Source organism: Magallana gigas, chromosome 3 (genome assembly GCF_963853765.1).
Source record: "Magallana gigas chromosome 3, xbMagGiga1.1, whole genome shotgun sequence".
NCBI lineage: Eukaryota > Metazoa > Mollusca > Bivalvia > Ostreida > Ostreidae > Magallana > Magallana gigas.
This window is the reverse complement of record NC_088855.1, coordinates 74,525-135,472: the sequence shown is the minus strand read 5'-3', so window position 1 is coordinate 135,472 and position 60,948 is coordinate 74,525. Positions and strand designations below refer to the sequence as shown.

General features: G+C 35.6%; 4 protein-coding genes across 4 annotated transcripts; all 4 read left to right on the top strand.

Moving 5' to 3' along the window:
• Window positions 1-620: 620 nt before the first annotated feature.
• LOC105321307 (collagen alpha-2(VI) chain) lies at window positions 621-9,185 on the top strand. The gene is made up of 4 exons (XM_011419572.4): window positions 621-809; window positions 905-1,028; window positions 3,894-4,127; window positions 8,161-9,185. Exons 1-4 carry the CDS (start codon window positions 621-623, stop codon window positions 9,096-9,098), a joined length of 1,485 nt encoding a protein of 494 aa, XP_011417874.3. The 3' UTR covers window positions 9,099-9,185.
• Window positions 9,186-17,673: 8,488 nt separating this feature from the next.
• On the top strand, window positions 17,674-18,569 carry LOC136273274 (uncharacterized). The gene is made up of 2 exons (XM_066077674.1): window positions 17,674-17,859; window positions 17,997-18,569. The coding sequence occupies exons 1-2, from the start codon at window positions 17,674-17,676 to the stop codon at window positions 18,567-18,569; spliced, it is 759 nt and encodes a 252-aa protein (XP_065933746.1).
• Window positions 18,570-40,165: 21,596 nt separating this feature from the next.
• On the top strand, window positions 40,166-41,700 carry LOC136273273 (uncharacterized). The gene is made up of 2 exons (XM_066077673.1): window positions 40,166-40,259; window positions 40,701-41,700. Exon 2 carries the CDS (start codon window positions 40,849-40,851, stop codon window positions 41,698-41,700), a length of 852 nt encoding a protein of 283 aa, XP_065933745.1. The 5' UTR covers window positions 40,166-40,259; window positions 40,701-40,848.
• Window positions 41,701-53,495: 11,795 nt separating this feature from the next.
• LOC136269575 (collagen alpha-1(XXV) chain-like) lies at window positions 53,496-58,773 on the top strand. The gene is made up of 2 exons (XM_066077928.1): window positions 53,496-53,715; window positions 57,749-58,773. The coding sequence occupies exons 1-2, from the start codon at window positions 53,520-53,522 to the stop codon at window positions 58,684-58,686; spliced, it is 1,134 nt and encodes a 377-aa protein (XP_065934000.1). The 5' UTR covers window positions 53,496-53,519; the 3' UTR covers window positions 58,687-58,773.
• Window positions 58,774-60,948: the final 2,175 nt, after the last annotated feature.

Below are 60,948 nucleotides of genomic sequence, written 5' to 3'. Positions count from 1 at the left end.
AGAACAGGATAGGAATTTTGAGTCGAAAGTTATTGAACATCTTTGTAAAATTTTAAGGATAAAGAAATCGCGAATGACTCATTATCATCCCATGGGAAATGGTTCGGCAGAACGTTTCAATTTAACTCTTATTAGGATGCTCTCAACATTAACAGAGGAACGGAAGACAGAGTGGAAATCTTTTGTAGCACCACTTGTTCAAGCATACAATTCCACAAGGAGTGATGCCAAGGAGGGTATACACCACATTATCTAATGTTCGGATGGCATCCCCGTTTACCAATTGATGTTTTCTTTGGTATGGATATCAACACCGAAAAAGGGGATCATCCAACCTACGTCGCCAAGCTCAAGGATCGGATGGCATCTGCATATTCTTTGGAATCGAAGGAAGCTGAAAGAATTGCCAGCAAGAATAAAGAGAATTGTGATCAAATTTGCCAAACTTGAGATTGGAAATAGGGTGTTAGTGAGGAAAGTAGGAATACAAGGAAAACACAAGTTGCCTGACAAATGGGAATCTGATGTTTACACTATTCGGAGTATTTCAAATCCAGACATCCCTATGTTAAGAGTAAAGAGTGAATCGGGAAAAAAGCATTAATACTTTGCACAGGAATATGCTCTTGCCATTCAATGCCATTCCCTCTGAAAACATTGAAATGCCTGCAGCACCAGTGTTGAAAAGGAAGAGTAGAAGTCAGGATGCTGGTAGATCATCTGCAGAGGACAGTTCTGATGATGATAGATCAGGGGACAGCTCAGAATCAGAATCTGACTCTAGCAGTTCAGAAATCAAAACAACCAGAGTACTTAGGTCATCAAGAAACCCAGAAATTCTATAAGACAAACTGAAATTAGCAAGATTGAGACCAATATTAATTATGAGTTTTCGTCATTTCAGATCTCCAGTGTTTCTGAACCTATCGGTACCTTGAATGGGACAATTATTGATTACAATTCATCCAATGGAATCGATGAAACGACAAGGTCATCAGGTCGAGTAGATGATACCACGGTTGAACAGAGTACTCGGTTATCAAACTGTAACTCTCGCGTTTTTCCGCGACAAACTGCTGGGAAAAGCCTACCAATTATTTTCCAATAGAACTCTATACAAACCTTAGGACCTCTCAGTACTTTAGTATGACAATAACAGCCAAATCTTTGGTATCATTCGAAACTTCATTTTAAGCACTTTCAGAATTGAACACAGTGTTTATATATGGAACACACAGACGAAGTGAACACAGTGTTTATGTATGGAACACACAGACGAAGTATACACAAAGTAAATGCATGGAACACACAGTCGGAGTGAACACAGTGTTTATGTATGGAACACACAGACGAAGTGAACACAGTGTTTATGTATGGAACACACAGACGAAGTATACACAAAGTAAATGCATGGAACACACAGTAGGAGTGAACACAGTGTTTATAAATGGAAGATACAGACGAAGTGAACACAGTGTTTATGTATGGAACACACAGACGAAGTGATCATTGTTTATGAATGGAACTCATAACCGGAGTGAACACAGTGTTTATACATGGAAGATACAGACGAAGTGAACACAGTGTTTATGTATGGAAGATACAGACGAAGTGAGCACAATGTTTATGTATGGAACACACAGACGAAGTGAACACAGTATTTATGTATGGAACACGCAGACGAAGGGAACACAGTGTTTATGTATGGAACACACAGACGAAGTGAACACAGTATTTATGTATGGAACACACAGACGAAGTGAACACAGTGTTTATACATGGAACACACAGTCGGAGTGAACACAGTGTTTATGTATGGAACACACAGACGAAGTGAACACAGTATTTATGTATGGAACACACAGACGAATTGAACACAGTGTTTTTACATGGAACACACAGACGAAGTATACACAAAGTAAATGCATGGAACTGACAGTAGGAGTGAACACAGTGTTTATGTATGGAACACACAGACGAAGTGAACACAGTTTTTATGTATGGAACACACAGACGTAGTGAACACAGTGAATATGTATGGAACACACAGACGAAGTGAACACAGTATTTATGTATGGAACACACAGACAAAGTGAACACAGTGTTTATACATGGAACACATAGACGAAGTATACACAAAGTAAATGCATGGAACACACAGTCGGAGTGAACACAGTGTTTATGTATGGAACACACCGACAAAATGATCAGTGTTTATAAATGGAACTCATAACCGGAGTGAACACAGTGTTTATAAATGGAAGATACAGATGAAGTGAACACAGTGTTTATGTATGGAACACACAGTCGAAGTGAACACAGTTTTATACATGGATCGCACAGACAAAGTATACACAAAGTAAATGCATGGAACACACAGTCGGAGTGAACACAATGTTGATGTATGGAACACACAGACGAAGTGAACAGTGTTTATGAATGGAACTCATAACCGGAGTGAACACAGTGTTTATACATGGAACACACAGACGAAGTGAATAGTGTTTTTGTATGGAACACACAGACGAAGTGAACACAGTTTTTACGTATGGATTACACAGACGAAGTGAACACAGTGTTTATGTATGGAACACACAGACGAAGTGAACACAGAGTTTATACATGGAACACACAGACGAAGTATACACAAAGTAAATGCATGGAACACACAGTCGGAGTGAACACAGTGTTTATACATGGAACACACAGACAAAGTGAACACAATGTGTATGTATGGAACACACAGACGAAGTAAGCACAATGTTTATACATGGAACACACAGACGAAGTGAACACAGTGTTTATGTATGGAACACATAGACGAAGTGAACACAGTTTTTATGTATGGAACACACAGGCAAAGTGAACAGAGTGTTTATGTATGGAATACACAGACGAAGTGAACAATGTGTTTATGTATGGAGCACACAGACGAAGTGAACACAGTTTTTATGTATGGAGCACACAGACGAAGTGAACACAAAGTTGATGCATGAAACACACAAACGAAGTTAACACAGTGTCAGCATGGAACACACAGACGAAGTGAACGCAAAGTGTACATGTATGGAACGTATAAACGAAGTAAACAGTGTTTATGAATGAAACACACAAACAATCGGTTTACACTACATTTGTATGTTATGTATGGAACATATTTTTGAATGATACATTGTTTTCATGTTTGGTACACGATAATAAATGGTACACATATTTTAATGTATTTAAATCAAAGACAATTATTACACACTTTTTATGTAAGGAACGCATATATGTTTGATTTGTTTTTAGGAATATGATTTACTGTTGTCGTCAATAATTCTTAACTTCTATCTTTAGATATGAGCTTGATCAATACAAGTAAAAAGAATAAAGACTCATGCATCGGTCAAAATAAAAGGTACCAAAAGTACACCATGATTAAAAAGTAGAGCTACTAAATTTTCATATATATCTGGAATTTTTGGAAAGTACAGTAAATCACCTCATTGATATGACAAATATCAAATTAAACCATAACATATCAGTTTTAATGTTGAAAATGTTAGATCTGGAGAGTTTGGCTTATTGAGTACAGATCAATCCAGGAAGTTGTAAAACTGGGTTTGATCACATTCATGGAGTTTTCCTAGCTGAATTCTGACCGCTAACTATTAAATTTTTATACTATAAAACTATATTCTTTATTAACAGATAAAAAGAAAGAAAAATATGTAAACCACTTGTGATATTTTAGTTTGATTGTGATACATTAAACAGAAGTACCTTTTGGGACTGTTTTATCCTAGAGATGGGCGTTCCTCTGGCGATGTTGTATGCTAATGAGGGACGTCCCTAGATGTGGTTGATTACCCCTTACACGGTCACAATCTGTTTTAATGTTGTATATAAAGACCTGGAGGCCGGGGTAAGCCCCGCGGTAGTGAGCAGTATGAGACTGGTAATCACACTAACGGCTCTTTCATGTGTACTATGGCAGGTGTCCGCCATGGCTGTCCATGGTGGGTGGAACTGGGAGAAATGTCGGAAACAATACGAGCAACTCCGTGCTGAGGTTCGACAGCTCCAGGAAACCGTCGCCTATCTCAAAAGTTCCGTCTCTAAGTACTCCCACTATTACGTTAAAGGTGAGAGTACAAGTCTAAATCATTAAGTGTCTACATAAAAAGTTAAATTGAAAGAAACAGAGTCAGGTGATTTATATAATTTCTGCCCATTTTTACCGAACAAACTGAGTAGAGGATATTGAATTAATCTCGTTGAAATGTCTGGGTCAAGTCTTCTTTTAAGAAAAATGAGAATAGCAAATGATAACATGATAAAATATTCGACAAATATAACTTATAAGGTTCTATTTATAGCACTGTAAATACAGTAAAACACGCTTATAACGAAGTCCCAGGGACGGCCAATTTTACTTCGTTATAATTCGTTTACAACATGAAATAGAGACTTATGGAATGAAAATCACTTCGCTGCGTCAATTCATTATAAGCGTGTTCGCTATAACCGTGTTTTACTTCTAAAAATCACAAGACGGTTCTGTTTGATCAGGAATAACGTTTACGCTTAAATATATTTACATATGATGCTTCCTTTGCCCCTATGTCACTTGTGGATAAATCAGTAAAATTTCTACGCTTTAGAGTTATCCTGTATGGATGAACTGCACATCATGGAAATAGATACATGTATATGACAACAACATTTTCACGTTCTTTCTCCTGTTCGGTAGAAATGAGCATACCAATTTTCAATTACCGTTGTCCACGGGTTTCAAATATGGCAAATTCATGTTAAAATCGTTCACAAGTTCGTTCGAGGTAAATATGCAAAGAATCAAGATTAAAATTCAAACCTCCGAAATTCGGAAACCGTATCGTCTGCTGTTCAACATAATCTATCTATATAAATTTTGTTTTCTGTTTCCTATGCATCGCTAAATTTGAAAATGTTTTAAATGGACGTAGACACAATTTGAGATGAAAATTTTGATTTTTTACATTTTATGCCTAAAATTGTTTACTTGTGCATATTGTATGATTGATCAAAATATGAATTTTAGTTGTCAAGTTACAAAAAAGATGAAGAGCTTAGAGATCGTTATGTAAGCAAAGCTCGAGTCTTAAATTTGCCTACAAATAATGCAAAGTATAGAAATTACAATTTCTTTGAAAAAATAGCTCGTACCAAACAAGATAAATTGATTCATTTTGTTCATAGATAATATCTATACTACTGTATAAAAATAATAGACTCGAATTTTTGGGTTTTAATACTGAGAAATCGGACTTTTGATTTATATATTTTAAACATTATTAGTTCTTGAAGATTACCAATTTTTATTTTTTCTCAATCAAACTTCGCTAATTAATAATCAACGAAAATTCCTTTTAAAAATCCGGAAATCATCTGAATTTGTTGGATTTACAATCTTGCGCATGCGCATAAAATTCACGCTTAATCACAGGAGGCTCTTTAGGTAATGTTTCCACAATATCACAATTACAAGGATAAACTCAGAAACGAAATTACAAATACATGTAAATTTTCCTTGAAAATTTGTCACATATTCTGTTCATCAAACGAAATACGGTAGATAACTCTAATTCAGTGCATCTAATATGAAAAATTCAGAGAGTTTCGAATGTCAACATGGTGTGTAAATTCGAAGCGAGTAAAAAACGTTGGTGAAAAAAGTGTTGAATTCTTCATTAATATGAGTACAATCTGTAGATAAAAGATATTTACAGCCTCAAAATGGTTTTTTATGAATAATTGTTATTTTCAATGCAGCTTCATCAATTTTCTCCATTATTGTAGGCTTAAAGCTTGGTTATGTAAAAGTCAACAATACGGTGCGTGCACGCACGGGTCAAAGTCTAGTTATCAACAAAAAAGCAACATTTGATTAATACTTATACAGATACCCACACAAGAAAACAGCACTAATAAAAGACTCGATCTTTGTGAAAATAACAAAAAATTCTTACCTCTGTAATTCGCTTGAAACTCAATTATTGACTTTATTATTTTGATGAATCACTTAAAATACCCATATTTACCATTCTCGATACTAAAATTGAAATAAAAGATTTGAAAATTTTGCAGCTAAAAGTAAATCCTTATCGTGATTCTAAATTTTACTGTCACTATAACCATCTATACCACAATGACTGTGTTGCAACAAGTCGATCATATGACACACTTTTGCCCATTTCTGAAAAATGATGATGAGGTCGGCATTTGGGATATTTTTTTTTTTTCGTTTGAATTTTTTTTTATCCATTTAAAAGTTGAAATAATAAGTCACCAGAGGAACCATTTAATAGCTTAATCATAGGATTAAACATATATTACTTACATAGTAACTTTTTTGTTGTGTAAGACATACCATGGTTTGGAATTCACGACCACTGTTATACCCGGGGTCGTGAACCAAACCATGGTATTATTTACAAAACACCACAGAAAGTTAAATATAGATAGTACATGTATATCTATAACGAAACGCAGGGGAAAATGTAAGTCAACAAGTTTTTAGGGACTTGATCGCGATCTGGCGAAATTCTGTTTTTCTGATTTTATTATTCACAATGCTTAAAGAATGCATTGCTAATGATCAAATGAAATTTGAGAGTCAGTCATAGAGTTATAAGCATGAAACAGGGCTCACAATTTTTTGTCATGTAAACAAGGCACTTGCCCAGTTTTGTTTACATACGTTCAATATACCGGTAAAATCCTTTTCATGCTTATTATCCTGTCTACTTATTCATTTAAAGCATAAATAAACAGATTCTAACGTTCAACACAATCATTTCAGGTCTAAAATTGGAATTTTTACTTCAATATTCAAAATTTAAACAAAATCTGTGTTTACGTAGCAAATAATTGTAAGATTTGTAACTCGCTTATTACTAAACGAATGATACTCAAATTCTGGCTGCCTATTAAAAATGCCTAAGTGAAGCATTGTAAACATTAAAATCAAAAAAATAATTTTCATCAAAATTGTGACCAAGCCCCTTTAATCATAGTTAAATCTGATTAGATAGAAATTTGATTTTTCTTTCCGGAAGGGAAATTAGATATCCAAATATAGGGTGCAAAACACAGTTTTATATGTAACGTTATAAGCACGTTTTTAGATGAGGGACGAGCAAAACTGACCCGTATAAAATTAAATTGAAAAAAAACATGTTACATATATATCTATATACCAATAGAATGATAAAATTTTGAATTTTGTAAATATTTAAGAATTAAGCACATGTAAGTTAATGCTAAAGTTTATTTGGCACTCAAAACATGAGGAAAATAGACAAAAGGGTGCTTCTAAATACAGTATACCAATGCATTTTAGGCTCCCCTTAACAACAGAATGCAAGTAAATCAGCCATTCTATGCATTTTCAAGAGCAAGTCCTTAGGCATCGTTTATAGTATTTTAAGGGTTTTGCCACCCTTTAAAAGAGCTTTATTACCCGCTTAAAATAATGAAATTCTGCACGCGTAAAATCCGGATGTTTTTGGAGTTACCTCCCTTTGTATTAGAGTCTCACAAAATTAATTTTTGAAATTTTTTACTTTTTTATGTATGCAAAAGTTAAACCTGTATATTATGCAATTGAGAATTAAAAAAAAATATTTTCATGTACATCGCATAAAAATAGCAGGAAAATCCTTACCCATAATGCTTTTTACCAGAGAAAACCTCCTTGATTTTATACGAAACTGTGTTTAGCTACCATAGGCATTCAATGCGGATGTTTCGCATTGTAGAATACTGACTATGCTATAAATGATCTAAAATCGAATTGATTGATATACCTTTTTAATTATAAGAAATTTGAAAGTAAAATTTTTATTATCTTTAATTTTACTAGCACAGAATGACGTTTTGGCACTCCGTCAGGAATGTCACTGAAATGTTACTGAATGTTGACTAAACAGTCTTGGAAAATTACTGAATAACAGAGCTATTCCATTCAGTCACCTTCAGTTAACATTCATTCATGTTTTTTGTTTTGACTTAAGAGTAGAAGTAAATGTACATCAACTGTAGTTGTTTTTAATTCTTAAACTACAGTTTAAGCATGTAAGATTCAAAATAAAATAAAGTTATACTAGTGATATACGGGATTTTTTTGAACTACAGGTCTGAGAGGTCCCCCTGGTCCTGCAGGGCCGATGGGTCCCAAGGGAGGCCCCGGAGTACAAGGAGAAAAGGGAGATCCTGGAAGTCAGGGAGCACCTGGAATGAAAGGTGACCAAGGAATACAAGGGGCTAAGGGGGAAAAGGGGGACCGAGGACCTAGAGGATTCACTGGTAAATCTGGGGAAAAGGGCGACAAAGGAAATACTGGGCCCAAGGGAAATACCGGACCTCAGGGTCCACCAGGAGAAAAAGGTCAACAGGGAGAAAAGGGCGAAAAGGGAGATAGGGGACCAAGAGGATTTAGAGGTGAGAAAGGAGATAAAGGGGACCCAGGTGATCAGGGACCTAAGGGCGACCAGGGTCCAGCAGGACCTCATGGACTTCCTGGAAAGGATGGGAAAAGGGGACCAAGGGGCCCTCAAGGACCGCAAGGAGAACAGGGACCTAAAGGAGACAAGGGAATGCAAGGTCAAATGGGACAAAAAGGTAATCAAGGTGAGAAGGGAGATCAAGGTCCAAGGGGTCTTCAAGGCAACACTGGACCAAGAGGTCCTCGTGGTTTGCAGGGACCTCAGGGACCACGAGGAATGAAAGGAGAAAAAGGAGATGATGGTGTCAAAGGAGAAAAAGGCGATACTGGACCAAGGGGTCCCCGAGGATTTAAGGGCCCCAAGGGTGATCAAGGCCCACAAGGAAGAAGGGGGCCACCTGGTGAAAAGGGAGAAAAGGGAGAAAAGGGCGAAAAGGGAGCCAAGGGAGACAAAGGCGACCCAGGGGAGCAAGGGCCTCAGGGGGAGACTGGTCCAAAGGGTGATCAAGGACCAATGGGATTACCGGGACCGAAAGGTAAAAGAGGACCAATGGGACTTCGAGGTTTCAGGGGTCCAAAGGGAGACAAAGGGGATCCAGGAATTGTGGAAAAACATTATGCATACTAACATATTAATTGTGCGATTTGTAATATGGAACCCATATTCTATTGATTTTATATCACGTAGTGAACATTAAATGATTTGTACATATAATGATTGTTGGGCTATTGTATTTATTGCCAAAACTTAATGTGAACCGTTTATCCAGTCAAGGTTATCGATAGATTGCAAGAAAAAATTAAGCATCAATCAGATGCACAAAAATAGCTTTGACGACCGTTAAAATCTTTTACCCATCTTCCATTCTCTTAAAATATTCAACCATTGTTTAATAGATCAACCTTTGAGTAAACCAGGCTATGGTATTTATAGGTGGGACATTTTTTCCAAATTAAATCCTTTTTTTAAAGTAAGGAATTAAGACATATGCCTCTATTTAAGTGGGTATCATCAGTGATTTATTGTACCAGCACATACAGTACTCTGGTGATAAAATTCTTTATCCACAATATCCGGATATGACAGGTTCTTTTCAAAATTTTTATTATTTTACTATTTTACAATAGCACAAATAAACGATACTTAACAAGTTTACTTTTGGATAAAAAGAATCAAAACCTGTTGGATACATGATGAATTAGTGTCCGATCCATGGTGAAGTGAAAAACTGATCTTAAGAAAATAAATATTCAAACATTCAAGGCTACTTTGATTAAAATTTGTTTTAAACGCACTTCTTTCAATTTAGTTGCGTCAAATATGATTCAGTTCTGTGGAATATATGTAAGTAAAAAAGCATTCAAATTTGGCTATTTTGTAAAATTTTGATAGCCAATATTTAAATAAAAGCACGCATGACTTCATTTTGAGATCACTGTGTTATAGTTTTATAAAAATGTAAAAATCCGAATTTTGATTATGATAAAGTATAGGATTCTTAATCTGGATTATTCAAAACATCACACATGTATATGTTACAATAAACAAAAATTGTCCAATTAAAGTTATATATGAACTCACCCTTTTTTAAAAAAGTGTTAAGGATAGATTAGCCCTTATTATTTTGTTTTGTAATATTTTTAAGGCCGGTAATATTAAATGGAGCAAGTGGGATTCTAGTTGCATTACATTAAAAAAACCAACAACCTGTTATAAAGTGTTAAATACATAAGTTGTTAACGGTAGATAAAAACTTGCACGCGTGGTTGAAAAGCAATAATTTGACGCCTAAAAGATGAAACGAGTCAAATCAATGCCATGCGACTCAAGAGAGTGTTAAGTTTTGTCAATATGTCCATTGGTAAGATAAATTAATGTTAGAGTTTGTTTTAGGGGAGGACCTTGCTGTTTGGTCATTTCTAGTTGATCATGCTATTTAAAGTAATCATTACTTTTCTTAGATTTAAGATTGTGAATTAATTGTTATTGTGAGTTTATCGTTTGTTATTTTTAACAGACTAGAGTGAATAATTGTTATGTCATTTACCTTTGACGCAGATTTTTTTCTTTGCTTTAATGGAACAAAAATCATGCAACACAAGTGTTTCTGGGGTGATAAAATGTGTTTTGCTGAAATTCAACAGATGATGATTTAAGGAAAACAATAATATTGTTATTAAGCATCTTTTTTTAAACGACTAAAAGAACAACTAAGGTAAAGAATTGATGCTCTTGATATAGTACTACACATACGTACTCTCCATGTAACAAAATGCTTTTTCTATACGTACAGACAACAGCGAAATGACAGAATAACATATTTGTCATTTCTTAGCAACTTTATCCCAATTTTCCCGAATCGTTTTAATTGTTTTCTATACAGCTGCCATTAACCAACAGTTTCTTGGACTGTCCTCCATCACTACACAATATCGCCTTCCTTGTTGTTCGATTCTTCGCTCTTTCATTTCCTGCATGGATGAAGTAGGTGGAGGTAGTCAGATTTCCACATCTTCGGATCTTGCACACGTTTTTGATAAGATTTTAGCATATCTTTACACTGATACCACTGATACCACTCTGGACAGTCGAAATCAAAAGAAAACAATGTTTTCATGTCAACAGTATATTGGGTGTGAGCACGAAAAAAAAAGGTCGAATGCACTGGTGTCAACGGTCGGGAGTTGACTCGTGATCATCTCTGTCACCAAGATGCAAAGAATATCATGAGTAATATTCTGGTTACTTGACTCCATAAGCACATGGCATACGATTTTACGTACAAGCCCCATAATCTTTTTCCAGACTCAATCAAAGTGTGACGAGTGAGGGGGGTTGCCTCTGAACTTCTTTAAGTCGTCATCTTCAGTGCTGATGATATCAATTGTAGGTTGTTTGTTGCTTCAATGAAATTGAAACCTCTGTCTGACCAGGTTAGGGTTAGGGTTAGGGGTAAATTTATATATTTTAATCTTTCCTCTTAAACTGGTAAAATGGCGCACATCAAAGATGTATGCTGAATAACTTTAAAAATCAACTACCGACCACACCCCAAAGAAAGTGTAGTCAGATCAGCCCCAGGATATACCAAGGTATTTGTACCATTTGAAAATAACTTCTTTGAAAAATATCTAACATTGATATTGTCACTTACTGTAAATTCCTTATATTACGCGAGTACTTAATTCCGCGATCCCGCTGGTTTGTATCAAATTGCGAGAATATAAAATCGCGAACGTGGAACTCTTCTCCTTATTTCTTATAATTTTCAACTCTCAAAAAATAATGGCGAGATTTTAAAATCCGCGAAGGATGCTTCTCGCGATTTTACGCGGATATTAATTCCTCGCGTTTAATTAGGAATGTACAGTATCAAGCCAAGTCAGTTGCTATTCATATTTTTTCTGCATCTGGTAGATCTTTAAAGCTATGCAATATATGGAAAAATTCTTCTTATTCTAACTTTTCGTGTATGATTGGCATTAAAATTATACTGGTGGCCATGTTCATACTCTAGTTAACGCATGATTTGACTGTAAAACATTCTTAAAAAGAATATTATTTTAATTATGTGCTTTTCTTTGATATTGAGTTTAACACAATAATTGTAAAAAGGTTAATAACCGTACAAAATACCGATCACAGATGTAAAATATTAGAATATTATATTGATAAAATGTTTATATGTGTTATTTCATTTATATGATTTACATGAAAATCATTAATAGCTTAACAAAACTTATTATCGCTTTCATTATAGCTGAGCAGCTGATTTACACTTTCCCGAACGATCGTTAAACAAACTCTCTCCAACTTTCGTTTTAATATATACAAGTTTTAATACGTCACTATTTGTGTTAAATATAGCTCTGAGATACATGTCTGTGTAAACAGATGAGATCCACCAAAACAGTAGGTACATTTTTTGTTTGGGTCTGCAGTGTGGATTTGACAACAAGCACACAAATAAACGAATCTTTTTCGCTTCACAGACAGGTGCTTTTTACTTGTGATGTAATAAAGGGGTCAATTTTGCTTAGAATTACACTATATTGCAAAATACCCAATGGAAATATTGCTTACTTATTACTTAATTCAAATGTAATTTTTTTATTGTATGCAATGCTTAACTTTGGCATCTCTGTCAACCAAAGCAACGAGGTTTACTTGGCACCAATGTGTCGTAATACAAACCAAAAACAACAAGCATACTGAGAGTATTGCATATGCAATACACGTCCCCTAACGGTTTGTCGAAATTTGTGAAAACAATGCAGAATATCATTTCTTGCCGTCTCAACAGTCCAACCCGATAACGAACCCGTTTGTAATAATAATAATACATAAAACCCTGTCGATGAAGTTTACAACACAATGCTTGACACTATTTTACAGAACTTATTTGTTTGTTAGAAACAATAAAAGGAATGGTCCAAGAAATCCACGATATTATTACTGACAACATACTTTCCTCGTTTATTTGATACACACCGAGCCCGATACCGAACCCGAACATTAAAAAATTGGAATGTAAAAAAAGATTTTTCTCGAAAATATGTCAACCAGACGCTACAAAAGTGGAAACTTGATCTGTAGTTTGATCATATGAAGCTGTTCAGCAAATTCAACATTAATCATCAAACGCATAAAGAAAAAAAAGTATGGAAAACTGAAGTGGGACAGACAAACGGACGGACAGACGGACGGACTGACGGACGCAGAGGAAAGCTATAGTCCCCTCCGGTGAAAACCGGTAGGGGACTAATAAGAAAGCAAAGCACTATATATTTGCCTGCATAATGTTACTATTTCATGTATTAATTTTTTAAACGAAAATATATTCAACTTAGGATAAGCACCCTTTCCGTATTTTTCGTAGTAGAACAGACTGGCTGCAGGCGTCGACAAACATGAACCACATATGTTGTTCATTGATATTAATGGTATAATATTTGAGATCTAATGTAGTCGACACAGTTGGTCATTGTTTTCTAGGACAAAATATTTCCTAAAGTTTGCTATTTACTAAAAAATCAATAAGAAAGAACGTGTGTTTGCAATGTATTGTCAACGGAATATTTATATCGAAAGTTTAAATTTTGTTTTATAGTGTCTGATAAATTCAACACAGGATTGATTTAAAATGAATGATCAGAAATGGTGTCAGCATTTAGGACAATAAAGGATTACTATTTAGGTATCTCGTTTAAAAAAAACACCTTATACTGATTGTGATGGCTTTTCTTATTAATCCGGTTTCACCGGAGGGGACTATAGCTTTCCTTTGCGTCTGTCAGTCCATTAGTCCGTCCGTCTGTCTGCCCCATTTCAGTTTTCCACACTTTTTTCTTCATGCGTTTGAGGAATAATATGAAATTTGCTGAACAGCTTCAACATGTCAAAATACAGATCAAGATTACACTTTTGTAGCGTCTGGTTGACATATTTTCGAGAAAATTAGTTTTTTTATTTTCCAATTTTTCAATGTTCGGGTTCGTTATCGGATTTGGTGTGTATTGTATAAACGAGGAAAGTAGTTAGTCAGTAATAACATCGTGCATTACCATTCCTTTTATTGTTTCTAACAAACAAAATAGTGTCAAGCATTGTTTTGTAAATTTAATCGACAGGGTTTATTGTATTATTGCAAGCGGGTTTGTTATCAGGTTGGTCTGTTGATTCGAGATACAGACGACGGTAAGAAATGATATTCTGCATAACAGTGCATTGTTTTCACAAATTTCTACCAGCAAATACTTAATGGACTTGGCGAAACTACAGGAGATAAATTAAGAGTATTGTTTTACCCATTTTTAATCTATTTCTATATCAACTATGTAGTTTGAATTTCCTATGTTCTTTTATCTCTGAATAAAGCATTAAATCTCGTTTATAATAGTTTTGAAATAGATATATGTTTCAAATCTTTCATAGAATGATACAAACCGATAGGGGACGTGTATTGCTTATGCAATACTCTCAGAATGGTTGTTATACTTCTTTTATTCTCAAAGCTTGTTAAGATCTCGCTTGTTTTCATCCAATTTCATTCAAATTGTCAGGATAAATTCTAATTTTTATACCATACGGTCTATACGGTACAAAATACCAAAAAGTGGAATCATCTCTTCTGGTTTTCAAGTTATTCCCATTTCCACACATTTTTGAAGGGCCTCCATCCGGACAAAGTTCGTAGACGGCAGAAAATTATTAATAGATCTTTAATATAGACACCCGGAACCTTTCCGAACGGTTTTCATTTTTCAAATTTCCAAATAGTACAAATATAACACTAAATTGAAATAAATGTTTTTATAGATATTTGATGTTGCCAGTGTTTTCACTTCGTAGGTTTTTTATATTGAAATATTTTTAATATGCATATAGAACAGAAGTTGTGCAAACTACCAAGAAGAGCTTCTGTCAGAAGCTCCTTAAAAACGGGTTGGCTCGTATAATTAGGTATCTAGAGCCCTTGAAAATGTTTGCTTTTTAACTCGTAAACGATAAAGTTTTCGATATGGACGTCGCTGGAAAAGTTATTCTTAATGATCCAATTGATCTCATGAAATTGTTATTGTATACAGGTATTGCGTACTTTGAAGGTAAAAAGCTAAACTTTAAACAGGTGCCGATGGCTTTTAATTAGCAATAAATGGTTACTCCTTGAGCGAAAAGTAAAATAAAGTCGCATGATTTTTATTCTATACTGAACTGTATGCTAAAATCAGAATAAGATTTTTCACAACTTATTTTTGGATTATTGCTTTTTTATTTTGTTAAGTCCTTATTTTAAACACACCATTAAAAGCAAGAAGTGAAAAAGTGTATTATTTTTTTTACTTTTATCATTTTTTTTATAATCGAGTACATAATTAAATTCAGTTCTATTTAACCTCACATTCTGCGATTGCATTCTAAATAAAATCTCTAAGTATTAATCATTCAATCTTTAGATGTCAACACAATATCTACTGAATGAATACAACATAAAGTTTAGACAATTTGAAATCATTTCTGTAAAAACACACAATATATGAGAACAACAACATATATTGATACTTGAAAGAGTATAACTCTTTCAAAGCTATATGGAGATTAGATTTATCCCAATTTATCTTTTATTTAATAATTCCACCAGAGTTTTACGCAGGAGGTCAAGTAACTCCTTTTTTTGGCTCGCATTATTAAGAAATGAACCAATTGGTGTAGCTCCAACAAGAGTCTGCACAGCTCGTACTACAATTTCCTTCTGTTCGTTGGTTAGGCTTCTCAATACAACAATAATGGGCGTTTTCGCCTGTGACCATAGGTGCGGTATGGTTAGCCCAGCAACCCCTCCGACCATTGCGCCAAGTGGTCCACCGATCATGCCACCCACAACAGTGCCTGCAGCCGCTGTGAATAGCTGCTTTGGTATCCCGAAAGCACTAGTTGTGAACTCATCATGTTTTTCAAGAATAGTCAGAAGTTGGTCAAAATAATGATACTGATCCATTTTCTGTGCTGATAATGCTGAAAATCACGATACGCAAACAACAGTTAATTTAGATTGTTGTAGGTTGAATGATTTACAACATTATTTATGTTTTCCCTTTTAAAAAGGCCTGTCGATTCTTTTGTGAAAATCCCAATATATTTTAAAGTTTTGTTTGATAATAATGATTTTTATGCTGTATGATCTATAGAGCAAACAATTTTAAATCAATTCTAAGAGGATATATCATCTATAAAATAAAGAAAGATAAATGCCAGTGAAAGCCTAACATTCATTAAAAATAAAGTGTAGTTTTCATTATATAAATTTAAATTCATTTATTTCCTACAAGATGTATAAAAAGCTGTTCAGAGGGGCACAATTTTGTTTAGTTAAATAAAAATGATTAAAATTTCGACAACGTGATCTTAATATATATTTGAAGCGCTTATGAAAAGTTTCTCTTTAAATTAAACACTTGAAAGGATTATAAAAATTTTATATAGAAAACCCATTATTTTACATACCAGACCCTCTGAAATTTTTCGATACTTTGCCTTTGCTATTGGCCACGTATACCTTCCCAACGGAAATAAAAACCTAACCTTGGGATTTCCGGCAATACTGAAACCAAAACTAGTCTATACGATTAAGCATTTAAATAGAAATGCTTGAAGCTTTTTCAATTAAGTCTTGTATGGTGGAACATTTCTGCCCCCCTACATGCAATTGCAAGCTCAATTAGGTCATCATGCCAGAAAATTATTTTAACATGCAAGATAATTATGTCTACATCATTATGGTAAAAAGAAAAATATTTGTCAAGATGCGAGATAATTATGTTAAAATGCAAGAAATATATGCCAACATGTTATTAATAACAACATGCTAGATAACTTGCATGTTGACATAGATATTTCGCATGCCAGCAAACCTAAATCGCATGTCACCATTAATGTCTTGCATGGTAAAATCATTAACCTCGATGTTGACAAGAATAAGTCGCATGTCGAAATAATTATTCTGCATGTATACATAACTGACTCGCATGTCAATTCACATATGTTGCATGTTGTCAAAATGATGTTGCATCTTATCTAAGATGTCAGAGTCCGGCATTAGTAAGTCATTTTACTTATTTAAAAATAGATTCTCTAAAAAGATTTGTTACTTGCATGTCAACTTTATTATGTTGCATGCAGAGACGGAGACCACGTGACCTTGTTCAAGTATGGCAGCTTAAATTTAAGCTCTGCATTTTTGGCCAGTTTTATGAGATTAATGGCTAGCGTAGCCGTTTATCTTGGCCTATAATTCATCTTTGGGACTTGTGGTGGTACAGAGAAAGTGATCTGTGAAAATTGTGTTTGCATTCTGAGTATTTGGATGTTAAAAATGCCGGAAACCAGGGGTAGTGGAACAAACAAAAAGACTCATGATAAGTGCTCACCGAGACAAACACCGGCTGCTACATGTAACAAAGCACCCAGTCCCGGACTACCGTTAGACAATCAACCAACGAGACCAAAGCTCTCAATTGACGATTTGAAGGCCTCGGTTGAAACGATTGAAAACGACTTATGGGGAAACAATACGGGTATCCATACCCAATAAGAATCAATCTCCAAGCAAAATCAGGGCACCTATGAAGAAATTACAGCTCTACGTATAGAAAATACAAAACTTAGGAGGGAGTTGGATCTGCTTTAAGCGGTAGTTACCAGGATGGACCGACAAATGACAGTATTAGATGACGGTATAACGGACCTCCGTAGTAGATCCATGCGGGACAATATTTTGATCCACAATTATCCCCACACCCCAGATGAGAACCTGGCTGTAACGATGCCTAAAGTTTTCCGAGAAACCCTTGGGATAGACGTGGACTTTATACGTATACACAGAAATGGTGTAAGGGCACAACATAATGGAAAACCTGTATCCATAACGGCAAAATTGTCTGACCGCTCAAAAAAAGATGAAATACTTAATGCTCAGAAAACCAAAAAATTGAAAAACAGAAACTACCCTTCTTTATTTCCCCACAGCAACCACCTTCTATAGTGGCCACAAAAAACAAAACTTATGACAAATTTAACTCTCTCCGCAGGCAGAATATTTCTGCAAGGTTGCACCGAGACCACATTCTTTTGGGGGACGGTTCTACCTATAAAGAGGAGGTTCCAATCATCACAAATGCTGACGCACTCCAGATCACACCGGAGCAGACGCAAGACCTGGACTCTTTTGAAGTTAAATCTACTGATCCAGTTGTGAAAGACGGGTCCGAGTTCTCTGCGATCGGCGCCATAGTGCATACGGTAGAGGATGTGCAAAATATGTACCGCAAAGTTTGTATAGATCCGTACGCGGCCGCCGCCAACAGCCGTATTCTCGTCTACAGGTTCAGAAGGGAAGACGGCAAAATAGTGGAAAACTACCATGACGATGATGAGCACGGTGCTGGACGTCGGCTTCTTCGGTATATGCAGGAAAACGAGATCCATAATTCGGCATTTGTTGTCACCAGATGGATGGGGGATGGTCACATCGGTCCCCAGAGATTCACAATTATGGAATCGTTGATAAACGATTTGGCAAACGACCTAGGAAGTGACTAGAGAAATGTGATCTACTATACGTTGTGCTGTTCTTTTTTTTTTCTCTTCTCTTGTCTTATAGGGACTTCAAAAAACTGTTTATACTCCTGAAACTGTCGCATCTATGCATTGTATGACATACATGTGTAATAGTAATATAAAGTGCACCAATATCCTCTCTACCTCACCTCCTGTGCTTCCTATCCGGATATAACAAACACTGGGTTTGTGTAAAGTAAAGCTATTTATATCAGGATTATTTAATCAATTTTTTAATTTTTTTTTCTGTAAAATATTTAGCGCATTTTTTTCCGGAATATTTAAAGCCGGTCCTTTTTGGTTCGGTAATAATAAAACTCTACCCAGTGTCATTTCCGGTGTAAACACTACATGTAACATATATATCATAATTCTGGTCAAAATGCTCTTTAGCAAGGTAACCATCACGTTATCCTCATGCTAACATCTATCACTATATCTATCTATCTCTCTTTCTTATCTTCTTTATTTACCTGCACCAACGAAAGTACATTTAGGAAAACGAGACAAGGCTCAAGAGGTATGGCTGATTTTAGTAGTAATTTTTTTTAGTACCGTGGTGTTCACATGGCTGGAGTTAAAATAATTTCAATTAACTGTCAGGGTCTTCATGATTACAAAAAGAGAAAAGATGTTTTTCAATTTTACAGGCAACAAAAATGTAATATATTATGCCTACAAGACACATTTTACTGAATATATGGAAAATGATATAACAAACGAATGGGGTTACACTGCTTATTTTAACTCCTTTTCATCGCAATCAAGAGGTGTTGCAATACTTTTTAACAATAACTTTGATTTTATCGTACATAAAAAAAAAATCTGATGATACAGGTAATTTTCTGGCCTTGGATCTTACAATTGAAAATAGTCGCATAAGTTTAATAACAATATATGGACCTAATGAAGATGATCCCAATTTTTATGAAAAAATCACAGACACATTTGAAGAATTTAACAATAGACACACTATTGTTGTTGGTGATTTTAATTTAGTTATAAATCCAGATAGAGACTACACAAATTATTTACACATTAATAACCCAAAAGCACGCGAAAAGGTACTAGAAATGGTTTCTACTCATAATCTACTAGATGTATTTAGAGAAATAAATCCTGACAAACTTAGATATACCTGGAGAAAACCAAACCCTTTTAAACAAGCCCGCTTAGATTTTTTTCTGATATCCCAATCTCTTCTAAGTATGGTTGAAGAGTGCAATATTTTAACAAGCTACAGATCTGATCATTCTCCAGTCATGCTAAATCTGAAATTTAATGAATTTAAACATGGTAAAGGTCTTTGGAAATTTAATAACTCTTTATTACAGGACATTGAATATATAGAAGCAATTCAGCAGATAGTCTCGAATATAAAGGCATATTAATCCTTACCTATCTATAACAAAAGTAATATAGAGAATATTACAGATGATGAAATTCAATTCATAATAGATGATCAGCTTTTTCTTGAGACTTTGCTATTAGAAATTAGAGGAAAAACTATATCCTACTCAAGTTATAAAAAGAAGAAAAGTAATGAAAAAGAAAAAAACCTTATAACAGAAATAACTAAATTAGAAATAAACTATGAACAAAATTTACAATCTATACAGAACAAAAAGAAAGAATTAGAAAATATTCGAAATCACAAACTTATGGGAAATATAATAAGATCACGTGCAAAATGGTTAGACGAAGGTGAAAAACCCACAAATTACTTTTTAAACTTGGAAAACAGACATTATACAAACAAAATCATTCCCAAACTTATAAATGAAGACAACAACAAGGATAATATTACTGAACAGTCTGAAATATTAAATGAAGTTGAGTCATTTTATAAAACTCTTTACACAAGAAATACCCACAGTAACAATGAATATAATCTAAATGAACTTTTAGTAGATACAACTGTGGATAAGCTTAATTATACAGAAATGATATCATTAGAGGGTGAAATTACCCACAGAGAAGCAGCCTCTGTTTTGATAAATATGTCAAACAATAAAAGTCCAGGAAGCGATGGATTTACAACAGAATTTTTCAAATTTTTTTTGAAACAATTAGGGCATTTTATTGTAAGATCATTAAATTTTGGATATAAAAAGGGGGAATTATCTGTAACACAAAGACAAGGAATTATAACATGTATACCAAAAGAAGGCAAAAGTAAATTCTATATTAAGAACTGGCGACCAATAACATTACTAAATGTAGTTTATAAAATAGGATCTGGCTGTATAGCACAGAGAATAAAAAATGTATTAGAGAAAATTATTTGTACTGATCAGACAGGTTTTATTCCAGGGAGATACATAGGAGAAAATACTAGGTTAATATTTGACTTAATGCATTATGTAGAAGAAAATGATATTCCAGGTCTTTTGTTGTTAGTGGACTTTGAAAAAGCCTTTGACACTATTTCATGGAAATTCATAGACAAAGCTCTCTCTTTTTTTAATTTTGGTCCATCAATCAAAAAATGGATATCTATCTTTCAAAGTAACACATTATCTGCAGTAACACAGGCAGGATGTCTGTCAAATTTTTTCAAACTCGAACGTGGATGTCGTCAAGGTGACCCAATATCCCCATATCTATTTCTTATTTGTGCAGAAATTCTCTCAATAAAAATAAAAAATAATAAAAATATAAAAGGCATCAAAATAAACAATACTGAATATCTTATCTCTCAATATGCTGATGATACTGTTTTAATCTTAGACGGCTCTGAAAAATTCATTAAATGAAGCAATTAAAGAGTTAAACATGTTTTATGCATTATCGGGTTTAAAGATTAATCTATCAAAAACTCAAGCAACATGGATTGGTAGTAAAAAGTACTCAATAGAGAAAATGTGCAAAAACATTAACCTCCAATGGACAACAACTTTTAAACTTCTTGGCATACACATTGATGTAGACTTAGCAAAAATCCTAAAAATGAACTATGATAAAAAAACTAGTGAAAATTAAAAATACAATTAAATACTGGGAAATGAGAATTATAACTCCTCTAGGAAAAATAACACTTATTAAATCTCTATTAATCTCACAGTTAAATCATCTTTTTATCTCATTACCTACTCCCTCAAGTAATTTTCTAAAACAACTAATGGAAATACTTTTTAACTTTCTCTGGAATTCCAAGGTTGATAAAATTAAAAGAAAGCAAATAACACAAGACTATGAAATGGGGGGACTGAAAATGGTTGATATAGATAATTATATTAAAGGATTGAAATCCTCATGGATCAAACGAATAGTAAATGGCAACAAGGCAAAATGGATACAATTATTAGAACACCAAATAAATCTTGATAAAACCCTATATTTAGGTTCAGACTATATGAATACATTATTAAAAGAATTGAACAATCCTTTTTGGAAAGACACATTAACAGCCTTCCAAAATATACAAGAGAAAACTGAAATAACAACATGGAATGAATTTATCAACCAGCCAATATGGTATAATAAAAATATAAAAATAGGAAACAAGACTCTTTTCTATGAACAATGGTTTAAGAAAAAAATATTACTTATATCTGATATTTTGGATGAAAATGGTATAATATACAGTAGTGCCGAACTTAAAACAAAATTTGACCTAAAAATCAATTTCCTCAATCATGCAAGTTTACATAAAGCCATTAAAGGTGCAATGAAAAATTTGAATATTAAACCCGGTAGTGAGAATCCTAAACCCAGTATACCATCTAATATTGTACCATTTTGTTCTGCAAAGAAAGGAACCAAACCTATGTACAACATTCTATGTAAAGAACAAGTTATACCATTTGGACAATGTAAATGGGAAAAACATTTTGTAATTAATGATTATCAATGGAAAAAAAATTATGGTATGCCTTTTCAGTGTACAAAAAGCTCTAAACTCCTATGGTTACAATACAGAATTAATCAGTTTATACTGACAACCAATACCACTCTTTATAAATATGGCAAAAAGGACACAAAACTATGCTCATTTTGCAACCTAGAGGATGAAACTATAAAACATTTGATGTGGGATTGTACCAAATCACAAGAACTTATATCTATATTTAAAAATCATTGCTTAGATAACAGCGCACACTATGCAACAAACAGTTTTACATTTATTTTTGGAAATCTTACATCAGATGCCAACGACGAAATTATTATACCAATGGTCATTAAATCATATATCTATAGAAAACGCTGTTTAAATGAAACACTAACAATTCAAGGATTACTTTCAGATATTAGAACACATCTCACCACTGTAAAATACCTTGATACAAAAAAAGGTAAATTTGGAAACTTTAACAGAACATGGCAGAAATGGTTATTTTTTTTAAAGTAATAAGGTGGTCAAATATTTAGGTTTTTTGTTTCAGTTTGGTTTTTTCTATACCTCCCCTTTTGAAAATCCTGTTTGTTTTTAACACATTTAATAGAAACCCCAGGCAAGAACACATACCACACTTGTCGTTTTGTGTTTAGTTACTATTATTCAGCCTTTCCATCTCTGGCTTCAGTCTCTTATTGGATATTATGTAAATACTTTCCTTTTTTCACATATCTTTACAAATGTTGATTTGTTCTTTATCAAGTACAGCAATGTTATTTCATTTCAGGTGCACCCTTTCCTTTCTTCATACCCTTTATCTATCTGATTTCTCCTCTTATTTCTTATAAATGAATTTTGTACAAATGTTCATGAGAAAGATTTATATTTAATTGTTCTCAAATTTCAAAACTATCTCATGATCATCTAAAATGTTGATATTTATATATATTGTTTGTATTACTCTGTTAATCTGTTTCATTTTTTCCAACATAATTTACTTTACTTTTGGTTGGTAAATACATCTGCAAAAGTATGATAAAATGATTCAGTATAACGCCACAAAAAAAAAAAAAAAAAAAAAAATGTTGCATGCAGAGGCAGAAATATGCCATCATGTGTTTGAGATACTCATAGTTATTTAACATAACAGGTTGATAAAAAATGGAAAATATTCAATCAATATACATAAAATTGTCTGTCCTCAAGTGTTAATTGTGGGGTATTTGATAGATTAATTAAGTTAGAAGACAGTTGTTTCCTAAATATTTTAGAAAATAATAGCAATTGGTAAACAAATCGTCGACAACAGCCTAAAAGATTTTTACTTTTGTTGAATTATGAACCTAACTCTAACCCTTACCTTACGCTTCAAGTTCAATTTATGATAAGGTATTGTAGTGCTTCAGGTCCAATGGTGATTATTATAAGAAAAAGACACGCGAACTAGCAGTAAGTTTATTTGATGTTAAACTTCCGATAGCCCGCGTAAAACTGCACGGGATTACAAGGACAGGGTAAAACAAGATCACACATTATATAAAGGATTAGGATAAACAGAGTCCAATCTGCATCACACTGCCTTCCTCCAGGCTCCTTTTAGTCCCTTAAAGGTCAAGCCTATCAAGTGGTTAAATTTGTCGCCCTGCTCGAGAATCCACTTGGTGTTTCCTTACTGCCCAGGGTCAAATCTCGGTCAGGCGCCTTGACGCAAATAGGCTTGGAATCTTTACCTTTACTGGCTTGCACTCCTTACTGTTCGTTATCCATTTCACTTATGGTCTCCATCACTACTAAGTCATAAAAGTATAAGTTTATCAGTAAAAAATGGGAATGTCAGTACTTTTATGACTTAGTAGTGCATGGGCAGGGTGTTCGATTAGTCGACGAGGCTAAATCTTGTGACCTATCCGGGCACAACATCAGATTTGTAAGCTTTTAGTCGGTCATGGTGAATAACAGTAGAGGATTTCCTCCCTTGAACTTCATACAGCACAGGACCATATTTCTTAACAATAATAATCGACCTTCCCATACACGTTCCAATTTTGGGCACTTCCCGACCTTCTTTGCCATTTTATTGACAAACCAGATCTCGTACTGATTGTTGAAAAGTCGAACATCATGCAAACGCTTCTGCTTCTGTTGACATTTATAAAGTGATTTTCTTGCAACACTATGGGCAGTGTCTAAGGCGCTCTTGAGCTTTTCGGTATAAGTTGCATGGTCAAGAGCTTCCCTGATGGCCTCACTGTCCTTGAGAACTAGGTCAGTAATTTGGTGTACCTTTCGACCCAACATTATAAAGTTAGGAGAAATACCAGTAGACTGGTGTGGTGTACTCCGGTATGCTGCCAGAAGAAGGAGCAGCTGCTCATCCCAAACAGTCTGATCTCGGTTGATATAGCAGCGAATCATTTGTAGTAGAGACCGATTGAAACGTTCAACCCAAACAATTTGCAGACTACTTAAACAAATTGCTCTGAAAATTCCGGCCCTGGACTTTGTGTATCTCAAGGGGCGCCCCAAATCGTGCAATGAACTCCTCCCTCCACAAGCTTTTTAGCAGTCGTTTCACTGGTTTGATCTGTAACCGCAAAGGCCTCATCCCATTTTGTAAACTGATCAGTTATTACCAGGATATACTTACTGTTATTCACATTTGCGGGGCGTGGTCCAAGAAAGTCCAGGTGCAGACGGTCCAGGGGAGCACCGCATACATATGACTGTAATGCTGCTCTACTTTTCCGAGCGGATTTCTTGGATGCACCGCTCATAGCGCAAGTAGCAACGTAATACAACACATCAGCAGTTAAACTGTACCAATAAAAACTGCGTTTAACCCTTTCTAAGGTTTTCTTTTCACTTATATGTCCAGAAGATGGTGGGTCGTGACAACCCTCAATGATCCTCTGCCTGAGAGACCTGGGGGCAAACAGGCGCAGTGACCGTGAGCCAAAGTCATCAAGCCACTCATAGTACAGCACTCCTTTGACTATGCGAAATTGCTGGATGCATAAATAATAGCATCGCATAGCTGGATCTATGAGTCGCAGTTCCGATTGTGCTGGTTTTTCATTTAGCCACCTTATCAAAAGTTGAGCCTCTTTGTCTTCAGCTTGGGCAACCTTCATGTTTTAGCTTTCCATCTAATTGCAATCTGGTTCCGGTTGTTCCGGTTGAATCACTCGTCGAGTTGTCAGTGGAACAACATTATCAACTTCATTTGTGAACCTTTCCCACTGTTTTTCAAACTGTCTGCTGTATTTGCAGCCTCCACATGGTAAAGCGCTTTCCAGCATTGTAGCAATCACAAGCTTCTCCATCTCGCCTTGACAAAGCATCGGCGTTGCCATGGGACTGTGTTAAATTACGAAGGAGTATTGGCTTAGTTCTTCCAACCACCTTGCTAGCTGGCCCTGGGGGCTTTGAATGATAACAGCCATGCCAAACTGCTATGGTCAGTCCTGAGGAGGAATTGTCTTCCAAGTAAATAATGCTTGTATTGATGACAAAATGCAACTTTTGCTAGAAGCTCTCGTCGAGTGACACGATAGCGCTCCTGTACTGGGCCCTAGCGCCGAATTCAGTATGAGATAACCCTCTCAACCTGACCTTGTTCCTGGGACACAGCCCGAATGCTAAAGTTAGAAGCATCAGTGTCGAGGATCATTCTACCTTCTGCGAGCGGATACGCAAGAATCGGTGCTGTTTTCAAAACCTTCTTAAGAGCACCAAAAGCCACTTCCTGTTCTGCTCCCCAATAGTATGTCACTCCCTTCCGAGTTAAATTGTGCAAAGATCGGGCAATATCGGCATAACAACCTGCGATAGTAATTTGTAAGGCCTAGGAATGCTTGAAGCTCTTTAAGATTTTGTGATACAGGCCATTTCTCCACATCCTGAACTAGTGAAGGGTTGGCACGCACTCCATCCTTGCCTACCACGTGGCCTAAAAACAAAACCTGTTCTCTAAATAAGCTACATTTAGTTGGCATTATGTTCAGTCCAAATTTTCGGAATTGAGATAGCACCTCTCCCAGATTATTCAAATGCTCTTTAAATGTTTTTCCTGTGATGCTCACATCGGCTAAACAAATTAAAAGAGTAACCCACTGAAGCCCTCTAAGCACTAGTTCCATGCCCCTCTGAAATGTGGACGGCGCATTGCAGAGCCGGAAGGCCTTTGCGTGTAATCAAACAACTAATGCTTTGTGATGAATGGCGTCTTTGGTCTATCCTTTTCATTAACCTCAAACTGATGATATCCACTTAGTAGATCAAGAGTAAAAAATAGTTTTGAAGCGCTCAAAGTGTCAAGACACTATTTTATCTTGGGCAGTGGGTAGGCCTCATTAACCTTCCGGTAGGCCACACACCAGCGCACTCCACCATCTTTCTTACGCAGCAAGACTACCAGGGATGCCCATGCAGAACACGATAGCACAACAACTCCTGCATCCAATTGCTTCTACGAGTATTTCGCCTCCTCTGCCTGAAAACTAAGAGGAGTTCGGCGGGCAGGCTGTCTTTTTGTTTTTGCATTTCCTGTGTCAATGCTGTGCTTGATAGCGGTAAAAGTACTAAGGTCGTACTCTTCCCTAGAGAATACATCCTCATATTCACAAAGCATCTTGGTAAGGGCTTTGCGTTGCAGTTGAGTCATACCCATGGAGGACTTTTTTACAAAATTTAGGTACACATTTTCTTATGTTTCCACTTGAACCAAAATGACTTTTCCTAGCAGCTATTTATCCATCTGGTTCACTGTTTGCAAAAACGTGTTATATTTTATTAGTGGTTTCAGTAACTTTTCCTAAATGCATTCCCTTCACAAGGCGAACTCTTTGAACAGGATCCAACAAGGATGCCACTTGGAAGTTCATCATCACAACTGTCTAAAACACCTAAAGTTCCAGTTCTACGTACCTGCACCCGAGCTATAACAATTCTGTCACTTTCTGGTGGTATCCAGCAGTACTGATGCACTAGAACAGCGCTATAGACAGGTACACATCCTACATCACTCAGGGTGCCCGAGATAATCTCATTTCCAATTCGAAGATTTCCCTGCCTCGTGTATATAACAGCATCAAGGGAATCCAAAAGATTTATTCCAATTAGAACTGAGTCTCTAATAGAGGAGACATAGACAGGCCACCTTGTGGTATGACTGCCAATTGTTAGCGTCGCAGTGACACTACCAAAAGCAGTCATTTCCGCCCCATTTTCAGCGTTTAGTAAGCAGGCCTTTAGTGTCAATCCCAGCGACACTGGGAAAGTCAGAGGAAATGATAGTAGCATCAGCTTCTGTGTCTACCACACCATTGCCCTCAATGTCATTTAAAGTGACAGGTTGGACGACATCATTTCCTGCAAAGTGAAGTCGTGTGTAAATACTACATATCTTGTCAACCAATACATAAAGGCGAGCGTTCTCATTACGATATTTAGTATTTAGGAAAAAACCCTGCAAAAGCCCACTTTCAGCAAGTTTCTCTGAAGGATTTTCATTGCAAAGAGAAGAGAAGGGAGGGAGAAGATTGAAAATAAATTCATATTGACTATTCAGATATTGAAACATAATTTGCAATTAACAGAAAAGAAAACTGTCAGAACAATTTAATAATGCAAAGGTTCCTAAAATGCCCTTTTTTACGAGGTTTAGGTCGATATTGATTCTTAAATGGTACGTTTTGAAAGGTACGCCGCAGCCCAGAAGTGGAAAGTAGACAGGCGGTTAATATCAGCGCTTCAAGGTTGTGCACTCGATATACATGCTCTTTTACCCCCAGGAAAAAATAACGGACTACGACGCTTTGAAGACTGCTTTTTTGAAGAGGTTTGATAAAACAGAAGAGGAATTTCGTCTAAAATTTCGTAGATGTAGACCGGAGATAATAAAACTTTCTCACAATTTTCAGTTCGTTTAAGCAGTTATTTAGATAGATTGGTGGAATGTGGCAAATTGAACAACACATGTGAAGGGCTTTTTGACATGAGGCTAAGAGATCAGTTTTTATCTACAAGTGTTTGTAACAGAGGTCTTCTGCTTTTCTTAATGGAAGGCATTTCAAAAGAAATCCAAGACAGTTCTGTATTAGTTGATCAATCTGAAGAAGCTACACATGCTAATATTCAGACTTTGACAAAAACCCGGCAAAGAGACAATGATCAGACAAACGAGAGCATACAAATGGAGGAAGTGCGCCTACTTCAAAGCCATCGATTAGAAAGGACGGACGTTGATACAAGTGCAACATACCCGATGTAAAGCAGAATATTGACCTGGGTCATTTTTCGACGTAGAACAATGTCCTCCGGTCATAATTCTACGTAGAAAAATGACCCCTTTGTCTAAAAAATAAGTGTCATTGTCATCAAAATGAGCACAGCTCTACCTGAACAAAAGTGACACCTTAAGAATAATGATCCCCTAAAAGTTTTTTTTTTTTTTTCTATTTAACTATTTTGTTTTTACAGTAAACAGGAAGAAACAAAAAATATACTTCGTATTCATAAACTTAAAGTGAAGAAATGTGTATATTTTAAAAGAAACAAATCCCCCAACTAGGTTTAGGACGCCCATTGATCACCATATGAAATAAATAGTTTATACATCAATATGTTACTATCGATCTTTCTCATATAAAAAAGAAATAACGATGATTCTGTTAAAAAAATATATAAAAACATAGTTAAATCCTGTTTTATGAATATCAATAAGAAAACATTACCCTAAAATTCTGACCTTGAAGTAAAATGAAGTTATTTTCAATTTTAAGTTTAGTTAAGACAATACTTAAATACATTGTAGAATAGCATATCAGTTTTACATTGGTTATTTAAGCAAGAGGCCCATGGGCCACATGGCTCACCCGAGCAACAATAGGCATGACAAAATCAGCTCCATGGATTCATAATACAAAATATCTGGACAATGTGGTATAATACAGGTAAATCCTTATAAAAACCAAAGTACTGAAGAACTGACGGGAGTTGATTTTGTCGATGTTTATTTATTTTAAAAATCAATATGTTATTTTGCATGACAAGTACATGTAGCTTCTAATTTGAATTACGCACATTTTTATAATATGAATTTTTGGACTTTTTCGACAAGAATGTCGAGAAACCCCCATATGAATCATGTTAAATAATATTTAAAGATAAAATTAATTCAATCAAACTATGTATCAGTAATAGAAATGTTTCTCAAAAATTGTATGGATCCAAGCAATGTTGAACTCTAGTCTCGTTCAACCAAACGCTCGGCTGACACTGTAAATCTCCGACAAGGATTTACCGAGACAGCCGAGCGTCGAGTTGAATTTTTTGGCGTAGGAATACAAACGACTACAAAAATATATAATTGTTCGTATCATTTAAAATTTGACTATTTTCAAGGTATTTATAAATAAGGTCCCTTGAAAAACAATGCTTAAGCATACATTACATCGAATTTATCAATTATTTTCAAGAACTAAGTCTTGTCAGCTGCAATGATTTGTGCTGGGGTCCAATCACTGTTTCACTTTCGGTTTGTCTGAGTAACTGCATAGGAGAGTTGATTAAAATAAACTCCCAAAAATCAGTTTACCCTAAATATTCTTATATTTATAATCAGGTCCCTTTTCTAACCGGATGATTTCATAGTTATATCACATTGTGGAAACATCTCACATATCAGCATTGCAGTTCTCAAAAGACCTTGTTTATATACAGGATATAAACCTATATCAAACTCTGAACCCCCTTTGAGGCCCAATTATTGTCCAGGGGCAGAGTTTAAACAATTTTAAAGAATCAGCAATATGTAAAAACATATATAATTTTAGTTTTTGTGAATAATTAAAATGGTTTCCTTTATACAACTGAATCCCCAATGTGGCCCCACATTTTTGCTTTCACTAAAGTTACAGCTTTTCTGCGAAAATGTTTTTTTAAAGAAAATTAAAGGATTTTAAAGATTTACTCTATATATTCCTATGTAAAAAGTCGACCCCTATTGTGGCCACACCCTACCCCCGGGGGTCATGGTTTTCACAATCTTGAATCTACACTATCTGAGACTGTTTCAACATAAGTTTCAGTTTTCCTAGACTAACAGTTTCTGAGAAGATTTTTAAAGATTTACTCTATATATAACTATGTTAAAATTCAACCCCCATTGTGGCCCCACCCTAACCCAAGGGCTCATGGTTTTCACAACTTTGAATCTACACTACCGGAAAATGCTTCTACATAACTGTCAGCTTTTCTGGCCTAATGGTTTCAGAGAAGAAGATTTTTAAGATTTACTCTATATATTCCCATGTAAAAAGTCGACCCCTATTGTGGCCCCACCCTACCCCAGATGGTCATGATTTTTACAAATTTGAATCTACAGTACCTGATAATGCTTCCACATAATTTTCAGTTTTCCTGGCCTAACAGTTTCTGAGAAGATTTTCACAACTTTAAATCTAATCTATCTGAGAATGCTTTCATTTTAGTTTCAGCTTTCCTGGCCAAACGGTTCTTGTGAAGATTTACTCTCTCTATTTCTATGTTAAATCGACCCCCATTGTGGCCCAACCCTACCATCGGGGGGGGGTCATGATTTTCACAACTTTGAATCTACACAACCTGAGGATGTTTCCACATAAGTTTTAGTATTCCTGGCCGAACGGTTTTTGATAAGAATATTTTTAAAGATTTACTCTATATATTCCTACATGTATATATAAATTCGACCCCCCCCCCCCCCCCCATTGTGTCCCCATACATGTTTCAGCTTTTCTTGCCTTATGGTTATAGAGAAGAAGATTTTTGAAAAATTATGGAATATTTTCAATAATTCCTAATTATCTTCTCTTGTAAAAAGGCGTGGTCCTTAATTTTCACAACCTTGAATCCCCTTAGCCTAAGAATACTCTGTGCCTAGTTTGGTTGAAATAAGCCCCGTGGTTCTTGAGAAGATGTTAGAATGTGAAAAGTTTACACACAGATAGACAGACGGACGGACAGACGGACGACTAACCTTCGTCATGACCATATTGAATAAGGCTTTGAATGCATGTCTGTCTCCCCCTCATCATCGCATTTCCATAATAGCCTTTCGTTTCGGTGAAAAAGATTCCGTGCAATTCCAACTTGCAAGGATTTTTGTTTGAATTAGTTATATCTCTTACTACCCACAGTGCAGTAACATTCAAGGGCATAGATGACAAGATTCACTTATTTTGGTCACGTGACGGAATTCAAGAACTGATAGATTTTTGAGGGTCATTACTTCCAGCACTTTCCTTCCGAGATTGCTGTACCTTTCAAACCAATTTAGATGGTTGCCCAACCGATATATCGGATGAATTGAAAAATGTATGCATGCATCCCAATAATTTAAGATTTCTACAATTATATGCAGATTCCCCCTAAATGCAATGCAGTGCTAGGCATCCTATATCTGGCATTAGAGCCACATGTAATTAACTGCATCCCAAATCAACCTGTCATCTTTACCGACTCTCTGATGAGTATATCTCTGTATGTCGTGAAAACAGCCAAAAATTAGGAGATGCAATGCCAATTAGTCTTCAAGTTGTTGTGTCGTTGGATGATGTTCCGTCAGTATTAAATGCCAAAGAAATTATTTATCTAGGACGTTTAGAATCACTAATGGACAAGTATCCAATTGCGTTCCTTTTAAAGAAACTGTTGTATATTGCGGTCAAACTAAGTTTTATTTCTTTTATAAAAGAAATAGCGGAGCTGATTTTTCAGACGTTAGTAAGATTGAAAGATGAAAACAGTGGATTAGGGAAAATGATTCCCAGTTGGAAAGCTTATCAGTACGAACTGTGCAATGAAATATTTTGGTGGGGAAAACTAAACTCTTACAAAGATGCCTTACTTTCCCGAAACCTTGGTTCAGGGAATGGAAGAAATGATCGCTCTACTACCTTCGAATTCGGTTTTCTATGTTTAAAATCCAGTAGTGACTGTGCTTTGGATGAAAAATCTTCACCACCGTTGCACCACTTCACAGTCCCAAATTGACAGAATTCAGGGATTATGATCATTTGGAGACTTCCTTTCATGCAGTGATGTGATTTTAGGGACAAGATAAGTTCTTTTACTAATTGAGGATATCAAATACAACAGGGATGAAAAAGATAGGATTCAATCATTATTGCACGATCTTAGACAGACAAACGTGCCTTCATGGGCGTCATGTATTGTATCTGTATCAGCGGAACTGTTAGGCAGATATTTGAGCAGAACGGATTCTTTTCCGTTCCATTTTACTCTCGGTAGGGCGTTGGAAATGTTGAAAGCTGAAAACAAAGATGTCGCACACCTCTTGTTGGTTGGCCTTAATCATCTGAATTTAACCTATTTTCCAGGTTATAGAATCAGACATGGTTTTAAATGGACAAACTGGCAAGTTGTTATGATATTATATGGAGATTTCTTTGCCGACGAAAGTACGTGCGATGTGGAACTTTTGACTGCAAACATCATAGATGAATTAGTAAAGGAAAACCTAGTATTTAGAAGCAAATTCATTAATGCCAATTCAGAATTTCCTTAGGTTTTTGAAACTTTCCAATGGCTTAAAGGACTTGAGCTGGGTAAAGAAAACCTACTACGGGTTCTAACGTTTGTGGCATGTGTATGTTTGATACAAAACGGGTACTTTGTCAACTATGAAAGAATTACCAATCACACAACAAGAACTGCAAATGATGAAAGTTCTTTCGGTGTTATTTCTTCGGGGACCCAGGGCAAAACGCATACATTATATATACGAAGACATTCTGCACAAATTCGATTGTGCAAAACCTTTTGAGAAAGTTGGAATAATTGACGAGGATGACGCCACTGAAAACACCAACTTGCCTGTAGAAGTTGTTGTTGTTGGGAATGAACCAGAGGAACAAAATTTCAACATTTTCCGGCTAGGTATGTTTCAGAAAGACTTGTTGTTCCTTTGAACAAGTTTGAACTGAACATTTCGCATGAAATTATAAAGAGGGGAAAACCTTTCAATCAAATCATTTATATTGATTACCTAAATGAATGTAATAGAAAAGGAATCCATGACAGAACATTTAATGCATTTAGAGCTGCCCTGTTGCGAGCAAAAAAGAGTAAAGAATAATTTGTTTAACATTTCTAAACGATACATGAATTGCATCGAAATATACCATTTACAAACACTTTTGAACACGTTTTAGCCTGAGTATATATTTATTGAAGAAATGTAGAAATTGTAACATAGATTCGAACTAGAGCAGAGCTCGTGGCAAAGCCACGAGTAGGTCTTCCGTTGTTGCTGCGGGTTGAAAATATATGTGATATGGTGTAAAACGATTATAATGACTAAACTTTCAGTTCTGCTTTTGTTATAAAAACGTGTTGTGATTAAAAGCCTGTATATAAACATGTTTTGAAAAAGAAAGGAAGAAAATGTTTTAGGAAAACTATTTGTTGAACACAGTTTGTGTAATCGTTTCAAAATTTCTTTTAAAATGAAATGTTTAATGGTGTGTTAAATTTTCAAAGGGTAGCAAGCATTGTTATAAACAGTATGTACTCATGATTCATGTTAGGAATTGTAATTTTGTTTAAAACCGAACCCGCCTACAAAACACGTAACTTTTCTCTAAGTTGACTTCTTTATTTAAATCTTTCTAATTTTTTAAGACTATGTGCAAGTTTAGAATTGTTACGTGCTGACAAAATTCAGTAATTAGTCAAAATTGATTGCATTTCTGAACTTTTCTATAGGAAAATGTGTGTCGTCTGATATTATTTAATGATTCGAGTAGACTTGGACATTCAAAATAATATATAATCAGCTAAAAAACATATCAGCGGGAGAATTTATGCAAAACGAGCTTCTAAATTTTACACCAGATGGTGCTGTTTCATAGAGACACCACTATGTAACGTGAATTAAATAACCTTATTTACAGGAATGAATATTACTTCTCTCGACGATGTAATAATATTCAAAATCTTTATTTTTATGTCAGTGGGTTGACTAATTAAATTGAAAAAAAACTTCAATTGCGCTTGCGTAAATTAGAATTCTGGGAAGGATTTAGACAGTCAATTCGAAGAAGTTATGAAACTGGTCAGTTTCTAGATCAAACTGCGCATTTGTGTATTAAAAGACTATCATGTGTCTTTTACATATATATTTACATATCATCGTCTGTAGCCACGTTCCGGAATCCGTATGTGCAGTCATACATTGCATGTACATCGATACACCTTTACCTCCTCACCTCAGCCATACAAATGAGGATGCAACCTTCATATACACATGCATAGTATTATAGTTCTGGAAGCTATTTATCTTGTATTTTAATATATTAGGTATTCATTGTTCACTTTAAATTAGTATTCCACTGGCTGTAGCTAACCTTGTAAGTAAATTAAGTTGCATTACAACCTCATAATACACAAATTCAATTAAAAGGTTTTTTTTATCAATTTTCATACAATAAGCAATAAATAAAATCCCCAATAACGCACTTAAGTGTAACTTTGAGAAGCGCATATATTTTTGGGAGGCAGATATGTCGCTATATTGTAGTCTGTAAGTCAAGTGAACTATCATGGTCTTTCAAAGAAATAAAAAATATGTTGACACTTGCAGTACTTTGATCATTTCCATAGCGATCGACTGCATTGCATTTCCATTGAGTTTCAACTTTCAATTATAACATATTATGAATTATTCTGTTCATAACTATAAAAGTTTAGTGTATTCAACGGGTTAATTTATTAGCCACATTCTCAGGTTACAATTTTTGCATATTTAATGTGAAGATGATTGATTTCGAATAATAGTCTTATTGTTTATAAAAGCACCCTTCCAACTGTTACTCAATTACATATGTTCTGAGTTGTGTGCACTAAAGCGACACAATATATACGGTCGCACGTGGCGATTGAATTAACACAGACTGACAGAATAAACAAACGGGTGGGAAAGTTAAACACGTTGAGATGAAAATGTTACACATAAGAAGAAGTCATCCAAAATAATTTTCGACAGATCTGGATATCTTTTCGCTAATTTAGAAAAAATCCAGCGCTTGCATTTGTAAGCAGGGCGAGAGGAGGGGGGGGGGGGGGGGGAGACGGAGCAATGACTTCGCTTCCACATTGAAACGAACAACCATGTATAAGAAAAACTACAGAGTGATTAATATGTGACCGATAGAATCTAATCTTAAGTTGTTTAAAACTCATGTGAATATTCTTTAAAATAATCATCAAATGCCTCATTTCAGGACAATTCAGAACATTCTTTTATCGTGCTAGCACCTACCGCAAACATGTAACATATGGAACTTTGATTATAATTATACCCGCACTTTCTAAAGAAAGTTCGGGTATATTGTTGTTACCCTGTTAAGTCCGTCCGTCCGTCCGTCCGTCTGTCTGTCTGTCCGTCTGTCCGTCCGTCCGTCCGTCCATCCGTCTGTCACGTTTTACTTTCTCAAACTGCTCTTACATCTTATAAACCAGCAAACTGAACTCTTGGAGTTTGATTTGGGGTATCATGTTGTTTTGTAAAAAGGTTTCAAAAATTCTCTGTTAGTCCTGGGGGTCAAATAATTGGTAAAAAATGACGTTTTTTCACAAAAAACCTTCTACCTCGAACTCCTCCGACATTTTCAACAGTAGACAAATCATCATTTGGAATATGTTTTAGGGTATCCTATAGATGCGCAATAAGGTTTCTGAATTTTCAATTTTGTCCTGGGGGTCATTTAATGGCTGAAAAATGACGTTTTTTAACAAAAAAACTGGTTTCAAAAACGTCATTTTTTTTGGCAGTAGCCAATTGATCTTCTAGAATATGACTGGGGGTGTCATATTGAGGCGTGATCAGGTTCCAGATTTTTTTTTTATTAAGGGGATCAGTGGGCACCAAAAAATGACGTTTTTTGGCCAAAAAAATATGGTTCCCAGAACTCCTCTTACAACTTTTGTAGTAGCTACGTCATCTCTTGGGATATAATTGGGGCTGTCCAATAGATGTGCAATGAGGTTTTAAATATTTAAATTTCATCCAGGGAGTCAAATAGTAGCAGAAAATTGACGTTTATTACTAAAAAGCAAAACATTGATCCAAGAGCTCCTCTTATGATTTAATGGATAGACAATCATATCTTGGGATAAGATAAGGACTGTTATATAGATGTGCAGTAAGGTTTTAAAAATTTAAATTTCATCCAGAGAGTCAAAAAGTAGCAGAAAATTGACGTTTATCACTTCAAAAAAACATAGATCCTAGAAATCCTTTTATGATTTAATGGATAGACACATCATATCTTGGGATATGATAGGAACTGTTCCATAGATGTGCATTACGGTTTTGAAAAATTAAATTTAACCCTGAGGCCCATTACCTACCGGTACATACCTTTTGATGCCCTTTAAGGATCAAGAATATATATGGTTAAGGGGTGGGGATCTCAACCATTTTCGAGATATTCGTGCACTTCCTGTTCAAGGGGGGTCATGACCACCCCCGGGCCCATGACCTACATACCGTTTGATGCCCCTTGACACAAGGAACAAGAATGTATATGGTTTAAGGGTGGGGATCTCAACTGTCTTGAAGATATTAAGGGACTTGCTGTTTGAGGGGGTCAGGACCACCCACAGGGCCCATGACCTACATAACATTTGATGCCCCTTGACATCAGAAACATGAATATATATGGTTTAGGGGTCATGATTATAACAGTTTCTGAGATATATAGTAATTTCAAATTCCTGGGGGGTGGGGATGACCCCAGGGGTCAGATCTAATAAACCCTATATATTGCCAGTAACAGCCAATATATGATTATGAAAACCCTATATTATTATCTTTGTCCGTTTTCAAGTTACCATTTACAATAGAGTCTACGATTCTTCCTACAAGGTTCAATGTTAGACCCCACACCCTTTTAACACCCCCCTCCCCCGAAAAGTGGTTGTCTAACCCAAAATGAGAAAAATCAAACCAGGGTGCACAGCTAGATAATATGCAGGCCTATCATATCCTAGAGTTTTGTACAATTCTGTTCAGCCATCTCTAAGAAACAAGTTCAGAGCAGGAAAGAAGAAAAAGAAGATGAAGAATAATAATACATGTATTAAGAACCGTACAAAAACAATAAGTCTTCAAATTTCATTCGGGAGACCTAATAATAAAGATTAAATAGAGATAGGATCATCAAACATCAATAATTTAAAGATAATTGACAATTTCTGATTCTAAGGGGGTCAGGATAACCCCCTAGGGCCATGACTTACATGCCATAATGATCTGATGCGCCTGCATGACCTAAGGAGGATTAATATCTTTGGATTAAGGTGGGGATGGTTTTTATGATATTTAATAATTTCAGGAAGAGCACTTGGGATCATGACCTACATACCATCTTAAATGCCTTGAACAAAGAAACAATAATAGAATATGTACATGATATATGATTCAATTTAAGAACACAGATATAGATCAATCATCTGTTTTGTAATACTTCCTATGTATATATACATGTATATGTATTAGTTTTTGTTTTGTTCTATACTATTCATGTTCATGACTGTAGTATGGCTTAGTCTTATTTTAAATTACATTAAAAAATTGTCAAATATATGACTTGGAACCCCCACTCCCAAACAAACTCAAATATAAATTGCCCCCCCCCTTCCCCCCTCCCTTGTCGAATGATCTACTAAAATCAAAATATAATTTGGGTGTCTAAAAACTTACATAAACTGGTAAAAAATGTTATTCTTAAAAAAATTATATTACACCTTGCATAATTGACAAATGATCTATTGAGATATGATCAGAGGTCATATTTCTACCTTGGGATCAATAAGTAGTATTCATCGACAAGTTAAAATTAATAACAATAAATTATTCAAATTATAAATGTTTATATCCACATTCACCCCCCCCCAATCTAATCTGGTTAAAAAGATTCAGTCTACACCTACTTACATGTAATACACAAATTTAATAAGAAATTGTTTATACAGGGTCAATATGGGGTCAACTCAATAGTGCATGATCATGCAGTCTGACAAATGAAAAAAATAACTTTTGCAACTAAAATGACAGAAACTTTACAAATGCGATAGGATAGGTAACGATGATAAGCTTATTTAAATATTAAAAGATGATGATACAGTATGCTGTCAAAGGGAGATCACATTTAGAAAGTGAAAGTAGAACTTATATATGCATGCTGGCATCTCATTATATTGCGCTACTGCTACTACATGTATTATGCTTACCTACATTGGTCAACATCATAATGATAATCCAATTAAAACACAATAATGAATTCCTTTAGCTGATCTTAACTAGGGGCCTAATCCTTTTCTGCATATGGAAAACACAGACATGTGTGTATGGGTATTGCTAAAACGCGGAACGGAATGGAAAATATCATCACGTTTATCGATGCTTAAAAAGGGTATAGACTGGCCAGAAACGATTTACTTTGTATCTTTTATTTATATCTAATGAATGATTATCAACATGTTGTTATCTTATTAATATTCATATGAATGTCTATCAATTATAGCATTGTATTCATTCGGCTTTAGTTGAGTACGAAACGGAAAAATCAAATGTATACGAATTGTGAAACATTTACATGATTAAACGAGCAAATTAGCTATAACTTTTTACTTATTTTTCTTATATGGTATTGCTGGCATATCAGCGTAACGTACGCAGTTAGTGAAAGCATTTTATGCGTGTTTTGAGTATTTTTATATTTCAAATATGATGATGTACATGTATATACTCAGGCACGTAGCATCGTTTTTGAAAGTGGGGGGGCCAGACCCATCCAAAAAATCTTGACAAGCCAAAAAAAAAAACCAGAGAAATAAATTTAAAGTTTTCCAAAAATCTTCAAAATCCTAATCCGTGGGGGGGGGGGGGGGGGGGGGGGGGGTTAGCTTCAATTTGACTACTATTTTTTCTAACTTCCAAAAAAGTGGGGGGGCCAACTCCATTATACTTCATTTTTTTATATGTAAATTTTAAAAAAATTGTTGCTGCGAGAAAAAGTGGGGGGGCCAGGCCCCCCCTGGCCCCCCCTGATGCTACGTGCCTGTATACTTACATCAAAATTGAATTGTCGGTGTTCTAGACGATCTTTCATCATACAGACGATACAGTATCATTGAGATGGAAGAAAAAAACCGTAGGACTGACGACATCAAAAATCAAAATACAGAAAACATTAAAATATACCCGGTAATTTGTGAAACTATTAATTTGTGAAACTAGTATTTTTAGCAATGCAATTTTGTTTACATTTGCATTACTAAGCAGTTGTTTATTCCAGCAGCTATATACATATGATCCGAATAGAGAGCTCTAGACGTTGCCTAATTTGATTTTACGATTATATATTTGGACTATAGTATGTCGATCCCAAAATATTCATGCAACACATTTGGACGATTTATAATGGAAAATGTTGACATCTTTTCTCCATTTGGAAGTCACTCAGAAGACCTTGCACAATTTTTCAACACTATAATCCGGGTCTGTTGAAATGCAAAACCCCGTAGACTTCTTTGTTTTTAGCCGTGTATTTATACCAGCTGATAAGCTAGAGAGGACGTTTTAAAGAAAGAATAATGAGAATGTGTGTTCTGTCCAATGTTAGAGTTATCTTTCTTTAATTATTGATTTTTCATTTTAGAACTCTCTTATGTTTTTCGGTAAAATTGTCATACGAAGCCCGCCATTTGTTTATGCGGTTGAACACCGCGCTCTGTATTTTTCGCTAAGTTTAGCCTACCACAGAGTAAGTAATGATTTAAAACTTGTTTATTATTCTTTAAAAAGATGATTTCAACATGTTTATAGCTTTTACAGTAGCCATAATCAGTTTTATGTGTAATAATTGAAGCTTTCTTATTGGAGTGTTGTCGTCTGCAACAAATGTAAACATAGGCTTGTTTTGATTTGAACAACTTTCTGTGAATTATTTGCTAAACTTTATATTGATAGTTTTACAAGTTATCTTGAATGTTTTCTGATAGATTTGAGCTAATATTTGTGGTTAACTATATTTCCAAATGTTATGCTGCAAAATTTTATTTCTATGGAAGCCCATAAGTGTCATAAGCTTTATGTATAGTGTTATTATTGATAACTATATATTAGCATCACTTAATGACGGTGTGTAAATTTTATTTTGTATGAAATTCAAAGTGTTTCATTGTATCCTTTGTTTATATTTCAGTCTTTTACCAAATCCAAATACACATTGACAATCTTCCTGGGAGTTGTTGTTAATGTACTTGTAAGAGGTTAAACATTCTGTGCAAGACCGGACCAGGGCGTCCTTACGCGACAGAACAGTAAAAGATCTTGTACTCAGGCAATCAGCTATGGGAGATAAGGAAAACGACAGTGCCTCAACTTCCTCACGGAATTCCAAACATTCATCCTCAAGAAGCGATATGAGCTCGCTTATCGCTCAAGCCAAAGCCAAGCTAGAAGCGGCCAAAGCACGACTCAGATTTACTGAGATGGAATCTGACTTGAAAAGGAAACAAGCGGTATTGGATCAACAGATCGCCCTTGACGAAGCCAAAGTGAAACGCGAAAAAGCTGAACTTTCAGTAAATTTAGAGCTACTCGCACAGCAACGAGAAACAGCAGCACTTGAAGCGGAGGCAAATGCTCTCGATGCTCTCGATCAAGAATCTCAACTTGCAAGGAGTTTGCTTCCAGATACAGAACCTGCAGATCCTTTTATTAGAACAAAAGCCTATGTCGAAGAAGATAATTGTGCAAGAATGTGTTCTACCAACACACCCCATATTCAGGATACATATGATTCAAATGTAAAGAGTGAAAATGACAGATATTGTGTATCTCCTTTAGCGGAACCTATCAGAAAGTTAAACCCAGAAGCTTCCTCCTTCACACCAAACAACTCTGTCACAGGTGATTTCACACGTTATCTCCTGAAGAAGGACTTACTGCTTTCTCGACTCTCAGCCTTTGATGATCGACCGGAAAGCTACATGACTTGGAAAGTATCATTCAAGACAGTGATGAGTGAACTAGATGTTTCCCCTATTGAAGAGCTTGACTTTCTGTTAAAGTGGAGTGGACCAGAGTCTAAGAGACATGTTTTAAGCATAAAGTCGGCAAACATTGCTGACCCATTACGAGGTCTACAGAGAGCATGGGAGAGACTAGAGGAACGATTCGGTTGTGCAGAAATGATGTAGTCGTCATTAAAGAGAAGACTGGAGACATTCCCAAAGCTAACTGCAAAGGATTCAAAGAAACTCTATGAACTGTCAGACTTAGTTTCAGAAATTGAGTCCATTAAGAGTGATGAACGAATGAAATCGCTGCTTAGTCATTATGACTCTTCAACTGGTGTGAACCCCATCGTAAATAAATTGCCGCACAATCTCCAGGAAAAATGGACATCCTCAGCGATTAGATACATGAACGAACATCATACAGCATATCCACCGTTCACCCACTTCGCTGAATTTCTACGAGAACAAAGTCGCATCAGGAATAACCCAAGTTTTCTCTATGAAACAACATTCATCAGGAAGGATACAAATGTGTCGAACTATGTTCAGAAAAACTATGTTGTTGTGAAGAAAACTAACACTCATCATGAAGTTCAGAGCACAGCAAGTAGAACTGAAGATATTTCTGTACCTGGAAAGTGTCCGATACACAATACTGACCATCCTCTGAATAAGTGCAGAGCCTTTAGATCAAAGAGTATTCAGGAAAGAATGAAATTCTTAAGAGAAAAGAGAATATGTTTTCGATGTTGTGCCTCAACCAATCATATCAAGAAAGACTGTAAGGAGATAGTGTCATGCAAAGAATGCAACAGTAGCAGTCATCCTACAGCCTTACATATCGATACGCCATCAGTACTTCATACAGCTGCATTAGCTCACAGCGGGGAGGCTCCAATTGACATTACTTCAAAGTGCACTCAGATATGTGGTAGATTTCCTGGGAAATCTTGTGCTAAAATTCTGTTAGCCGATGTACATCTGCAAGACCGTCCTGACAATCGTGTGCGTGCATACATCATGCTAGATGATCAAAGTAATCGTACTTTAGCCAGTTCACAACTCTTTGATTCACTCGGAATTGAAGGACAGGATGTGGAATATATACTTACCTCATGCGCAGGAAAGGAACGAGCTGCTGGGAGGAGAGCCTATGGCGTTGTAGTGGAATCGATGGATCAGAATGTCAGACTTCAACTTCCTGCTGTCACTGAATGCAGCCATCTTCCTAACAATCGTGAGGAAATTCCAACACAGGAGGTAGCTCAGAACTACGCTCATCTACTTGACATTGCCCAGTACATTCCACCCCTGGATGATAGTGCGCAAATCATGCTATTGATTGGAAGAGATGTCATTCATGCTCACCATGTTCTGGACCAACGTATTGGACCAGCTAATACCCCCTACGCACAGAAACTCCCATTAGGATGGGCCATCATAGGTGAAACCTGTTTAGGTAGTTCTCACTTGCCAGAAGAGATCAACGTCACAAAAACTAACAGTTGTCTTGGTTCTGATGTCAACGACTTTGTGTGTAAAGACTTCTATGTCGACGATGGACTCAAATCACTACCTACAGTTGAACAAGCCATAGACCTGCTTCAGAGAACACAGAAAGCACTTAAAGTTGAAGGAAATTTGAGACTTCACAAGATAGCTTCAAACCGAGATGAAGTCATGCAAGCTTTTGCACCTGAGGACCTGTCAAAAGATTTAAAGGACCTGGAGTTTGGCAATGAAATTCTACCGGTCCAACATACTCTTGGTGTTTCTTGGAACCTGGAGTCCGATGCCTTTTTGTTCCGCATCTCAACTGAAGAACAGCAATTCACAAGACGAGGAGTGCTTTCAACAATCAACTCCATATTTGATCCCTTAGGATTCTTAGCACCAGTCATTATTGACGGGAAGTTACTCATGCGCCAGTTAGTAGGATGTACCAGTGACTGGGATGAACCCCTACCTTTAAAGTACTCAGCAACATGGGAATGTTGGGTCAACTCTTTGAAAGATCTACATGGTTTAAGTATCCCTCGCACTTACCTTTCTGTGTCGTGGACAAGTGCACGCAACAAATCCGTACATATCTTCTCAGATGCATCCGAACGAGCAGTAGCCGCTGTTGGATATCTTGTATATCAGGGAGAAAATGGAAACATGGAAATGGGTTTCATCTTAGGGAAGTCAAAGGTTGCACCAAAGCATGGTCACACCATCCCCAGGTTGGAACTTTGTGGTGCAGTACTTGCGATGGAAATAGCAGAATCCATTGCTACTCACCTAGATCTTCACATTAAGGACTTTACATTCTACAGTGACAGCAAAGTGGTTCTGGGTTACATTCAAAATGACACTAGAAGATTTTACACATATGTAGCCAATCGAGTTGAGAGGATAAGAGCTTCCACCCGACCTCAACAGTGGCGCTATGTGTCGACAAATCATAATCCAGCAGACCAGGCAACACGCTCTGTAGCAGCTAGTAAAATGCAGGACAATCCTTGGTTAGTAGGACCAGCCTTTCTCCTGAACGAACATGTTTCTACACAGGATGCGCATGAGTTACAGAACCCAGATGAGGACAAAGAAGTCAGTTAAAATCCTTGTAGACCATTTCACCCTACGACCTCTAACTATTAGGGTGAGTTAACCATGGACACGTAATTTGGATCGGACTACTTTGGTTATTAATATAAAAATAAATGTGCATGCACTCATGTGTTGTTTCGTATATTCCTGAATAGGACTAATGAATTGTTTCATTATTAGGAATTTGACATTCATATTGTCAAAGTAATTGCAATATTGGCATCCTAAAATAAAGTCAAATACGCCATCTTTGAAAATTTAATTATGAAGATTTACATTAAAGCATTATTGGAATGATGTGCATTTGATTGTGAACCTGCTTTGATTAATATTTGCACCCTTAACTACCTGTTATTAAATGAATACAAGGGAAACATCAGCATTAATTAAGTGAGAAATCATTTTATTCAGAAATTGAAGCTAGGAAAAGAGCTCATAATTTTCAGTTCATACAGAGAAAATTAATAAAGTGAGTCACTAAGAAAAACACCTAAATCTTTTTTGAATTTATCCTGGCACCCTTTTTTTATCTTTTATTACATCAATACAAGAAATAACCAGTAAAACTTAAAAGAAAAGTGCTTTTAACTTGAATTTAAATCTCCATGAGGGAACCCATGGTTTTCGGCTTCGCGTTGAAATGTCAGTACAACTTAATCACACAGGACACCTACTTAGTTTTTTTGTGTTAATGTTTGCAGCCTAATCTATCTTTTATTACATCAATACAAAGAAATAAACAGCATTAGTTATATGATAAATGCTTTTGTTCAAAAATTCCACACCAATGACAGAACCCATGATTTTCTGTTTCTCATTAAATTATCAGTATGGTTAATCACCAAGAAAAAATCCTAAATCTTTTCTGAATTTTTCTCGGCACCCTTTTTTTATCTTTTATTACATCAATACAAAAAAATAACCAGTAAAATTTAAAAGAAAAGTGCTTTTAACTTGAATTTAAACCTCCATGAGGGAACCCATGGTTTTCGGCTTCGCGTTGAAATGTCAGTACAGTTAATCACACAGGACACCTACTTAGTTTTTTTGTGTTAATGTTTGCAGCCTAATTTATCTTTTATTACATCAATACAAAGAAATAAACAGCATTAGTTATATGATAAATGCTTTTGTTCAAAAATTCCACACCAATGACAGAACCCATGATTTTCTGTTTCTCATTAAATTATCAGTATGGTTAATCACCAGGAAAAACTCCTAAATCTTTTCTGAATTTATCCTGGCACCCTTTTTTATCTTTTATTACATCAATACAAGGAAATAACCAGTAAAATTTAAAAGAAAAGTGCTTTTAACTTGAATTTAAACCTCCACGAGGGAACCCATGGTTTTCGGCTTCGCGTTGAAATGTCAGCTTAACTTAATCACATAGGAAACCTACTAAGTCTTTTCGTGTTAATATTTGCAGCCTAATCTATCTTTTATGACATCAAAACAAAGAAATAAACAGCATTAGTTATATGATAAATGCTCTTGTTCAAAAATTCCACCCCAATGACAGAACCCATGATTTTCTGTTTCTCATTAAATTATCAGTATGGTTAATCACTAAGTAAAACTCCTAAATCTTGTTTGAATTTATCTTGGCACCCTTTTTTTATCTTTTATTACATCAATACAAGAAAATAACCAGTAAAATTTAAAACAAAAGTGCTTTTAACTTGAATTTAAACCTCCATGATGGAACCCATGGTTTTCAGCTTCGCGTTGAAATGTCAGTACAGTTAATCACACAGGACACCTACTTAGTCTTTTTGTGTTAATGTTTGCAGCCTAATCTATCTTTTATTACATCAATACAAAGAAATAAACAGCATTAGTTAAATGATAAATGCTTTTGTTCAAAAATTCCACCCCAATGACAGAACCCATGATTTTCTGTTTCTCATTAAATTATCAGTATGGTTAATCACCAAGAAAAACTCCTAAATCTTTTCTGAATTTTTCCTGGCACCCTTTTTTATCTTTAATTACATCAATAGAGGGAAATAACCAGTAAAATTTAAAAGAAAAGTGCTTTTAACTTGAATTTAAACCTCCATGAGGGAACCCATGGTTTTCGGCTTCTCGTTGAAATGTCAGTACAATTTAATCACATAGGAAACCTACTAAGTCTTTTTGTGTTAATATTTGCAGCCTAATCTATCTTTTATTACATCAATACAAAGAAATAAACAGCATTAGTTAAATGATAAATGCTTTTGTTCAAAAATTCCACCCCAATGACAGAACCCATGATTTTCTGTTTCTCATTTAATTATCAGTATGGTTAATCACCAAGAAAAACTCCTGAATCTTTTTTGAATTTTTCCTGGCACCCTTTTTTATCTTTTATTACATCAATACAAGAAAATAACCAGTAAAATGTAAAAGAAAAGTGCTTTTAACTTGAATTTAAATCTCCATGAGGGAACCCATGGTTTTCGGCTTCGCGTTGAAATGTCAGTACAGTTAATCACACAGGACATCTAATTAGTCTTTTTGTGTTAATATTTGCAGCCTAATCTATCTTTTATTACATCAATACAAAGAAATAAACAGCATTAGTTAAATGATAAATGCTTTTGTTTAAAAATTCCACCCCAATGACAGAACCCATGATTTTCTGTTTCTCATTTAATTATCAGTATGGTTAATCACAAAGAAAACATTCTAAATCTTTTGGAATTTACCCTCACATCCCAATTCATCTTTTATTACATCAATACAAAGAAATAGACAGCATTAGTTAAATGATAAATGCTTTTGTTTAAAAGTGTCACCCCAATGAAGGAGCCCATGACTTTCTGTTTCTTGTTAAATTATCAGTATGGTTAATCAGCAAGGAAACCTTCTAAATCTTTTGGAATATATTGCTTATATTACAGTAATCTTAATCATAGACAATCAGTTGAAATCGAAGAACCTTTTGGCAGCAAGGGACAGTTTGGGGGAAAAAAGTACCCGTCAAAATGTTTGTAAAAATTGAGAGTTGCTATACTTGAAGGCTTATATGTGTTGTCAATATTCATGAAATGATTTTTAATGATTATCATTAGTTAGAGGGGGGACTCTTGTTGAAATTGATTTGCAATATGTAGGCCCCTAATGTTAGGTTCCTGGGAATCAGAAGTAAAATTGAAAACTTGCGGTTATGTCTGTTGTGTTGACTTTACAAAACTTTACTAATACCTAGAAAACTCAATAAGACCTTTAAGGTTCCTCTTTTAACCTTAACCTTTTACATCAAACATTACAGCTTAACATCTATTGTGGGAGTTTTAAGAAGAGTTCATTTCGTCGTTTACAATAATTGATATTTGTAAATTTTAATGCAAACCGGAACATTAAATGAATTTTGTTTCGTCTTAAAAGAGCTTCTACTGAAGTATAAGTTAAAAACTTAACCCCCATACAGGGTTCAACAACAAGTTTATGGTTTCAGGTTTAAATGTGAGGTAAAATGGCTGATAAAGAAATTTAACCTAAACAACAATCACTATATATATGTATCAATCCAGCTTTAACTCCGCCCTTCACAGACCACGTGACAATTCGGTGACATTGACGAGTTGATACAGCAAATGATTTCGTAAATATGCCTTTACCCTAACCCTAACCCTAACCCTAACCCTAACCCTAACCCTAACCCTAACCCTAACCCAACCCGGAAGTTTAAGGGCTAACCCCGAGCTAACCCTGATTTTTAGGGTCATCCCGGGTTTATCATCTAAAATCTAATCCCAGACCTTGATATTCGGGGATAATGTTGTACAGAGGTAGGTCACATGAAATATCCACCAACCCTTCCCCAACCCGGAAGTTTAAGGGCTAACCCCGAGCTAACCCTGATTTTTAGGGTCATCCCTGGTTTATCATCTAAAATCTAATCCCAGACCTTGATATTCGGGGATAATGTTGTACAGAGGTAGGTCACATGAAATATCCGCCAACCCTTCCCCAACCCGGAAGTTTAAGGGCTAACCCCGAGCTAACCCTGATTTTTAGGGTCATCCCGGGTTTATCATCTAAAATCTAATCCCAGACCTTGATATTCGGGGATAATGTTGTACAGAGGTAGGTCACATGAAATATCCACCAACCCTTCCCCAACCCGGAAGTTTAAGGGCTAACCCCGAGCTAACCCTGATTTTTAGGGTCATCCCGGGTTTATCATCTAAAATCTAATCCCAGACCTTGATATTCGGGGATAATGTTGTACAGAGGTAGGTCACATGAAATATCCACCAACCCTTCCCCAACCCGGAAGTTTAAGGATTGATTGAATTTATTAAATTAATATATAGCATAATATTTTGCAAGAGAGTTATATATGAGAGAGAAAGAAAAAAGAGAAAAATGACAGACAGGCAATCACATCATGTACACCAAACATAAAACACCTCTGTATATTTTACTTAATATAATGATTGTCACCGGATGAACAGGTGTGTGACTGTCAGTCAATATATCAGATTTCAATAGCTCAGTGTAAGAGCACTGGCACGAGTTTTTGGCGCTTAAATGGGCTGTGTGTGATAAGCTCCATGACTATTTTTATGGGAATCAGTTTGAGGTCATTACGGATAATAATCCTCTGTGTACATATCTTTATATACAAAAGCCAAACTCGATGCTACAAGCCAAAGACGCGTAGCTTCTCTTGCTAACTTCTTACAGGGGTGGACACCTTAATAGCGATGCTGACGGATTGTCACGCAAACCAATAGTCTTTAATGACAGAGTGAACGCTATATGTCAGTCAGTTATGGCACCTGTAGCATATTGCCAGAGTGTAACCATGGATGTATTTCCTTCATCGGCCGAGGATGAGATCGATGAATTCATATGATACATTCGTTATCAAAGACTGGAGACAGGAGCAGTCCCAAGACAAGACAATTGGGCGAGTTATAGACATCATGAGAAGTGGTTTAAGACCAGGGGAGAAAGTGTCAAGAGGGAACCCTTGCATTTGCAGAAGTTACTTAGAGTGTACAAGAAGTTGGAACTGATTGACGGAATCTTGTACAAAACCTCTTCACATGATTGTCAGCAGATAAAACAGATAGTATTGCCAAAGTCCCTGAGAGAGGTAGCACTACGTGGCATACATGATGATGTTGGACATCCAGGTAAGGACAAAACATTGTGGCTTGCTAAGCAACGATACTACTGGCCAGGAATGGAGTATGAGATCAACCAGAAAGTGGAATCCTGTGGCAGGTGTATTTGCAGCAAAACTCCAGTTCGACCTACAGCGGAACTTGTTCCTATTGTCACAACCAAACCTATGGAGTTACATGTAGTATGTATAGATTTACTTTCTTTGGAACAGTCGAAAGGTGGATACGAGAACATTCTACATTTTACTCGGTTCGCCAAAGCCATCGCCTGTAAAAATCAAACTGCGCATACAACATACAACATATGGAAATTTCTTTCTTCATTACAGTTTCCCAGAGAAAAAATTCAGAGAACAGGATAGGAATTTTGAGTCGAAAGTTATTGAACATCTTTGTAAAATTTTAAGGATAAAGAAATCGCGAATGACTCATTATCATCCCATGGGAAATGGTTCGGCAGAACGTTTCAATTTAACTCTTATTAGGATGCTCTCAACATTAACAGAGGAACGGAAGACAGAGTGGAAATCTTTTGTAGCACCACTTGTTCAAGCATACAATTCCACAAGGAGTGATGCCAAGGAGGGTATACACCACATTATCTAATGTTCGGATGGCATCCCCGTTTACCAATTGATGTTTTCTTTGGTATGGATATCAACACCGAAAAAGGGGATCATCCAACCTACGTCGCCAAGCTCAAGGATCGGATGGCATCTGCATATTCTTTGGAATCGAAGGAAGCTGAAAGAATTGCCAGCAAGAATAAAGAGAATTGTGATCAAATTTGCCAAACTTGAGATTGGAAATAGGGTGTTAGTGAGGAAAGTAGGAATACAAGGAAAACACAAGTTGCCTGACAAATGGGAATCTGATGTTTACACTATTCGGAGTATTTCAAATCCAGACATCCCTATGTTAAGAGTAAAGAGTGAATCGGGAAAAAAGCATTAATACTTTGCACAGGAATATGCTCTTGCCATTCAATGCCATTCCCTCTGAAAACATTGAAATGCCTGCAGCACCAGTGTTGAAAAGGAAGAGTAGAAGTCAGGATGCTGGTAGATCATCTGCAGAGGACAGTTCTGATGATGATAGATCAGGGGACAGCTCAGAATCAGAATCTGACTCTAGCAGTTCAGAAATCAAAACAACCAGAGTACTTAGGTCATCAAGAAACCCAGAAATTCTATAAGACAAACTGAAATTAGCAAGATTGAGACCAATATTAATTATGAGTTTTCGTCATTTCAGATCTCCAGTGTTTCTGAACCTATCGGTACCTTGAATGGGACAATTATTGATTACAATTCATCCAATGGAATCGATGAAACGACAAGGTCATCAGGTCGAGTAGATGATACCACGGTTGAACAGAGTACTCGGTTATCAAACTGTAACTCTCGCGTTTTTCCGCGACAAACTGCTGGGAAAAGCCTACCAATTATTTTCCAATAGAACTCTATACAAACCTTAGGACCTCTCAGTACTTTAGTATGACAATAACAGCCAAATCTTTGGTATCATTCGAAACTTCATTTTAAGCACTTTCAGAATTGAACACAGTGTTTATATATGGAACACACAGACGAAGTGAACACAGTGTTTATGTATGGAACACACAGACGAAGTATACACAAAGTAAATGCATGGAACACACAGTCGGAGTGAACACAGTGTTTATGTATGGAACACACAGACGAAGTGAACACAGTGTTTATGTATGGAACACACAGACGAAGTATACACAAAGTAAATGCATGGAACACACAGTAGGAGTGAACACAGTGTTTATAAATGGAAGATACAGACGAAGTGAACACAGTGTTTATGTATGGAACACACAGACGAAGTGATCATTGTTTATGAATGGAACTCATAACCGGAGTGAACACAGTGTTTATACATGGAAGATACAGACGAAGTGAACACAGTGTTTATGTATGGAAGATACAGACGAAGTGAGCACAATGTTTATGTATGGAACACACAGACGAAGTGAACACAGTATTTATGTATGGAACACGCAGACGAAGGGAACACAGTGTTTATGTATGGAACACACAGACGAAGTGAACACAGTATTTATGTATGGAACACACAGACGAAGTGAACACAGTGTTTATACATGGAACACACAGTCGGAGTGAACACAGTGTTTATGTATGGAACACACAGACGAAGTGAACACAGTATTTATGTATGGAACACACAGACGAATTGAACACAGTGTTTTTACATGGAACACACAGACGAAGTATACACAAAGTAAATGCATGGAACTGACAGTAGGAGTGAACACAGTGTTTATGTATGGAACACACAGACGAAGTGAACACAGTTTTTATGTATGGAACACACAGACGTAGTGAACACAGTGAATATGTATGGAACACACAGACGAAGTGAACACAGTATTTATGTATGGAACACACAGACAAAGTGAACACAGTGTTTATACATGGAACACATAGACGAAGTATACACAAAGTAAATGCATGGAACACACAGTCGGAGTGAACACAGTGTTTATGTATGGAACACACCGACAAAATGATCAGTGTTTATAAATGGAACTCATAACCGGAGTGAACACAGTGTTTATAAATGGAAGATACAGATGAAGTGAACACAGTGTTTATGTATGGAACACACAGTCGAAGTGAACACAGTTTTATACATGGATCGCACAGACAAAGTATACACAAAGTAAATGCATGGAACACACAGTCGGAGTGAACACAATGTTGATGTATGGAACACACAGACGAAGTGAACAGTGTTTATGAATGGAACTCATAACCGGAGTGAACACAGTGTTTATACATGGAACACACAGACGAAGTGAATAGTGTTTTTGTATGGAACACACAGACGAAGTGAACACAGTTTTTACGTATGGATTACACAGACGAAGTGAACACAGTGTTTATGTATGGAACACACAGACGAAGTGAACACAGAGTTTATACATGGAACACACAGACGAAGTATACACAAAGTAAATGCATGGAACACACAGTCGGAGTGAACACAGTGTTTATACATGGAACACACAGACAAAGTGAACACAATGTGTATGTATGGAACACACAGACGAAGTAAGCACAATGTTTATACATGGAACACACAGACGAAGTGAACACAGTGTTTATGTATGGAACACATAGACGAAGTGAACACAGTTTTTATGTATGGAACACACAGGCAAAGTGAACAGAGTGTTTATGTATGGAATACACAGACGAAGTGAACAATGTGTTTATGTATGGAGCACACAGACGAAGTGAACACAGTTTTTATGTATGGAGCACACAGACGAAGTGAACACAAAGTTGATGCATGAAACACACAAACGAAGTTAACACAGTGTCAGCATGGAACACACAGACGAAGTGAACGCAAAGTGTACATGTATGGAACGTATAAACGAAGTAAACAGTGTTTATGAATGAAACACACAAACAATCGGTTTACACTACATTTGTATGTTATGTATGGAACATATTTTTGAATGATACATTGTTTTCATGTTTGGTACACGATAATAAATGGTACACATATTTTAATGTATTTAAATCAAAGACAATTATTACACACTTTTTATGTAAGGAACGCATATATGTTTGATTTGTTTTTAGGAATATGATTTACTGTTGTCGTCAATAATTCTTAACTTCTATCTTTAGATATGAGCTTGATCAATACAAGTAAAAAGAATAAAGACTCATGCATCGGTCAAAATAAAAGGTACCAAAAGTACACCATGATTAAAAAGTAGAGCTACTAAATTTTCATATATATCTGGAATTTTTGGAAAGTACAGTAAATCACCTCATTGATATGACAAATATCAAATTAAACCATAACATATCAGTTTTAATGTTGAAAATGTTAGATCTGGAGAGTTTGGCTTATTGAGTACAGATCAATCCAGGAAGTTGTAAAACTGGGTTTGATCACATTCATGGAGTTTTCCTAGCTGAATTCTGACCGCTAACTATTAAATTTTTATACTATAAAACTATATTCTTTATTAACAGATAAAAAGAAAGAAAAATATGTAAACCACTTGTGATATTTTAGTTTGATTGTGATACATTAAACAGAAGTACCTTTTGGGACTGTTTTATCCTAGAGATGGGCGTTCCTCTGGCGATGTTGTATGCTAATGAGGGACGTCCCTAGATGTGGTTGATTACCCCTTACACGGTCACAATCTGTTTTAATGTTGTATATAAAGACCTGGAGGCCGGGGTAAGCCCCGCGGTAGTGAGCAGTATGAGACTGGTAATCACACTAACGGCTCTTTCATGTGTACTATGGCAGGTGTCCGCCATGGCTGTCCATGGTGGGTGGAACTGGGAGAAATGTCGGAAACAATACGAGCAACTCCGTGCTGAGGTTCGACAGCTCCAGGAAACCGTCGCCTATCTCAAAAGTTCCGTCTCTAAGTACTCCCACTATTACGTTAAAGGTGAGAGTACAAGTCTAAATCATTAAGTGTCTACATAAAAAGTTAAATTGAAAGAAACAGAGTCAGGTGATTTATATAATTTCTGCCCATTTTTACCGAACAAACTGAGTAGAGGATATTGAATTAATCTCGTTGAAATGTCTGGGTCAAGTCTTCTTTTAAGAAAAATGAGAATAGCAAATGATAACATGATAAAATATTCGACAAATATAACTTATAAGGTTCTATTTATAGCACTGTAAATACAGTAAAACACGCTTATAACGAAGTCCCAGGGACGGCCAATTTTACTTCGTTATAATTCGTTTACAACATGAAATAGAGACTTATGGAATGAAAATCACTTCGCTGCGTCAATTCATTATAAGCGTGTTCGCTATAACCGTGTTTTACTTCTAAAAATCACAAGACGGTTCTGTTTGATCAGGAATAACGTTTACGCTTAAATATATTTACATATGATGCTTCCTTTGCCCCTATGTCACTTGTGGATAAATCAGTAAAATTTCTACGCTTTAGAGTTATCCTGTATGGATGAACTGCACATCATGGAAATAGATACATGTATATGACAACAACATTTTCACGTTCTTTCTCCTGTTCGGTAGAAATGAGCATACCAATTTTCAATTACCGTTGTCCACGGGTTTCAAATATGGCAAATTCATGTTAAAATCGTTCACAAGTTCGTTCGAGGTAAATATGCAAAGAATCAAGATTAAAATTCAAACCTCCGAAATTCGGAAACCGTATCGTCTGCTGTTCAACATAATCTATCTATATAAATTTTGTTTTCTGTTTCCTATGCATCGCTAAATTTGAAAATGTTTTAAATGGACGTAGACACAATTTGAGATGAAAATTTTGATTTTTTACATTTTATGCCTAAAATTGTTTACTTGTGCATATTGTATGATTGATCAAAATATGAATTTTAGTTGTCAAGTTACAAAAAAGATGAAGAGCTTAGAGATCGTTATGTAAGCAAAGCTCGAGTCTTAAATTTGCCTACAAATAATGCAAAGTATAGAAATTACAATTTCTTTGAAAAAATAGCTCGTACCAAACAAGATAAATTGATTCATTTTGTTCATAGATAATATCTATACTACTGTATAAAAATAATAGACTCGAATTTTTGGGTTTTAATACTGAGAAATCGGACTTTTGATTTATATATTTTAAACATTATTAGTTCTTGAAGATTACCAATTTTTATTTTTTCTCAATCAAACTTCGCTAATTAATAATCAACGAAAATTCCTTTTAAAAATCCGGAAATCATCTGAATTTGTTGGATTTACAATCTTGCGCATGCGCATAAAATTCACGCTTAATCACAGGAGGCTCTTTAGGTAATGTTTCCACAATATCACAATTACAAGGATAAACTCAGAAACGAAATTACAAATACATGTAAATTTTCCTTGAAAATTTGTCACATATTCTGTTCATCAAACGAAATACGGTAGATAACTCTAATTCAGTGCATCTAATATGAAAAATTCAGAGAGTTTCGAATGTCAACATGGTGTGTAAATTCGAAGCGAGTAAAAAACGTTGGTGAAAAAAGTGTTGAATTCTTCATTAATATGAGTACAATCTGTAGATAAAAGATATTTACAGCCTCAAAATGGTTTTTTATGAATAATTGTTATTTTCAATGCAGCTTCATCAATTTTCTCCATTATTGTAGGCTTAAAGCTTGGTTATGTAAAAGTCAACAATACGGTGCGTGCACGCACGGGTCAAAGTCTAGTTATCAACAAAAAAGCAACATTTGATTAATACTTATACAGATACCCACACAAGAAAACAGCACTAATAAAAGACTCGATCTTTGTGAAAATAACAAAAAATTCTTACCTCTGTAATTCGCTTGAAACTCAATTATTGACTTTATTATTTTGATGAATCACTTAAAATACCCATATTTACCATTCTCGATACTAAAATTGAAATAAAAGATTTGAAAATTTTGCAGCTAAAAGTAAATCCTTATCGTGATTCTAAATTTTACTGTCACTATAACCATCTATACCACAATGACTGTGTTGCAACAAGTCGATCATATGACACACTTTTGCCCATTTCTGAAAAATGATGATGAGGTCGGCATTTGGGATATTTTTTTTTTTTCGTTTGAATTTTTTTTTATCCATTTAAAAGTTGAAATAATAAGTCACCAGAGGAACCATTTAATAGCTTAATCATAGGATTAAACATATATTACTTACATAGTAACTTTTTTGTTGTGTAAGACATACCATGGTTTGGAATTCACGACCACTGTTATACCCGGGGTCGTGAACCAAACCATGGTATTATTTACAAAACACCACAGAAAGTTAAATATAGATAGTACATGTATATCTATAACGAAACGCAGGGGAAAATGTAAGTCAACAAGTTTTTAGGGACTTGATCGCGATCTGGCGAAATTCTGTTTTTCTGATTTTATTATTCACAATGCTTAAAGAATGCATTGCTAATGATCAAATGAAATTTGAGAGTCAGTCATAGAGTTATAAGCATGAAACAGGGCTCACAATTTTTTGTCATGTAAACAAGGCACTTGCCCAGTTTTGTTTACATACGTTCAATATACCGGTAAAATCCTTTTCATGCTTATTATCCTGTCTACTTATTCATTTAAAGCATAAATAAACAGATTCTAACGTTCAACACAATCATTTCAGGTCTAAAATTGGAATTTTTACTTCAATATTCAAAATTTAAACAAAATCTGTGTTTACGTAGCAAATAATTGTAAGATTTGTAACTCGCTTATTACTAAACGAATGATACTCAAATTCTGGCTGCCTATTAAAAATGCCTAAGTGAAGCATTGTAAACATTAAAATCAAAAAAATAATTTTCATCAAAATTGTGACCAAGCCCCTTTAATCATAGTTAAATCTGATTAGATAGAAATTTGATTTTTCTTTCCGGAAGGGAAATTAGATATCCAAATATAGGGTGCAAAACACAGTTTTATATGTAACGTTATAAGCACGTTTTTAGATGAGGGACGAGCAAAACTGACCCGTATAAAATTAAATTGAAAAAAAACATGTTACATATATATCTATATACCAATAGAATGATAAAATTTTGAATTTTGTAAATATTTAAGAATTAAGCACATGTAAGTTAATGCTAAAGTTTATTTGGCACTCAAAACATGAGGAAAATAGACAAAAGGGTGCTTCTAAATACAGTATACCAATGCATTTTAGGCTCCCCTTAACAACAGAATGCAAGTAAATCAGCCATTCTATGCATTTTCAAGAGCAAGTCCTTAGGCATCGTTTATAGTATTTTAAGGGTTTTGCCACCCTTTAAAAGAGCTTTATTACCCGCTTAAAATAATGAAATTCTGCACGCGTAAAATCCGGATGTTTTTGGAGTTACCTCCCTTTGTATTAGAGTCTCACAAAATTAATTTTTGAAATTTTTTACTTTTTTATGTATGCAAAAGTTAAACCTGTATATTATGCAATTGAGAATTAAAAAAAAATATTTTCATGTACATCGCATAAAAATAGCAGGAAAATCCTTACCCATAATGCTTTTTACCAGAGAAAACCTCCTTGATTTTATACGAAACTGTGTTTAGCTACCATAGGCATTCAATGCGGATGTTTCGCATTGTAGAATACTGACTATGCTATAAATGATCTAAAATCGAATTGATTGATATACCTTTTTAATTATAAGAAATTTGAAAGTAAAATTTTTATTATCTTTAATTTTACTAGCACAGAATGACGTTTTGGCACTCCGTCAGGAATGTCACTGAAATGTTACTGAATGTTGACTAAACAGTCTTGGAAAATTACTGAATAACAGAGCTATTCCATTCAGTCACCTTCAGTTAACATTCATTCATGTTTTTTGTTTTGACTTAAGAGTAGAAGTAAATGTACATCAACTGTAGTTGTTTTTAATTCTTAAACTACAGTTTAAGCATGTAAGATTCAAAATAAAATAAAGTTATACTAGTGATATACGGGATTTTTTTGAACTACAGGTCTGAGAGGTCCCCCTGGTCCTGCAGGGCCGATGGGTCCCAAGGGAGGCCCCGGAGTACAAGGAGAAAAGGGAGATCCTGGAAGTCAGGGAGCACCTGGAATGAAAGGTGACCAAGGAATACAAGGGGCTAAGGGGGAAAAGGGGGACCGAGGACCTAGAGGATTCACTGGTAAATCTGGGGAAAAGGGCGACAAAGGAAATACTGGGCCCAAGGGAAATACCGGACCTCAGGGTCCACCAGGAGAAAAAGGTCAACAGGGAGAAAAGGGCGAAAAGGGAGATAGGGGACCAAGAGGATTTAGAGGTGAGAAAGGAGATAAAGGGGACCCAGGTGATCAGGGACCTAAGGGCGACCAGGGTCCAGCAGGACCTCATGGACTTCCTGGAAAGGATGGGAAAAGGGGACCAAGGGGCCCTCAAGGACCGCAAGGAGAACAGGGACCTAAAGGAGACAAGGGAATGCAAGGTCAAATGGGACAAAAAGGTAATCAAGGTGAGAAGGGAGATCAAGGTCCAAGGGGTCTTCAAGGCAACACTGGACCAAGAGGTCCTCGTGGTTTGCAGGGACCTCAGGGACCACGAGGAATGAAAGGAGAAAAAGGAGATGATGGTGTCAAAGGAGAAAAAGGCGATACTGGACCAAGGGGTCCCCGAGGATTTAAGGGCCCCAAGGGTGATCAAGGCCCACAAGGAAGAAGGGGGCCACCTGGTGAAAAGGGAGAAAAGGGAGAAAAGGGCGAAAAGGGAGCCAAGGGAGACAAAGGCGACCCAGGGGAGCAAGGGCCTCAGGGGGAGACTGGTCCAAAGGGTGATCAAGGACCAATGGGATTACCGGGACCGAAAGGTAAAAGAGGACCAATGGGACTTCGAGGTTTCAGGGGTCCAAAGGGAGACAAAGGGGATCCAGGAATTGTGGAAAAACATTATGCATACTAACATATTAATTGTGCGATTTGTAATATGGAACCCATATTCTATTGATTTTATATCACGTAGTGAACATTAAATGATTTGTACATATAATGATTGTTGGGCTATTGTATTTATTGCCAAAACTTAATGTGAACCGTTTATCCAGTCAAGGTTATCGATAGATTGCAAGAAAAAATTAAGCATCAATCAGATGCACAAAAATAGCTTTGACGACCGTTAAAATCTTTTACCCATCTTCCATTCTCTTAAAATATTCAACCATTGTTTAATAGATCAACCTTTGAGTAAACCAGGCTATGGTATTTATAGGTGGGACATTTTTTCCAAATTAAATCCTTTTTTTAAAGTAAGGAATTAAGACATATGCCTCTATTTAAGTGGGTATCATCAGTGATTTATTGTACCAGCACATACAGTACTCTGGTGATAAAATTCTTTATCCACAATATCCGGATATGACAGGTTCTTTTCAAAATTTTTATTATTTTACTATTTTACAATAGCACAAATAAACGATACTTAACAAGTTTACTTTTGGATAAAAAGAATCAAAACCTGTTGGATACATGATGAATTAGTGTCCGATCCATGGTGAAGTGAAAAACTGATCTTAAGAAAATAAATATTCAAACATTCAAGGCTACTTTGATTAAAATTTGTTTTAAACGCACTTCTTTCAATTTAGTTGCGTCAAATATGATTCAGTTCTGTGGAATATATGTAAGTAAAAAAGCATTCAAATTTGGCTATTTTGTAAAATTTTGATAGCCAATATTTAAATAAAAGCACGCATGACTTCATTTTGAGATCACTGTGTTATAGTTTTATAAAAATGTAAAAATCCGAATTTTGATTATGATAAAGTATAGGATTCTTAATCTGGATTATTCAAAACATCACACATGTATATGTTACAATAAACAAAAATTGTCCAATTAAAGTTATATATGAACTCACCCTTTTTTAAAAAAGTGTTAAGGATAGATTAGCCCTTATTATTTTGTTTTGTAATATTTTTAAGGCCGGTAATATTAAATGGAGCAAGTGGGATTCTAGTTGCATTACATTAAAAAAACCAACAACCTGTTATAAAGTGTTAAATACATAAGTTGTTAACGGTAGATAAAAACTTGCACGCGTGGTTGAAAAGCAATAATTTGACGCCTAAAAGATGAAACGAGTCAAATCAATGCCATGCGACTCAAGAGAGTGTTAAGTTTTGTCAATATGTCCATTGGTAAGATAAATTAATGTTAGAGTTTGTTTTAGGGGAGGACCTTGCTGTTTGGTCATTTCTAGTTGATCATGCTATTTAAAGTAATCATTACTTTTCTTAGATTTAAGATTGTGAATTAATTGTTATTGTGAGTTTATCGTTTGTTATTTTTAACAGACTAGAGTGAATAATTGTTATGTCATTTACCTTTGACGCAGATTTTTTTCTTTGCTTTAATGGAACAAAAATCATGCAACACAAGTGTTTCTGGGGTGATAAAATGTGTTTTGCTGAAATTCAACAGATGATGATTTAAGGAAAACAATAATATTGTTATTAAGCATCTTTTTTTAAACGACTAAAAGAACAACTAAGGTAAAGAATTGATGCTCTTGATATAGTACTACACATACGTACTCTCCATGTAACAAAATGCTTTTTCTATACGTACAGACAACAGCGAAATGACAGAATAACATATTTGTCATTTCTTAGCAACTTTATCCCAATTTTCCCGAATCGTTTTAATTGTTTTCTATACAGCTGCCATTAACCAACAGTTTCTTGGACTGTCCTCCATCACTACACAATATCGCCTTCCTTGTTGTTCGATTCTTCGCTCTTTCATTTCCTGCATGGATGAAGTAGGTGGAGGTAGTCAGATTTCCACATCTTCGGATCTTGCACACGTTTTTGATAAGATTTTAGCATATCTTTACACTGATACCACTGATACCACTCTGGACAGTCGAAATCAAAAGAAAACAATGTTTTCATGTCAACAGTATATTGGGTGTGAGCACGAAAAAAAAAGGTCGAATGCACTGGTGTCAACGGTCGGGAGTTGACTCGTGATCATCTCTGTCACCAAGATGCAAAGAATATCATGAGTAATATTCTGGTTACTTGACTCCATAAGCACATGGCATACGATTTTACGTACAAGCCCCATAATCTTTTTCCAGACTCAATCAAAGTGTGACGAGTGAGGGGGGTTGCCTCTGAACTTCTTTAAGTCGTCATCTTCAGTGCTGATGATATCAATTGTA

What these genes read in the sequence shown, in the direction of transcription:
- LOC136273274 (XM_066077674.1), top strand. Translation starts at nt 17,674, where the DNA reads ATGGACCGACAAATGACAGTATTAGATGACGGTATAACGGACCTCCGT. An exon ending in TACGTATACACAGAAATGGT is followed by an intron (nt 17,860 to 17,996) that starts GTAAGGGCACAA and finishes ATTTCCCCACAG; the next exon opens with CAACCACCTTCTATAGTGGC.
- LOC136269575 (XM_066077928.1), top strand. Translation starts at nt 53,520, where the DNA reads ATGAGACTGGTAATCACACTAACGGCTCTTTCATGTGTACTATGGCAG. An exon ending in CTCCCACTATTACGTTAAAG is followed by an intron (nt 53,716 to 57,748) that starts GTGAGAGTACAA and finishes TTTGAACTACAG; the next exon opens with GTCTGAGAGGTCCCCCTGGT.
- LOC136273273 (XM_066077673.1), top strand. Translation starts at nt 40,849, where the DNA reads ATGGGAGATAAGGAAAACGACAGTGCCTCAACTTCCTCACGGAATTCC.
- LOC105321307 (XM_011419572.4), top strand. Translation starts at nt 621, where the DNA reads ATGCTCTTGCCATTCAATGCCATTCCCTCTGAAAACATTGAAATGCCT. An exon ending in CAGAAATCAAAACAACCAGA is followed by an intron (nt 810 to 904) that starts GTACTTAGGTCA and finishes TCGTCATTTCAG; the next exon opens with ATCTCCAGTGTTTCTGAACC. An exon ending in TGATACCACGGTTGAACAGA is followed by an intron (nt 1,029 to 3,893) that starts GTACTCGGTTAT and finishes TTGTATATAAAG; the next exon opens with ACCTGGAGGCCGGGGTAAGC.